At 36.2% G+C, this 60,344-nt stretch overlaps 1 protein-coding gene across 1 annotated transcript; it reads right to left on the bottom strand.

The window, feature by feature from the left end:
* Positions 1-1,624: 1,624 nt before the first annotated feature.
* Positions 1,625-43,648, bottom strand: GULP1 (GULP, engulfment adaptor PTB domain containing 1; the record flags this gene model as incomplete). The annotated part of the gene is made up of 9 exons (XM_008935368.1): positions 1,625-1,646; positions 7,600-7,610; positions 9,493-9,587; positions 16,201-16,339; positions 28,811-28,903; positions 29,279-29,395; positions 31,482-31,619; positions 34,393-34,491; positions 43,577-43,648. Coding segments are annotated over 9 exons (786 nt in total), but the record flags the coding sequence as incomplete, so codon positions are not given.
* Positions 43,649-60,344: the final 16,696 nt, after the last annotated feature.

The raw sequence follows: 60,344 nt of genomic DNA on the forward strand, positions 1-60,344 counted from the left end.
ATTTATATATAATACTCTATATGAGTGTTGAACACAGAATAAGAGAGAGGAAGACTAATGTAGTGTAGGACACTGAGGCCCCCATTCAGCAAGGTACCTGAGCATGTGTCAAACTCAGCAAAGGAATAATTCCATTCATTTCAGTGGACTTCAAAGGCATATACAGAAGTACTTTGCTGAACAAGGCATAAAGATATACACATGATGATGAATTTGGAAAAATATATTTTTGGTGTAAACTGTAATTATTAAGGATAAAACTAAGTACCACAAAAAGATATCTAATCTTTTTTTTTTTTTCCTCTAATGAAAAAGGAAATAAAATATGAAAAAAAAAATCTGAAAATTTGGGGTTCTTTTCCCACATCTACGTATTTTGAATAGAAAATATTAGAATTTTAAAGTTTTTGAATTGAACTAGTGGAGTTTGGGCATCAAATCTCTAACGATAATAATTTTATGAAATAGATTTAGTATGGTATTTTATTGCTTATGTTAAGATTAATGAGGGGTATGCATAGAGAGGTCAGCATTCAACTCGTAACTGCTAAATTTGGTGTGCAGTGCAACATGAACAACCAGTGGGTATGAAGGGCCTACTAACTTGTATTGAATTCTTGCAGCAAGCTTCGAAATTATAATAAGACATAGAACATGAAAGCAGGCAGTGAAAATAATACTCAACAGAGGCTGACTGTAAAGACCCAGCTGTTGACAGCAAGTTACAGAATTGACCCCGGTAAAGGGAGTGTCTCCTTATACACAAAATTCTTTAAATTCCTAAGTAAATGCAAGCCCATGATCTTCTTTTTTAAGTTATGGTTAACATGTAATGAATATCAAATTATATCCTTTACAGTTCAGCTATAAAATATCAAAACAAAAGGCAGTTACTTTGTCCATTCTGCAATTTATCAGTTCTTCTATGCTCATTAAATGCTAATTAGGATACTACTGATTTGTTAGTTTCTGAAACAGGAATTAAGGACCTAAAATCTTCTGGATTTTATAAACTAATAACATATATACAGCATAGTAACCATACAGAGTAATGGAAATCAATTACACAGCATCCAGATTTACTTTTTAAGCATATATTGATAGTTAGCATTTTATGCTTTTTCGCTGCAATTTGAACTCTTTGTACTTGATATTAATCTTTTTACTGCTTGATTATGAAATAATGGCTTAAAAGCACAATTTCAAAATGCTGACAGGTAAAGTATAAGGTAAAAATCATGCTTGCACATCTGCAAACAGAGAGAGGTATGTGTGAGCTTTCTGAAGAACTTCTCCAGGCTAATAATCATAAAGCATAGTAAACTTGGGCCAAAAGGTGAGAGAAAGAAACACAACAGAGTAATTTAATTCATATTTCATAAACAAATACAACTTTTTACATTTGTACAGGGAAATACTGGAACTAAGTTGGATTTTTACAGAAGCAAACCTCACAAGAGTTTACAGGTTGAGAAAAGCAATTTTTTTTGGCACATGGATATCTGTGAACACGTGTTCAGGATTAAAAAAAAAAAAACCAAAACCACTGTGTAGGAATTTCACATTTCTTGGCATCAGCACCTGCTGTCTAGTGGATCAAGACAAAATACTGTGCCTTCAAGAGTTAATCCCATTTTGAACCCCTCCTGCAACGAAACAAGACATAGTTAATTAAAAGGAAAGTAATTTCTGAAGGATTAAGCTCTTTTCCTAAAAACAGCTACATTTGAGCTTATCTTTAGGCAGATAAACCATAAGGATACTTCAGAGTGAATTCAAACACATTTACATTATTTGGTCAGCCAGTTTTTAATGTCTTAACGGTTAACTTCTAAAAGGATGTATCTCAAACAACAAATGAAATACATTACGTATATAAATGAAGACAAGACAGAAAAAAATATTGAATATTCATATACTTAGGTTGACAGAAAAACAGACAAGCTTGACTTACACCATGTTGTTCCTAAGTAAAATTCAACATGATTTCTAAGCAGGAAAGATTAGGATTATATGAGCAGAGCTGATTATATTTACACTTTAAGGATTCAGAGAAGTCATGGATATTGTTACAAATACCAAGTGTCTCCGACATTCAGTAATCCCTTATCTTAGAATTAGCCCAACAAAAATTGTAGCACTCAAACACATCTCAGAGGTTTGTTCTGAACTGCTCCCTGTGCAGTTAGATTGACAGGTTCATGCTTTACAGCCTATTGTCATCTGAGTTTTACTAAAAATGCAAATAAATTCATACTTGCTCTATTATAAATAAACAAACTGCATTTCAAAGGCATGTAGCTCAGTGAAAGACAATACAACGGTTTTTACAAAGCACAAAGTTTAGAGTAAAATTCCCCTTTTTATTCACATTCATTTGATTAGTAGAAACACAAAAATGGTTATAAGCCAGATGCTACCACTCCCTCTGCTGAAAAGAAACTAATTCTACAAGTACCTGTGTTTGGTTTACAAAATGTACTTAGCTTGCACCAGTTCTAAAATAACAGTAGCACTTTTAATATAGGGAAAGTGCTCTTGTTTTCATTTCTTTTTGCTTTAAAAGAAGTGGAGTAATTGTGGCATGACCTTCAAGAGAAAAGTCACCTTTGAGTCAGGAAAATTTCAGTCGGTTAGTACCGTAAAGCTAAAAGGAATTGAAAACAGGAGCTCTGAAGAAAAATGCCATGAGAAATCAATTCCAGTGGCAGGTGTCACAATGTTCTGTTCAGTGTTGTCTTAACATACAGGTCATTTAGAGAATGCTGATTGCATGCTATGAAATCAATAAGATGTGCTTTCATGAAGCAAACACCTTGTAAAAAAACTAAATCCTTTTGTAAAGCAGTCTGTATTTGGATTAGGCATAAACTCAAAGCTTTTCTCATATTGCACAGCAGTACCTCGAGAGCATACCTTCTGGTATTAAAAGATGATTCCCAAGGCAAACCAGCTTCATTGGAAACAAATTTAAACCACAGGCTAGCATTCATTTTAAAAGCATATGAGTATTTAATAACCCCACCAGCTACTGCCATCAGAAATGTAATGCTGAGGAGGAAAATAAACTTCCTGGCAATCGTTACTAAATGATCTGAGATTTTCCAAGTAAAATTTGCAGTTTCCTAAAGACAGATCTATACTATGAAATGATGAGCTAGTAGTAGTACTGTGGTGTAAACCTTCTCCAGCTGTGCAGTTTGCCCTCCCTGGATGACATTGTGCTGCTAAAACTTACTGGTGTATTTGACTTTATTTCTTCTCTCTGTATTTTTTCAAGGGCTAACAGGAAGAGAACTCAGTGCAAAAGATATTTCAAGCAAACATTATCTGAAGTTCCAAGTCAAACACATCCTGTTATAAACAGACATTGTTAATTTACCCAAAGGATGCTATTAATTGATGTAACAGCACTCAGAGGAGGACTGCTTACACAGGCTGAGAATTCATGGAATTAACTCTACAGTGTAGCCTTTTAAATTGTAAACCCTGCAGTTACAGTGAATCTGAAATGTTCATCTTTTAAAGTGTTTAAAGGCTACTTCCAGTTTTGAGGTTGCAGAAGGGATAGGTTGTGCTTCAACCTGAGGATGCTTGAGAGATGCAAGAGCAGAACAGCCACAGCAACTGGTTTAATGACAACCAGCTTCATTCTCAGCAAATCCAGAAAGTCCTTCATGGAACATGCATCCCATGAACGTCCTGCACCCTTTTACCTTTCTTCTACACATTTAAGCACTGCTTGTCAGTCTCTTAGGTAGCTGCACTCCCAGTGCTCCCCTTCTGGCTAGCTAAGAGCAGATCAGATGATGCATTTTGAAAACGTACACATCTCACTGCTCTTATGTTGAACATATGGTGTTTTTTCAGTTTTTGTTTTACCCCATACAAAGGTATTTTGTCACCTATCACTTACCTTGAGTTTGCTATGACTTTGCTTTGAACTTTTTCTAATTTCTTGAAGAATGGTTTCCTTGATCTTTCCTTCTGTAACTTCACACCACAGCCCCCCCATTTAGTCCTCCTCCTAAACTGTGACATTCTGCATTTAAAACAATTGCATTTGCACATATTTGCAATGTGAACAATGTTAATCCATTAAGAGATTGCTGCATTATATGTATCATAATTATTTTAAAAGCCTTTTAACTTTATTACTATAATGAACTATTGTCTGATCTAGAAGAAAATAGTGATGTGGTTGCCAGGTGCTGTTATCAGTTGCAAACCTGAGAGGCTAGTTTCTATTACAGATAGAATTAATAAGGAGGTAAAATACTACTTTAGTGCCAGGAACTGCTGTGTTAACACATGCATACTTAAAAATAGCTCATGCACCTAGCTTTCTGTAACAGGAATATGACATTTCAACATCCACCTGTTAAATCACACAAAAATCACTATCATTGAGTGTCACATATTATAGTTATAAGTAGGGTCAAACTTCCATGCCAACCACAGAGTCAAAAAAAGCCCAACAATGTAAAGAGGACATCAAGGCAACCTAGATGGCCATCTGGGCATTCTTCAGGTTTTAGAAGAATGCAAAATCCAGATTTTTTTCCTTCATAAATATTTAAGTGTGCTATAAAGCACATAGGAGTATAAACCAAAGAAATCTGTATTCTCTCAACCAATAGTCCCATTAAATTAAATGCAGCCCTCAAGAGAGGAAAAAAAAAAAATCAGAACATCCCTCTGCAGTAGACTCTGGCAAAGTGACTGCAATCAAATCTCCAAAGATCAGGAAAGCACAGACTTTGGAGCTCCTACACCCACCTCCATTCCTAATCTCTCAAGTTTTGCAAAATAACTCCAAATTTTTAAGTAATTTTTGGAATCTCCAAGTCAGGCAAGCTATGGGAAGACACGTTTTTAATAAAAGGTTCTCCTTTATGTCCAGACTGAGTTGAACTGTGACTAATGCAGAAAATAGAATTTGTATCCTCTGCTGTAGTTCTCACATGAGAACCTCCATGTCTGCTCTCAGGAATACAGTTTATATATACACCTGAATGTCTCTCAAGTCCTATGGCTCCTACTTGAAGCTGCTGTATGATTACTGTAGTAGAATCATAGATTTGTTTTGCTTGGAAAAGACCTTTAAAACCATGAAGCCCAACCACTAACCCACCACTAAGCCATGTCCCTCAGCACCTCACCCACACATCTTTTAAATACCTCCAGGGATGGTGACTTTATCAGTTCCCTGGGCAACCTGTTCCATTGCTTAACAACCCTTTCAGTGAGGACATTATTCCTAATTTCTAATCTAAACTCCCCCTGGTGCAACTTGAGGCCACTTCCTCTTGTCCTATCACTTGCTACTTGGGAGAAAATCCATGCATCCATGACACAAGCATATGCCTACCACCCTTTCCACTCCAAACTCCAGCATTTGCAGCTGTAATAATAATGAAGTCATTTGGAGTGACTAAGATGATTATAAATTATGACTTGTTTTATCTTTTTTTTTTCCAATAAAGTTGATTAGCGTGTTGGGCAGAATATTTTTTCTTTAAAAATGACATATATTGTCAGCACTTGGCACATATTACATACTACATGTATTAAAAAAATACATCATTAATTTTAATATGCAGCATTTAAAATATTTTGCCTTGTGAAATCCAGACATTTCAGCTTCTAATAACATGTGCTCTTAGTATAACACACTGCCTGCTCATTAAAAACCATGTGTCCTACAGCTTCCTGTACTTTAAAGGTTCAGGAAACAGTAATTCCTCACGTGGTCAGAAAAATCTCTCAAATCTGCTGATTTTCAGAGACTGTAGAAAAAGGCCATCCCCTGGTAGTGGACAGAAGTGGGAAGAGGAAGGGCTATGAAGTGTACATATATTGTGCCTTGCTTCTGTGTTTATATCCCCATGATGACCCAAGCTGTGTCAAATATCTTTTTTACTTTAAAGGCATTTTAACACAAGGATTGAACATCTCATTTACCCAGAAAAATAATGGTACTGTACTAAAGGATACAACTGGTATCTTAAAGAGAGGAGCAAAGCTTCTTTTCACTACAGAAAGTAACCCAAGACCAACTCCTCTTCCAAAATCCCTACTTTTTTGTGTGTCTATGATAAGACATGAGCTATTCTGGTTAAAGACTGTAAAAGACAGAGCTTCCATCTTCTTAGAAGATGAATTTGCCAAAGTCAACCTTATGGCTCTGAGGTTAACTCACTTATCACTTCACAGTGACTTCACTCAATGAGATTAAGTCAGCACAAACCCAATGAACCAATGATAAATTTACATGTCTCCGAGAAGATAATTTAGAGGGCTGAACATAACTTATTTCAGATGAAAAGATGACAAGCCTACTGACTGCTTCAGGGCATGCAGGGAGAATGGCTTGCAGCTCCTGGAAGCTTTATGACATTAACTACCTTGAGATTGTAACAAATTATAGCAGCTGTTGCTGGTATGATTCATAATCCAGGGAAACTTCCTCTCACTGCAAGATTTCTGGGAAAATAGATTCATTTTATTAATGTCTGGATACAGTGAAAATGGAGAAGATGAAAATATGTTTCAGCATAAGGGTGGGGGGAAATGGGAGGTTGGATCACCATCAGAGAGAGGCCTGAGCTGTAAAAGTCACATCTCAGCACATGTTTGACTTTGGAACTCTCCAAAAAGATCAACAGAGATTGGACTGAGAAAATGGAATAGAAGGAGCTTAAGTGTGAAATTTGGATCCTGACACAAGTTTGAACATAAAAATGTTCCCCTAGAGGGCAGGGAACTTTATCTGTTCTTATTAAGTTCAGAATCTTGGATGCAAAGGATCTGCTACTTAAGAGTGTGTTCTCCAACGCCTCTTCTGTATTTTCACCCCCCACTTTGCTGACACATCACCTTCCAAGGCACACGTGGTTTAAAATTTTTAACTATGAGATGTGTTCACAAACAACTTACCTTTCCACATTTAACGGGATATATTTTTACTGAACCTCGTGCTATACTTCCACAATGTGAAGATAACTGATTCCTTCAACATGCATTCCAGAGAAGGAAAGAAGCCTACACATTTTTCTTATCTATTTCTTAATGTTAGACATCCCAAAGCACATTACATGTTCTGTGCTTTTACCTTCTGTAGCATCTGTTTCACCTTGCTTCTTACAGGCTGCATATCTAACAGTTATCAAGCTCTAGCACAGCTATCTTCTGCTCATTGCAAGTTTTTAATTAATTATTTCCAACTAAAACCACAAGATCACAAATCACAAATGTGACTGGACTAGCAAAACCCAACATATTAAAATATTTGCTTAAATGATTTCAATATTGACAATCTGATACTGAAAACTGGAGATTTCACTAGTATACATGGAAAACAAAAAACAATAACAATGAAGGCTTAGTATTAGCAGCTGATAAGACAGACTAAAGAAAACTAAAATCAGCTAAAAACTGAAATGGCCCTGACTTAGAGTCATGTGTATATATATAAATTTTAAAAGTTTATATATAATGTACACACATATACATAAAAATAGAAGCATCAGACATGAACACAAGCACATTTTGATTGTAAATGCTTTAAATACCATTATTAAAATATGATATACCAACCATCGCTGACGCTAGGCACCCAGGAAAGCACAAGAAGATAAAAGAAGATATTAGGAAAAACATGTTTCAGTCTGTTTTGCACATGTTACCTAGTAAAATAACTGCATGTAGCTTTTGTTTTGGTCAAAGTTAGAATACTATTTTTTTTCACACCTTGTCAGCTTTAGACTCCTAAACAGGATTACACATGAACAAGTTCTGTGCCTACATGAAGACCCATGGATTATTTTTCAGTTAAAATGTTAGGGTATGCTAACATCAATACGCTAGACACTCTAATTGTGAGACTAATTTACAAAGCATACAAAAAAGATGTAAAAGATGAAACCTGTATATGCAGGGCAAATACCCGACCAATGTAATATTCTGTGCAATAACATAATGTTTGGGGATTTTGTTACTGGCTGTTTGTTTGCATTTTTAGGATAAGAGAATACGATGAATTATAGGAAGTTTTAATTTTATGACTTCAAAAATCTTTGATAAACATTTCCACAATTTATGAGGTGATACCATTTTGCAGCCTTATATGCTAACAATACAAAATTTTGTCAAAACATTTCCTGTATTAAGAACTCCCAGTGTGTGACATATAGATATTTTCATAGGATACCTCCTGGTAGCCACAGATGCTACAGCATACTTTTTCCCAAAATGGGCTGTAGACAATGGAAATATTAATCTGTATCAATGTGAAGTGCTGAAGGATTTGTATTTTGTGCTAAAGGGCTTGGTAATAACATTACAGCAGTCACAAAGCACAAACATTTTTAAAGGAATCACAAAGAAGCCTATTTTGGCTTTTGGATGCTATCTGAAATTATATTGGCCAGAGTATAGGTAAGAACCTAAATTTCCTACTTCGCAGAGTATGCCAGTGGCAATTTCACACTGAACAGAAATTTAAAACAAACAAACCAACCAACCATCTCTCTCAGGAAAACTAAAAGGTATTTAACTCTGATATCAGCCATTTTGAACTATTTCTGTTGCTGTCCAGGCAAGGACGAAGTGAAGGAGCCCAAGACCTAGCTCTCTTGGACTCTGTGGGCTCTTGATACACAAGAGAGATGGAAGCCCTGGGAACACTTTCAGCTGAGGGGTCAGGATCCTAGAAATTCAAGTCCCCAGTATTTTCCGCTTTCCAATTTGCTGTCAAGCTGCTGAAAAAAATCCAGATAAGCAAGCTGGCAAGGAGCTAGCAGTTTGGAAAGTCTGACTGAAGAGAGTAATTTGTTCCAAAACTTGAATGCTTTCTTCTCAAATTGCTTCAAAATTTGGGGCAATAACGAGACAGATACTGCTGACTGTTTCCGAACCAACATTTTTTGATAAAGGCACACCAGTTCAAAATTTTTCAAACAATTCTCAGTAGTTTACTTGTGCCAGAGTGGCACGGTCAAATGTTTTTTAAAGTTTTTAAAAGCAGCAGAATATTGTCATTGCCCCTTAAACACACACTTTGCCTATGCCAATACTATGAAAAATCAGACATGCCACTGAGGGAAAAATGAGTTATAGTGGGATGGGGGTGGTTGCTGGAACTGAAGAGTAACAAGATTAGTGTTATCTACAGGGCTCTCATCTCAGCTCTCTGTTTCAGCTCACTCAGTCCCTTATCAGGCAGGACTAGCAGTATCCATTTTGATTACACTGCTGAGAAACCCTAAAGTAGTACAGTTGTCTGTATAAATACCATGTAAGGACCGGCAAATTCAATATCCAGCCCAAAGACCATGAGATATACTTTCAATAAGAATAGTCAGAAATAGGTTTTTTCCTATGCATTTGTGTGTGCAACCCCTGTGTGCATTTTTGTAATATTCTAAACATGTATTTTAAGAACAGGCATACAGTCATAGAAAACTGTGTAATTGATAACTTGGTAGTTACCTGCATCTCATCTAGTTTGGACTGAATGTCTGGAGGGAAATCTCCTGCTCCACAGCTAAAAGGGTCAAAAGGTTCTGCTCCAAAAAGGTCTCTCTCTGGAACAACAGAAAAGTGAGTCATTGAGAGCAAAAGTATGGGCTATGACAACAGTGCTCTGAAGAAATCAGCTGACATCTCCTTATAAGCTGCATAATAGCACCTCCAGATATGCCACTGATTAACCACAACTTTTAATATCCAAAAATTTGAAAGCCACGTCTTGATTAGTTTTCCAAAGTTTAATACGCAAATATTTTTTCAAGAACACCATCAACTTCTGTGTAAGCCTCTGTTTAGCTTCCATTAATGTTTGTGCCTTCCAAAAGAATTTTAGGGATTTGATGTGAAGAAGCTGCAATTTGAAGAGGGTATCTCCTACTGGAATCGATGTGTACAATGAGTTTCATAAAGAAGGAGGGAAGAAATGGACATCAGTTGTCAAATTTCATCTTAACATTATGCTTTATTGCAAATAAACTGGCCTTCATGTGTTCTGTGTGCTAGCTCTCACCACCAGGTTAAGGACAACCTTGCAAGTACTCTTACTGATGGAAGGTAAGGCCTTCATTTGATAAAGCTCCTCAAGGCACAGCTGGTAGTAACTGAAACTCATTGTCAGGGTTTTAAAATGTTGGATAAGATTAAGTCAAGCAAGAAAGAATGGAAAAAGCATAGGATCATGAAAGGTCACTGACTCCCAAATTCCAATCTGGATCCATAAATAGATTGATTGCAAATTTTTTCTTTCAGTACCATAAAGCTTCTTATTGTTTCTTAAACGTAACGTTTTCTAGTGGTCAAGGGGTTTTTGTTATTTGTTTCTTTTTTAGTCTGGACAAGGAAGAAACAACTCCAATACATTTTCTTTTTTTCTCATTAGAACAGTGTAATGCTAGTCCTTCACATCTGACATCTCAAATATTTTTTGGTTTTTTTTTTCCTGGGTGACTGTGTTTTTTTCCTTTTTAATAATGGAAATACTTTTTTCTCCACATATAATGGTCCCAACATTCCAATGGTTCTACCCCACACTAGGTTGTGACCTAAAGGGATAAGAAATTAATTTTGCTAAGCCAGCCACATGGATTTCAAAATTTACAGAACTAGGTTTATAGTCTCATCATTGGTGGAAAGACTATAAAAACCATAACCTATCTCCTACCTTTCATGGTTGCTCAGCAAGAAACCTGGTAAGTATACTACCTACCTTAAAACAATGTCAGCTTAAGAACATGAAAGTAAGAGGGGCCATGAATAGCTTTGAAATGACTAGCTAGTTTTCCAGTTAGGCACAAAATTTTATCCTTAACATCCATGATGCAGAAGCTGACAACTGACTACTTGACACAAAATCCATGTTGCAGTGTTACCAGTCATGTTATCAACGCTGAAGCGTGTGCATATAGTTAAATAGATGTCTTTATTTTGACATTCCCAGAACCAGAATTTTAGCTTTTTACTTGTCTAGGCTCTTCAACACTCACTGTGCATGTCCGTCTCCACGGGTTTTGACCTGATCAATTAGGTGTTATCAGCCTGCACAACAGGCATTTTAAATAATTAGCAGCTATCAGCACTCCCATAATTAAAGTACAAAAACAAGCAGGAACTTCATTAATTACATATTTCAAAAACTGTGGCTAAACAGCTCCAGACTGTCACATGGGACCAGGAAAAGGTCCAGATTGGAGAGTCTTGTTCCAAAAGCCCATTTGAGGCAAAAAACCCCAATAATCTAGTCTTCCCTGGCAGAGGCAGAACACCTGCATACAAAAGAGACTAACTAGAATAATCTAACGTAAAAATTAGGATCTACCTTATCCTTTGCCTCTTTCACAGCCAAAATGGGTCTGTTCCAGTATGACCAGTGTCCTTACACGCTCTCATGCTTCTACCAAATATAACCTTCGCATCTACAGCAGCTTTGGTTATCTAACTTCTTCCTGGCAAAAAGTGATTATGCATTATGTTCCTCCTCAGTCTATTTGTTCATTATGTAAGTCAATTTTTTTCCCCCTCCTCCATAGGTTCTTTTTACCCTTTCTGTGTGGTCGGACACCTAAAAGCAGCCACCTACAACGCCAAGCCTTAGCAAATATTCAAGGAATGTCTTTAGGAAAAAACAGTACAGAAAACAACTTTTGCATTTATTTTCTGAAATATGATTTATCACTATTCTTGAGAATAACTATTTTGCACACAATTATGGATATTATCTCATTCATGCCTTATTATTGGACTTTTATTAATGACAGCACTTCTGAGCTCATTAGCAGGAGAATGGCAGAAGCTTTATCTCCTTTAATGTCACCTGCCCTTAGGTGAAGGATTACTTCATTTATATTGTTATTCAAGGCAGACTTTAGAATTAATCAGAGTGTAACTTACTCTAAGTGACAAAGCCTAATAAACCCTGTAGAGAATCAAATATGTTTTTAACAGAGATAGGATAAATCAGTAATTTTTTATTTCAGGGTAGAGTATTTGCATGAAGATTAACTGTAAGAAGAACATCTTGCTGGACACACTCCCCAAAATAATTGTAGCACAGCCAGGCATTTCTTTCTCCGATACTCAGCAACCAGTAAACCTTAAAAACACAATCCTTTCAAACAGCATATGTAATTTCCTTTCCCTTTTCCATTCGTAGAATCAGAGAATCATTTTGCTTGTTAGAGACCTTCAAGATCATCAAGTCCAACCGTTAACCCAGCACTGCCTGGTCACCACTAAACCATGTTCCTAAGCACCACATTTACATGTCTTTCAAATACCTCCAAAAACAGCGATTCCACCACTTCCCTGGGCAGCTTATTCCAATTCAAAGCCCTTTCTGTGAAGAAGTTTTTCCTAAGATCCAACCTAAACCTCTCCTGGTGTAACTTGAGGCCATTCCCTCCTGTCCTGTCCTTTCTGGATGGAAATAAATTCACAGCTTGGGAAATTGACCAACAAATTCAACCCCATGAAAAGATCATGTTTTACCTCTGCAATTCAAACCGCAGAAAGACATGAAGAGGTAATAAATTCTTGTTTCTGTGACCTACCTGACATTCAGGACAAGAAACATGTGATACTGGAAAGTAGCAACATCCAGGCTGTAGTAAACTCAAACCTAGCAATTACTAAACAAATTGACAAATGTTTGGCTTTTCTGCTGCATTTTTCATCCTGATCTTCTTTACCTTAGTTATCATCCAGGCACAGAATTATGCTGATATTTGCTTTCCCCAGATGTCCTGGAGCAGCTGTGATCACAAAAATTAATCACACTGAAGACAAGTACCGAAGAAAATATTTGGCACAAGCTGAGGTAGTAAAGTCCAGGAAGCCTTTCCTTTAGTTGCAAGCTACTCCATTTTTTTTTTTTTTATTTTGGAACTGTTACAGCATAAAAAATGTCTCCACCATTAGTGTTACAATGGACTTTTAAATATCTCTGGAAAGACAATCTCAGAGCAGATTGCTACATCTGCCAGTTGTGACCTTGTATTGTTCTAGATGCATGTGACTGAAATAAATGTTGAACGATTCGATAGAGAATGTTCCACTTCAGCTCTTTTCCAAGATCCAACAATACTGCTGTGCCAACAAGAAACACAGAAATTAATTCCTTCTTTAATTAATTAAAATCAATAGATTATTTCTGTCCTTTAAGATAACTTACAAGAATGTTTGCAATGCCTAACTCCACAAGGAAGCAGCAGCATGGTCTTTAAGACAGCAGTTTTGGTTGCACTAACTATGCGTTGGTCTATTGTTCAATTAAGCAATTACTGTACTGGGCTGCAATGTGAATGTTTAGCCTGCAAGCTGGTGACTGCAAACTTACTGTTAAATATTTCTCAGCAACATTTTCAGTAGAAATACAATTCTAGATTTGTACTTTTTTTGTGATTGTTACCTAAAGAGACACCATATATTTGTCCAATTTTCAATTTCCTGTCCAAACATCATGCAATTTTCTCCTTTAAAACAGGTAAAACCAATCTATCTGCTACCACTGATATGTCCAAGTAGTAAGCAGACATTTACTGAGAAGACATATTAGTGTATCACTGGATAAGAACCCCAAATTTCAAGAATCTTCTCCCTTTTCTAAAGCTTAAATGCTTTGGAGAGAAACATCTATCTGAAAAAAGGTGAATGTTGTACTCTTACAGTGTTAGAATACTGTGTTTCTTGAACTACATACTGTGAGGTAGCCAAAGCAAAAGATATAATTTATAAATACTCACATTATTATTTTTTTTTTCCTGGGGAAAATACCCAAAGAAGAGCTGGAAAGCAAAATCTGAACTCTATGCATTTCCTTGTACAAAAAACTGAACTGTCATCCTGGTGCCACTTATCACCTCTGAAGCTCTTGGCATTGGAGAAATCAACAGTGGCTGGTATTGTTACTGGTTTCCTGCAACTGGAACCTGTCTTTCTTCTATGGTGTTATTCTTGGGTGATTTGTTAAACTGGCCAGCTGGTAGGTGAGGTGAACTTGGGCTGTTAGAAGTACATTTTGCTCGAGTAGCACAAGTACTGTCCCTAGGTAACAGGCAGAGGAACCTCTCTTAGACAAATGGAGCAAGTGACATTGACACTAGCAAATAGATGGTGGATCTTCATCTTTTTCCTTTTTTACTAATAACATGATAAAGGTCAAACTTATAAAAATTATCAAATCCAACAAAATCACCCTGTAGTTACATCAAAATGATTGGAAAAAAACCACTCAAATGTAGTGACAAAAAAAAAGCAGATGCAAAACTATGAAAAGACGACCTCAGAAAATGGTAGACTCCAACTGCCCGCTCCTTTTGGTTGCCACTTATCTGACTTGTATTGGAGAAAGAAATGCCAGCTGGCTTTTACTGCAGCATTAAAACCCTAGGAAACAATCTATTACTGTACATTACTATAGTGATCTAACATTACAGAGTTTGAATAGAGTTCTTATGAGATCTGAACTTTCTTATCTAAGACCGTAAGTCCTTGTTTGATTATAAAATATTCCTCTTCTGTACCAAATGACAGTTTTGAAAGCTGCCAAAGTGTGTTAATAGCTGATGAATGCAACGATTTTTGACATCTAAAGTACCACGATGCAGACTGACAGAGCAGGGATCAAAATTATAAAGACTATGATGTACTTGTGTAATCTCCCTCTGAAGCCTGACACAGTGAGGAGCACAGAGAACTAACAAACAGACACTGACTGTCACATCTGTATTACATCATCCTAATCTAGTGCAAATGAATGAAATGCAGAAGAAACAACTACTTTAAACAGTCTATATCACTGAATAAACAGCTTATTTATAGCATTTCCTGTATTACAAAACCCACTCATTAAACAAAAAACCTACATAGCTGGAATTCTCAAGACCACTCGGCATCGAGCACTGAGTCCTGCAAGATTTCTACCCACAATTTCTATCTTTGAGGTTTTTTTGCTTTTATAAAGCCATAAAGCAACACTATCCTAACATTCTATTAGAATATTCTGATATTCTTTTAAGTTATTTAGGAATAATTAATACTAATGATTCTCAATAGAATAGTTTAAATACTGTTAACATACCCTTTGAGAAACCAACAGAAATTAAGCTAAATTTATTTAAAACCTTCTCTTAAAAAATATTTTTTTTTTTTAATTGACTCAATAGCCTTGACATCTACTTTCTCTTTAGAGGGTGACAGTCATTCTGAGCAATAGAACCAAAAGGTGCATACTATATGGTATTGGGGAAGATGTTCACCAGCTTGAGCTTTACAATTGTGCACAGCTCTCCTTCAAACCTGAAAATTCTACACACTAGCAGCATTCCCCAAAACAGGCAGAAAATCTTCATATGTGGTTTTAGACAGCTAGAGGCAGCAACATACCCATATCCATATCCTTATCCATACTAATATAGGCATAAGAAACAGAAGGTACTACCCACAGACTGATATTTCTACAGCCTCTAACATTACTTGTGTATACTCTGCTCTCCTCTCCTCCAGAGGATTTACAAAGCTTTTATATATACTTTGTTGACTCCTAAAAGATTTCCACAGAAGCCAAGAACCTTAGACTAGCTGCTTTCAAACCCTTGGAAAATAAAATTGCTATTGTTAATCATCCTTTGAAGATCTTTTAGGAGTGGTTCACAGATCTGGAGAAGGTTCATCAACTATAAATGCAAAGCTGTAGGTTATATGGAAAGTAGTATTAAAAATAGCCTTCCAAGATGGTCTACACCTTGAGGAATTTCTTCAGCTCTCCCTTCTGCATCATCATCATCATCATCATACTTACTCCACCTGCTGTCTTCCTCAGAAATGTAGGCTTCAGCTGCTACAACTGTGACTTGACAAGGAAAGAACTAACACAAAGTAAAAGTATTTCTTGAAGTAAGTACAAAAGAGATACTGTAAAAGAAAGGCCAAGTTAAAATTCCCAAACAAATTCCTTCAAACCATTTATATAATAGTTTCATCAAGTAATTAGACTTGTTTATAATGTAACTTGCAGCAACATCAATTTTTGGGAAGACGGTATAAAAATGAAATAATGTGATTTACAAAAACTGTATTTGGCTTTTCATGCAAAATGTACGTAAATCTTTAAAGATGCTTTATTAAAAAAAATATAATGTAAGCAAAAATTAGGTCAGTTTTTACAAAACTTACTGATCTCTGTAGATCTACTGGGTACTGGAGGAGGCTGTGTACCATTGCGAGTAGGTGTTGATGACTGAGGGGATATGGGAGAAAAGGGAACCATATCAAAGATGTCAGTGGAGGGTGATTTAGGTGTCACACTGCCTGCCTACAATAAGGACAATAAATATTAGGGCAATATTTCACATGAAAAAGTTCACAATACTGAATTCTCCAGCATGCAGATAAGAGCCACATTTTCAAAAAAGCTAAAAATAACCATCAGCATGCAAAAAACAGCTCCTGACACCAAGCAAATGGCATTTGCAGTTCAGACTCTGAGACATGCTAAAACTCTCCCAATACATAAGCAGCTTTGTAACTTTTCCATTTTCAGTTCATCGGGTACAGCCAGAAATGTCTCCCAGTTAAACCTGAAAAAGCTGGTGAGAGGCAGTTCTCTATTGCAGACGTATGAACACAGATAGGTTCACAAGACCCATTTAAGGCAATACTGCAGCAACAATCTGCTGTGCCCTGGACTGCACAGAACACGTACCTAAAATTAAAAGACAAAATCCAAACATCTCGTTTACTAATTCTTCCTTACAAGCTCACTTATTTGACAGCCTAAAAAACCTGGTGTCAGTAAATCCTCAAATGTATTTTTTAGAAGTAACAACCTCGACATGCAATACACTGAGTATTAAGGTCCAAAATAAAACTCTTCATCCCTGAATTTAAACAGACAAGATTAGTAAGGCCCATGAATTTGGAAGGGTTAAAAAAAGATACTGGATAAGCAAAGAAACCTCAAGCCCAGCAATTAATACGGTTCTACAGCCGTATTTATTTTTGAATGATTCATTCCTCCTGCCATCAGTCCATTACTTTAGGACACAAATAAGGCATTAGTTAGAATAAACTGAGCACTGAAGATCTAGATTAAAACTGAGATCAAAAAGCCAAAGGCAAAATATATATGCAAAACTAGTTTGCATGTTAATGTTATTATTCAGACAAGACAAAAGCCCCTACATTTTGTGTCCAGGAAACTTTCATGGACCTAAACTTTATTTTAGAATACTGCTTTCTCTAGTGCCTTTGCTGCAGCAACTGAAGCTGCCCTCTGGCAGCACATTCTACAGATTTTTAAGCCAAATCTACAGGTAGCCCCTAACTATCTCTGTTTCTCTCTGGAGGCTTCAGTGACTGCTGAGAAGGAAAGGACATTCATCTACAGGCTTGCACTGAATGCACTGCTTGAAGAGAAAACTAGACTCCTGAAGTCCTACATTTCCTATTTCTTAGGAGCCTTGAGTATTTTAATTTTGAATTAAAAATGATTTAGAGCAGTCCAGTATCTCAAAAAACCTGGGAAATTTCAATCTAGGTATACTGAAGCGTACTGAGAAAAAAATAATTAAAAAAATAATGAAAATCCACATTTAATGTGTTGCTTCTTTTTTGTTGTTGTTCTGTTTTTAAAAAAAATCTCCTCTTAGTCATCTTATGCCCTGGCAAGACCACAGCTGAATTAACTTCATAAAATAACTCATTTTTAAGATTTTTACACGTACAGAACTCTTAGTGACTTCAATATAAGTTAGCATTACAATTTCAAAGATCACCTCTTCTGAAAGGACTTCAGTGCATAGTGTTTAGGCACAAGAGGCTCTTCTGACTGTGTCCATGGACCTTGCATTAACCTCCTGGCAACACTGGGCAGGCAGAGAACCAGTGTAAGTTAAGTCAGGGAGATCACTGGATGACATCTGTCCCCACTCAAAGCAGAGCAACAGATGTGTTTGACCCAAAGTAAACACCTAATAATCTCCTATACCTTTCTTCATCCAAACAAAACTCTGAGATTATAGATATGTTTTCGTCTGCATCAGGAAGGTGGCACCACTTTTAATGCATAAGTGCATGCCATATATTAACCTACATGTCCCATCAACATTGATGCATAATCCTAGAGAATCTTGCACATAGTAAATGCTAATATAGATTCTCCTTATTTCCTAGGAGTTTATGGCTACCTAGAAGCTCGATAAACAGTATTTTGTTTAGTCTTAAAGGAGTCTTCTAGGCAAAACAAGCAAACCTAAACTTTACACTGTCTTTTCTTGACTCTGCCATTTTGTTGAAGTTGCTGGCCATTTTAATACTGCCCATACAGCTATTGTTTAAGTAAAACTATAATTTAGTTATTTTAAGATACATATATTTTGAATACATATGAGCACAAGAAGCATTTTTATTTAGCGAACACATGCAAAAAGCCAGGATGTTTGCCAAATGCAGCCAAACGTTACTTGCAAATGGAGGAAAAATGGAGAATATAAGCATATTGCTCTCAAAAAAGCAGGCAATATGCCTATTTCATATTTAAGAATAATTTTCACACTTCATTTTGCACAGAGTTTTTATAAAGTAGGCTAAAAAGGTATTTAATGGCTGATCGCTTTTCTATTAGTTCATGGGGGGAAAAAGCCCTTGATGTTGGAATTTAGAACTTTTTTTGGAATAGCCATTCTTAATACAAAGAATTTTAATAGAAGACTGACAGATAACAGAGAGGTAATTAATTAATGCACTAAATTAAACATGTTGAAAAAATAAGAATTTATGTTTTGGACGTAGGAAACAAAAAGCTATGTAGAAATAAAAGTAAGCCTTCATGAATTCTGTATTTTAAGAGTATTCCTAGAGAATCCAAGATACACCTGCTCTGTCCTGTAACCACTGTACAAAATGCACATTTTTAATATAAAGTAATACACCAGAGGAAAGTAAAAAAAATCAAAACAAAAAAAAAAAAAAAAAAAAGAAAAAAAGAAAAAGCTTTTGCACAGCAGGATTACACGAGGTCTTGGGCAGCTGTATTCACTGGTTGGCTTTGGAAGACCACTTTTTGAAGGTGGTGGTATTAACAATCCAGATGGTAGTCTGGAGTCAGGAGAACTCCTAGGAGTAAGCGTAATGGAAGAGATATCTAAACAAGGAGGTGAATCCTCATTGTTACACCAGAAAAAAGTAGAGGGTCTTTGAAACATATGTTCATCATTATCACACTTTATGTGCAGCAGCTGAAAAGGAATCACAGAAAGAGAAAACATTCTGAGGAACAGAACATGGTAATGTCAGGGAAAGAAGAAAAAAAACCACACAAACCGTATTTCATACTTCAAAAAAAGTTTGTCAGCAACTTGTTGCTCAGTGCTACAGTTACAAGACACAGAACTTGAAAGTATTTAAACCAAAATCTAAACTATGCCCCAGTAAGAGGTAACACAGTACTAACTGGAAAGGAAGATGACTTGTTCCTTGGTAATTACACTAAATAAAATAAAGACAGGAGTCTTTCCAAAAGTTGGTGTATCAGATGCACTGACAAACATGTTGATCCACCAACAGATCAGCATTATCTCATATCTGCACATGTACGTTAGCAAGGAAGCATGAATCTGGGGAAGAGAAGAGTTAACTCTGGTGGTGAAAGCACATGTCAGAATTTTCCTTCTCCCAACCAGGAAACACCTACCATTTTTATCCCATAAATATTTAAAAATCATATTTAATTACTCAACTAAAATTTTCTTACAGTAGCAGATCACAGTGCCTGAATTTTAATGCTTATGATTAATATTAGACTTTGTTTCACTGCCCTACCTACAGAATCTGAGAACCTAAACATTTACAGTCTATAATACCCTTCTGCTATCTTTTCTGTGTAGATAAATGACTAATGGAACTTGGTATATTCCATGAGTATCTCAAAAGCTAAGACTCACTGTTGTAAAGGACAGGAATCTTTATAGCCCTACAACAGCAGCCCAGGTTACAGGATGGAATAAAACTTTGCTGCTGGGAAAATAGAAGTGTTGAGGACTAGTAAAATTCTCTCTCTCTTAATAAATCCACAGAACAGCCTCAGGGGCAAATGAGTATATCCACACCACAGTACAGATGGTAAGAGTATTCACTTCAGATGACAAAATGATAACTGCAAGGTTCTGGCCTGAACTAGGCAGACAAGAACCTGAACCTAGATGCATCATATCAGTGGGCAGTGTTCAACTGTATAATCAAGATTCATTGTGCATCAGGAGTGAAGCTGAGGGCTTTGTCCACTTTGACAAAAAACAAGACCTCTTGAGGTTTTTTTGCCTGAATGGGAAATATCTGCAACCCTGAAAAGTTTCAAAAGAAACGGATCTTCTCTAGGTAAAATTAGAAACGAAGAGCCTTTAGGGCTCATTCTGGAAAGAATGGCAAAAAGGAAATGTCTTTAAATGTTTAGTTTAAGAAATATGCACAAGCAATCTTTCTGTTGGCGCAAAGCTGTAATCCCTGCCTCAAAATCTGAGGCAAAAAGCTGTAGACAGTTAAAACCAGGCTTTAGAGGACAGATTCATCTTTGATTCTTAACAGAAAGTATTGAACTTCTTGGCTAGAGCTAAGAGTTTGCACATTGAGAAGGGAGGATTTGGATCTGTGCTGTAGGTGTCTTGCCTAAAAGACCCTCTGGCTTGCCCAGGCTGAAGCAGTGGTAGATATGTGCAGCAAAATTTTAAAGTCTGCTTTTACTGTCTTCATACACTGTCATACATTGTCATATATTGTTCCACAATCAATATGACATGACTATTTCATTAGAAGCTCATATAACTCCAGCAGACCAGGTTTTAAACTATTTTTTTTTAGAGTTATGTAGAAAACATTGCAAATCCTTAAAAAGTCCTAGTTCCTTTCTTCACTTTCTTTAGAGATAAGCCAGGTTAAGGGTACATGTATCCAAATTTAATGACAAGGCCATACTTATGAGAACACCAAATGCATACCACAAAACCCTCCATTCAAAATTTTCCCCTCATATGGGGAGAAAGAAAAATCCTGCAATTGCAATGAATTTATCTGTCGCCAAGCTGGAATTGTGAAACAGACATAGAAACCTACAAGACGTAGCATTTGGATAATTATTTCAAGACTATCACTAGACTACAGGCAGAAGACTTGCAATACTACTGTGGAAATGGTACCATGTAATACTTGCTGCTAGACATATATAAGGATAAAACAATCTCATAATTGTAACCACTGGAAGATATTAAACACAGACAAACAAAATAAGGATTGTTCTGAAATGCAAAACAGTAAAGGTACAGTAGGAAAATGTTTTCAGCAATGCAAAATAATTAGAAGATCTCAAAAAGAGTGCACAGAAGGCTTGTAAAATGTAGGAAATAGCACCAGGTTCAGAAAATGTAGGAGGAGAAGGGAACAGACCCTTACTCTAATTACAGCCTAAAACTGGTCTAACTTCTAAAAAATACTCTTACACCGAATTATAAAAAAGAAAAAATATAGTAGGAATCTATTAAGCCACCATTTTATATGGCAATTTTATTTTGTCTGAGCTTCCCACTGTGTAACATTGAACACATAGTATTGGTCAGGTTGATATATTACTTGCCAATTTGCTCCCCATTTCATAAACACAAGAAAACAACATGAAATCATTCTTAATGAAATCAATATACTAGTTCAGTGGACTTGATCTCTGTTACAATTACATGTTATTATACGCCTGTTAAAGGATTTATTTTTGACTCACTGTGTTTAGCATGATGCTGAAGATGCACCATTTGGCTGCATTTTCCTAGAAAATGTAGCATGATTGAATTTTTTTTAATTGAGAAATCACTTCAAAATTGTTTCCACCAGGTGTCTGAAGACACTGATTGCCACCTCCATATCATACCCCTGTAGGCATCACGTAAGTGTGTTACTGAATTAGAAAAGGTTTTTCTTCCTTCAAACATCTGAGTTGGTAATATACAGAATAGTCACAGTGGATAACTGCAGAGAATGTTACAGGGACTATGAGTGACCCTGAACTGGAAATCGTGCAGTTACTTGTAACACCACTGATTACAAGCCACCTGAGATTTGGGACTATTAAGGATCTATTGATTTATTAATTCATAAAATACTCCATAAGCATTAGCAGTTTCATTAATTAACTGTTACATCTTCAATTCGTTTAGTACTTTTTCAGGAATGTCACATCTGACATAGGCCATTTCAATTTATTTTTTTAGCATCACAAATAGATTTTAGACTGTCATGAAGGAGTACTCACTGAACTAAATACAGAATGCTATAAAACCGAAAGAGTAGAAGATAGGCAAAGAAAAAACATGGGCATTTTCCCACTTGGCAGTCTTAATGGAAACATGAATCAAGTGACATGCCTAAGCACATTTCAAAACTGTTTTTTGAAATATGTATAAAGTTCCAGTGTTTACCTAGGGGTTTTCTCACAAGTGTGTTAAAGTGAGGGCAATGAAGTACAGGTGGCTTACGCTTCTAGGTGACAATTAAAGAACTTAAAAATAAATGGTCTCATCAACCAGTATCTTTAATGCTGCATTTAAAAATAGAGAGGTTTCTGCAACACTGTCCTGATAGGAATATGCATTACATACTACTTTGACAATACTTCTAGTGAGGTTAAGAACACTGTCCCTTTTGTGGCTGCCTCCTCCAATACCTTTTTCTGCTGCCTTTCAATTTTGCCTCTCATATTTCATCATTCTCTCTTTTAAGCTATTTTCCAGAATATTCCTGTTTTCTTCCATATAACTTCAGAGTCATGCAGTTGTCACAACTTCCTTCACTTCCTTAAACATGTTGCTCAAAGACAAAGCCTTGAAGGCATGCCTGATGAACTACAGCCAAGTCCAAAATAGATTAGAAAATATCTCTTATCTCATCAGAGGTACCTTAGTGACCTAGAATGGTTTACTGTTCAGCTGACTATAAAAACCGAAGGTGATAACTGTATCTGTTAACCCACAAAAAGGCTGTGTGGACAGCAAAGGCAGGCTGCTTAGGCACCACTAGCAATATAAATAGCAAAAAAAGACATGAACCAGCACATGCACTGATCTCTGGAGGCTGGATTTATACATAGCAGTAGCATCCAAAGGCTTACTGTGATACAAACATGAGCAGTGTCATCATAAGCAAACAACAAAATGAAAATCAGATTGTCCTCCTATAATCGAGACCAAATGCAAAAATGATCAGTGACTAATGTATCGCCAAGCCACTAAAGGAGAGGAAAAGTAAACAGCACAGATAGAAGAGTAATGGAAAGTTTAGCTGTACATGCAAGGGAGTCAGAGACAAAAGGAACATCCCATGCCAACATTTCCCATGGCACATGCAAGCACAGCTATGAAGGCAAACTACTCTAAGGAAACTCCTAGTTTGGTATAGTATGTCCTAGACAGATCCATTCAGGAAATGAAATAAGTGACAGTTTCTATTGCATAACACTTCTGCATTGGCAAATATAGAAATTTCAGGGACTGTTTAAAGTTTTAGCAAGACTAGTATACTTAAAAACTCAAAAGAAGAAAAAAATGATCACCAAGCAGTTTATTACTTAGTGAATGTGTACTTAAATCTAAATATTTACAATACCCTGAGAGAAGAAGCGTGCAGAAGATTGGCAATTTGATGTTCAACTTTCACAATACATTTTATGTGAACAAATTTGATTATACAACTTAGTTGTCTTTTTTTCATTTCCAACTATTATCTCACTGCTTTTAATGGCTTCTTTTATAGGTTCAGAAAGAACTTTTATTTTTCCTGTACAGTTTAGTAAGTGATAGAAAAAACGCCTGAAGCTGATTGATGTTGATTTGGCCATATGGCTAGATTTAGAACAGCTACAGAAAAAAAATTTATAGTGATACTAATAACCAAGCAACAAGATATTTTTGACAGCAAATGTATCTGTCAAAAGCAGAAGCCTCCTGCTGTCAATGCTTTGCACTCACTTACACATTGGAAAAAATGTAAAGGGTCCGTAATTGCATTATTCATGAATATAGTTTGCATCCATTTCAGTCTGCCAGTATTTTAAAGTAAGTCCTCAAATCAACCCTTACATGGCCTGCAAAAAATCTGCAACATAAGCAAGAAGAATCAGGAAAGGAGTTTTAGATTACATTTCTCTTTATACTTCCCAGACAAGCCTATAACTCGCACTACTTATGAACTGGAAAGAAAAAAGTAATCCCTAATTTTTTTTATTATTATTATTATTACTATTGTTTTCAGTTTTCATGTGAGTGAACTTTAAAAATAGAGCAACTGAGGTCTTACAATGAATACCCTAATACTCCAATTCATTATTATTGCCTAAACCAGAATTTAATTAGAATAATTAGTAACAGATGTTTCAGCTGGAAAAACATGAAAAAATAAAATTATTTTCTGCTTACAAGCCACTGCTTGCATTTTCTTCTCTTAGACTACTGATGGATTTTGGACAGGTCACCACCACCTGTAACACGCTTTGTAAATATTTAGATGTCTGAGATCAGACATCTAAAAATAAAATTTTGGTTTAAATATCAGTCTGGATGTAACTACTTAGAATTAAAGTGTGCTGAGACTAGATTGGTTTTAAAATGTGCAATGAGCCAAACATTTAGAACTTTGTACATATTAAGTATCCATCCACAGTTTAAAGATGTTCTCAGATTCTATTGTCTTTTTGATGCTGAAGTGAAAACAGGAGATGCAATGTGGTCCTGTTCACAGGAAAATGGTCTGAGAATCAGAAGACCCAAGCTTTAGCTTCACTGTCAGAAAATGCAGAAATGTCTTGAAAAAAAACCAAACCAACAACAACAACAACAACAAAATCCCCAACACAACAGTGTCAAGGGTCAGTGAAATAATACAAAAAGAACTGAACTGCAAATCTCTGAAGGCATTTTCTATCTACTTCATTTCATTAAAAATTAATGGGAAGACTAATGTGTCTAGAATAATTAAAGACACAAAATCAATCACCTTCAGAAGGAAGAAGACACAGGAGTAAAGAAATGAAAGACTAGCACTGCATATAAATGCTTTCTCAGTTACTGACAAGTGGGAAAGACATTCTGCCCTGCCTGGTATAACAAATAAAGCACAACAGTGACATCACTTCTTGCCTGTAACAACACTGTTTCACACTGCAGGTGCAATAAATACTAAACCCCCTAAATCTTCTCTCATGGGGAAGGAAAATACACATCCATTGTCACCCTGAAATTACACCTGCTTAGACCACATGGCTTATGGTCCTCCTTCCAGAGTGATGGGGACTGAAGGAGAAGAGGAAGTAGCACACACACTGGGATTTCCAGGTTTCTATTTGTCATGTTCTGTGAACTGTCATCACAGGCCCTTGCAACACCTTCTGCTTCTTTGAGTTATACTTATTTAATCAGGTTGCTAGTGTAGAATTCTGAATTGCTAAATCAATTGCTGATTACAAAGTGTTTCTGTGACCATGCATTAATCACTAAAAGAAGAGCACAGTCAACAGCCTATAAGACAGGAAAGCCATTTCAGCACATCTGACAAATGTCAAGCAAGTACAAATAGTATACCAACAAACAAGAACAAAAAGGAAAGAATAAGATATGAAAATCCAAGGAACTCCTTAAGCATAAACAGAAGCAACTTATAACCATCTGTAGCTGGCTCCTGCAACTCAACATTCCTTTAATAATTATTGTGATGCCAATTCATGGCACATGTACTTTAATCATATTAGGTATCAAGTATCAGGGATTAAACTTTCCATCAATCATTAAACAATCCCTCCCTAGACCTCAACACACAGAAGAACATCCAGCTGGATGAAGAGATAAGGAGTCATAGCTGTATCAAATTAACTAAATATAAATAAATCACCTATGTCTGTAAAAACCTTCATATGGTACTGACATCTCTTTATAATTCAACAATGTGAATAGAAGAGCTATGAGGAAACCTAAAATTTATAGTTTAATAAATCTGTTTGAAATCACGAGAATGACTACGCTGTGTTAATAGCACATAACACAAAGAATATCTGCAGGGAAGCAACTTTTCCCCATCTAATCAAAAGTGCTTAGGAAGTGACTCAGACGAGGTATTATTCCCCATGCTGAATATTCCACTTCATTTATGTAAGCTATTTTACTTAAGTATTTAACAAAATACTGTCAGGAGATTTAAAAATCTCACTGACAAAAATGGTCACAAGATAGAACTGCTATTTTTTCTTTTCTGATTTTGAAGACATACAGCAGCAGTAGTAGAGATATTATTAACAGCATAGTACTTAAAAGTTGTAAACGTAAATTCACCAAGTAAAATAATATTTTTCTTTTAATAAAGTGATCTTTTTCATCACAGAAATTATGTGGAAATAGAGGAGAACATTCTTTGTGCCAGTTCTGCTTTTTTCTAACAGGAGTTGAACTGATAGTTGATTTGTATTCAAAGTATATGAAATTAATTGCAAACTATAACAGGCAATCAATTATGAATTGCAAGTTCCCTCTTTCATACATATTTGTTGCTCACCTATTAGAAGAAGAGATAGGTATCACCAAATCACATCCAGTGCTATTCCAGGCACTTGGACTTATTATCCCTTCATTAGAGTCAAACTATCTTAAAAATATTTATGCTTCCCTTTACCTGCACTGAAATAACTTCATAACACCACCACACCATTCCTCCTTTTATTTTCAACTTAATAGTTGCATTTATATGTACTTACTCTTATTTACAACATCCAGACCTACTTGCACAATGTCTCTAAGTAAGGTACAAATGTTGACAATGTCTGGTGTATACAATTATCTTCCAGATTTGACAAAGACCCTTTCCTAAAAATGTGGTTTTGTTTGTTTAGTTGTTGGGGTTTTGTTGGTGTGGGGTTTTTTTTGTTTGTTTGTTTGTTGGGTGTTTTATTGTTCTTGGGATTTGGGAGGCGGGTTTTTTTTGGCTGCAAAAAGAAGCAACTAGCTTAATCCAGACTCCTGCATGAAGCAGGATCCAATTAGATAAAACTGCTGAGGACCATGTCCAGGAAAGTTTTGAATATCTCCAAGAGTACAGAAAGCTCCAAATTCTTTGGGCAGCCTGTTCCACTATTTATTCATTTATATAAATGTATTTTATGGCAGAATTGATTTAGATATTAAATAGGCTGTTAGATGGCTCTTTGTGCAATTCTTGTCACAAAGAAACTCAAAAATTTATGACAGAAAATGTCTGTGGGTTTCCTTTTAAAGATCAAAGAGTAAATAAAACAATAAAATTATATGTGAAAACTGTTAGCTGGTCGTGATTATTAAAATTAATATTTTAATATGAATAATTATATTATTTTGTTGTAGCATATGTGCTATTTAAGCACTATGTGTATTCATTGTACCAATAATAATTAACAATTAAACACCATCTAGGGAGAGAATTTACCAATGGCTGGCAAATTTACAAATTTAGATCTTGACTCTTAAATAAGAAATGAGATATCATTGTCTTAAAAGACAAAATAAATCACAAGCTACTGGCTATTTTTTTGCCATTAATAATTTTCTTTACATTTTTTGCTAAATGTAATTTCCAAGTTCTTCATTAATTTAAAGCAATGTATCTATCATAAGAGACTTAAAAGCCTTTTTAATTGAATTGAAAGATACATTTAATGATTATATTCATAAATAAAAATAAAAAAGCTGCCATCCCAAATGAGGAAAATAAAAGATGAAAGAATTGACTAAATTGATTTTAAATCTAGCATTAAAGTTGATTACCTCTCCCTGAATGCTTCATAAGTGAGAAGACATTCATAGTACAATTTTCGGTTATGCAGTATTTATCATTTACGGTGCTCTCTCCTATAAATAGACTTTAATAAAATGAAATAACAGTTCCTCATGGGAACAACCATTTAATCAATATCAAGGGAGCATATGGACACTATTGAAAAACTGGCATCACCATTACAAACATACTTTTACATTGCCCAAAGTTCTACACATCTATTCAAAGGGAACTAGTGTGCATCCAGGAGAGGAACAAGCTGGCCCAAAATGCACAGCCTGGAAGCAATCCATCTTTTTGCTAAGATTTTGCCATATGTACATTAAGAAATGTGATGTATTTTTAGTTAGCTAATGCTGTACAGCTAGAACATACTTGTAAGAAGAGGAGGGTCATTAGGATCAGTCTGCAATGCAACCTGCATTAGATCCTGCCTAGATAGAAGTAGATGTCAGTCAGTCAGCCAGTGTGATAGGAACTGCTGAAAGCATGAGAAATTTTTGTTGAGGAGGAACTCACATTTACTCCTTTTTGCCTACCCACCTAATGTTAGTTCCTGACACCTAATAACTCTTCTGAAAGATAGACAAAAATTTTTGTACAGACAGAAAGCTCCTAAAAAAAACCCAAGTAGCATTCGTGACATAGATCCTTTAAGTGCAGAAGAGAATTCTTCATCCTTAGCTCTCTGCTAGGAGTATTTACTGTCTCTATGCAGCAACAGATAGGTATGAGAAGGATATTAAAAGACCACAGTTTGAGAGTCTGCAATTTGGCTTCTGTTGGCATGTCACAACCTTCCTGTTACTTCACTACTGCATTTCAAACAGGTATGTTATATTATCACTTCATGTTAGTCACAATCACTGGAAACAGCATGGATGCTAATAATTATGGTAACACAATGATTGTAAATTTAGAGCAGCTTCAGATACAAGAGTTATGTTCATGTACTTACAGGAGATGCATGTACTTGTGTTATTCTTAACTGGTTTTCCAGATCTTGAACTTTATTTTTCAGTTCTGCATTTTCAGTTTCTAATTCTTGAATCTACAAAGCAAGTGATTATTGCAACAGCTATTGGGATATTCATTCACTTCAACAACAGTGTCAACTGAGAGCAAGTTTTATCTGAGATCTGGTGATTTACAAGCTATGTTTAACTAGTTATCTGATTACAAAAAATGAAATTTCTGTACCTTCCATATTTCAACCTTACTTTTCTCTTTAATAACCTTGCAAGATCGCAAAACAAAATTCTGTTTCACAGTTATTAGGTCTTTTTTTCAGATTTATTTTAACTATCTGTTGCAATTCTTAGCGATCTGAGAATAATGTTGGAAATTATGCTGTCATAGCAAGCAGTTAACATAAACATGGTAGCACGTTCTTTTATCTCTTTAAAAAACATAGTTCAGAACTTACTCTCTTCTGTAAACCTGCAATTTGTTTCCTTGTTTCAACATCTTTTCCTCCAGATTCCAGGAATTTCCTGTAAGCTAAGTCAAATGCTTGACCAATTGTTAAAGTTATCTCTTCGGCCTTTACATAAAACATAAGATTAAAATGAATATATTAGAGAATACCTTCTATAATTATTTTCATGTCATATGATCACAAAACACTTTACACCCCATGTACTGTGTTCAAAAGGTTTGCTTCATCCATCGTGATGCCAACACCACAAAGGACCATGGCAAACACATTTCATCAAAACACCATGACAGAAAAATCCTATGAAACCAACCTAAAAATACCTTGGATAAAGGGACCGTGAAATGGCAGAACGCAATCAGCTAATTTTTAGTATAAATTAAGCCTCTAATTTCTGCAAATATGGATAGTATGTTGCAGTATGTCTTTTTCTAATGATTTGTGAAATAAATGCAGGCTTTTCACTCATGAAGGAAATTGTTTTCATTTGAATGGATTAATGTTTTCATGTTAATGGATGTTTTGACCCCTATTGCTTTCCAATTTGGATTTCAACACTTATTTTTACAAGTCCAATAAAAATCTCAGTCAACATACTGTAGATAAACATATTCATCTGCACAAATATTTCTGATGACAAAAATCCAAACGTAACTTGCATTTCTATGTGCGAAACACACTAATTCAGCAGTTCCATGCTGAATTGAATCATATGTTATGATGTGTATGTCCAGTTGGTGCAGAAAACCTACTTGAAAAATAACATGGGTAAGTGTACAAGAAGTTGGTTGAGCACACCAAGGTTTCAGAAGAAACAGCTGGCTTACATGAGACACCAATGAAAGGTGAACATAGAGATAAGCCATTTGCTTGCAACTTCAATAGAGAAAGCAAATGCAATAGGAAATAGCTTTTAAATCTTTTTAAACAATTTGGCAGGGGAACAAAAAACAAAACAAAACAATACGACATTAACCTGGCTAAAGTTAAACTAGAAATTTCTCTTCTTTATTGAAATGAAAACCTGAAATTGGTTGCTCAATGCTAAGAACATTTATTCTTCACCATCTGTTAGAGCATGAAGGGCTGGATGCACAAAAATGGTACAGATCGTGAGGCTCCGAGCCTTTTATGCATCAGGGCAACAACAGTCATTCAGTAGAGCTGTTTGAAGACCTGAGTTCCACAGGAATGAAGAATTAACCCCTCTATGATGGGGGGAATGAGTAAAAAAGGCACAGGATAGAAATTTGAAGAGAAATGAGCAGACGTGGATAGCAATTCTGAACAGTACCTAGTGAAGGTGCTGGAGCAATGTAAGTGAATAACAAAACCAGAAACACTGTGAAGTAACATATAATGCTACATAACTGGATACAAACAGAAATGAATGTGCATCTTTTTCTAAAACCAAAATATTGTTTCCTTAATATTTCCTTCCTATAGCTGAGAAACTTTAGAATAAAGAAAAAGAGAGGCTCCAGATTATAAAAAACCCTAAACATTCATTTTTGCTGTGAATACCAGTATTTTTATTTAGTTAATTACTTTCAGGGTAAATGCATGACCTTGTTTCAGCTAGACACCATTTTCAACATTTCCTGTCCTAAAGTATTTTTTTTTGTCTGCTATTGCACATTTTTGAACAGTTGCCTTGTTCTGTCTCAGACATGAGAGAATGTCAGTGGCTGGTGCAATGAATTCTCTGCTAGTGCACCACAGTATTAATAAACTTGAGAGATGTGGCAGGGGGTGGTGGGCAGAAAGGGGAAACCTTGCTGTAAATAAATTAAAAAAAAAAAAAATCTGAGGCAGACACATCAGCAGAAGAGCCTGTGAGGGTATCTCAGCCACAGGCTTGCAGCAATCTGCACAACAGCTGTGCAAACACTTCCAACTTAGTGGGATGCAGTCTCTTCTGAGAGTACTGCAGATGCTTGCCCTAGGATATTGAGCTGGGCAGTAAGGAGAACAATTGTCCCAAAAAATCACCTTATACCAATGAAAAAAAGGATCTCCTTTAAATGGATGCATCTAATTTACAAGGCATTATATTGGTGTGAAAGATTCTATCCAAAGGGACCTCAATTAAAAGGCAAGCTTTCTGCCTTTACTACCTATTCCTGTTTTCTTTCAAAGCAGACCAAAGCCCATAAAGTCACCCAAATTCTTTTAAAGCCTCTTGCATACTTACACACTTTTCACTGTCAAATACATAGCAAAGATGCTTGTTTGATTCTGAATCTTTGCATATGAAAGTAAATATTCTCTTATCAGTTTTATCATCAGCACAAAATGATATCCTATGGAGTTGACAGTTGTGCTGGACTTCCTGCAAAAAGATAAAAGAAAGATTGTTTTCAAGAAATTACTGTACTTGCTTAGCATAAAGATGCACAAAGTTAATCTCTAGATTTTCTCATGTCCATAAGAGCAGGTAGGTTGCAGTAATATTTTTGAATGTCTCTCATTGTACGTAAGAGCCTCAAAAATTGACTTAAAACATACCAGAACTCACCAAACTCGTCTCCTAACAAATGTTCCCATTTTTACTGAATGTAAGCAGGATGTTTCTATTTGGACAGTATTTATCTGGAAGTGTTTATTTGGAAAATAATTTCTGTTCTAGAAAATTGGTTTTATTGTTGCCTTGAGTCCCTGGGCATTTTATTCAGGGACTGTGATGATAATGTAAAATCCATTATGTAAATGACTATGTAAAATACTCTGTTCTTTTTCCAAGTGCTCACCATCTTCAGATTTCACCATCTCCCAGGATTTGTTAAAACAGTTTTAGTGAAATAAGTCCTGGCCTTTCTATCTTAAATACAATAAATGTTAATAAAATTACTTTGTTATCAACATAAAGGGGCACAGAGAAATAAATTAAACATCAAATCAAGTGCTTAAAGTGGAACATAAATAGCTCTTAAACTTTATTTGCATATTTTGGACACCGTATTTCACTTCCCATTAAAAAGCATGTTTCAGATATTTAGAAAGTTGCAGTGGCAATGCTCTTCAGCTGAGAGAGCTTTAGGAGTCTGAAACAAAGTATCTCAACTATTTTTTTTTTGTTTTTCTTCAACAAGTCTCTTCTTGGTATTTTATTTTATTTGGCTTATTATATGGGAAAGCAGTATTTGCTTTAAAGGAAAATATGCAGCTTAGATGTGAACTATTATCTATTAAAAAAAAAAAAGAAGTTTCTGTGCACCACCAGGGTTCCCAGATTGCTATAAGCTCATAAACAAGGGCATGTTCTCTCTGCACAGAACCATTTATTGCAAAAATGTACTAGACAAGCAAACTTTTCTCCTTGCCCCAACTGGGCTCCTTTTCTCAGTGTTGACAGCCATTGGTCAGTGTAGCCTACATCTCCCACGTCTCCAAATCTCTCTCTCTCTTAATCTCTTCTTGTGTGGCTCTTTAATAGTTACATGTAATAAAACATGCTTGTTCTGCTTCTTTTAGGTTTCTAGATCCAGATAACTACTTCATATCATTTAAGGACAAAACCACTTCTCTACAATCCTCCTTTTTTGAGTGCCAAGTATAGAAACAAGTCTTGACACATGAGTAGGCCTCCTGTTCCTACCACAACTAACAGTCATCACATGAATGGATACTGATATTTCTCTGTGACAACATTGATTTCTTTCAAAAATACACAGAAAAATATATTGTAATCTGCAATAATAACAGGGAATTTAAATCATTTCCTAGAGCACCTATAAATTGGGCAAACAGAAGGAAAACTTGATTCAAATTTACATTTACATAGAGCTTTAAGAAATGGAAGTGGGGGAGGGAAAAAAAAAAAAGACTACTCAGAGCTGATCACCGTTTGAGTTGTAATAAAAACATTACTAGGAGACCAGAATGTTCCTATTCCCCCAGGAACTTCCATCCCACAGCTTTCTGTTAATCTCTGAAGGAAAAGTTAGGAAGATTAACAGATTTTGGCATTTAAAACTGGAACTTTATAACAGTTTCTGCCAGGATATGGGGTTTAGTATCCCTTTCTGCCCTATGATGGAAAGAAGATGCAAAGCTCGCCATTAAAATTGACAGGGATAGTTCTTGTTCCCTCTTGCTTTTGGCCTGCTGAGTTGTAGTTCCATCAAGAGTGTGAGGAGAAAATAAGTTGCAAGTAGATAGCCTTGAAGCAAAGCTACCTTTTCTCAAAAGGCAGTACTGCTGTCTGAAAGGTGATGATTACTCCGGAATTAAGAAGCAATAACAAACAATTCCTTCAGATTCAATATTCATCACTTGTACACAAGATTAAAGAGCACTCAGATGTTAAGAACTGCTGACTACTGAATAAATACTTTTGAGCTCAATTATATTTATCTTATTATTCCTTTTTGAAGTCTGGGAGGAGGATGTTTTGCTTACTATGTAACTCCTTCCAAAAGGCTGGAAGGAACAGAAACAACAAGGAATAGGAAACTCATCCACAGGATGATTCAATGGACTGTTGAAAAGGCAGGAATCATTATCTTGTGCCAGACTAAAAGCCTACAAGAGTGCTTACGACCTGCTGCATGAAGCTTACAGAGAAATTAGTAACACACATGAGAAACAAGCATTCTATGGGGGGGATACAGGAAAAAAAATAAAACCACAAGAAAAAGAGGGAAAAAATGAACAGGTTAAGGAAAAAGCAACACAATTCCAAAGCAGGAGCATGAAGAATGAGTCAATGCAAACAGTCTCCTCATTTACCTCCAAACACCTACACGTGGGCATCTACACAACAGTGGTTGGAACACTTTGGAAAAATGGTTATCATATGTGGGGTTAACATTAATTTATCACAGTGTTTTCATCTTCTACAGAGTTTAAAAGTTCTGGAGTAAATGGATTAAAAAAAAATAAATCCTGTATTAGCTATAGTCTGTATTTTGGAGTATCATGTATCTTCCTGGGAAGATGTCACACAAGTTTTGTAACAAGAAATGCTATTTTAGAAGAATTTTCCATCAACAGAACAACATTCACTATAACACTTTTAAAAATATAAAACAATAAAATAATTGAAAAAGGTTAAAACACTATTTAACTATTAGTTTAGCACCATAAACATGTAAGTCTCTTACCTTTGTTTTTGGATCTAGAATTTTTACACCATAGATTGAGATTTGTAATTCGACTTTGGGCGTCTTCTGTCCTTCAGATTTCTTGATATGTCTTGCAAACTGTAAGACAGAAAATACAACAGCAATCACATTAATAGTAAGTTTATTTTTTATTACTTCTCATTTCCTCTCAACTCCTTGCACCTGAATAGAATATTCCTGCAATTCAAGAAAAAAATATTTTAAAATTATTTAGCTAGTTCTCTTGAAACTTATCTGCTGGTTGTGCACTTAATTTACACTTTTGTGTATGATTTCTAGAACAGAAGAAACAGGAGCACCTTTGGACAGTTTGTCAGCTGCTTGGGTGTTGAGCAGTAAACATCATTATGTTCTCCACAACTTGCTACTTCTATGCTCACTTCTGTACTGAGGGTACTTTCCATATGTTCCTCTAAGGAAATCACTTCTTTTAAACATGTTCAGTGTGAAAGCACTACACCTGTCAACACCTAAAAAATACCTGATCTCTTCTATCATGTTATCAGGCTTCATTTGCTAACAGTTCACTAGATGATGGCTAGATAACACACTATATGACTAGGTCAGGCAATGAGTCCTATTCAATGCATTTTCCATCCTTTCACATCTCCTTTTCTAGCTGCTAGATCCAACTTGCCTTTCTCTCATAAACACTGCACATGAAATAAGCAGAGCATCTAAAATTTGTCACTGCATGGCAGTGAAGAAGTGTTATGAATTTGGGTAGATTTCTTAGCAAAGATACATTACTGCTCTACATTTTGCTCTATTATCAGCCGTTTTCCTCTCAAGTCTTTGACAGCCTGGAATGGTGTATTCAAATGCATAAATAAGGAAGATGACTCACTGAAAGCCAGAGGAATTGGAGTGTCTGCTTCACAGTTATATGTTTGAACACATCATCCTCAAAGCTGCTCCCACTCAAGTATAATTGAGCATGTAATTCACCATCAGTACAAATAAAATACATTAAAATTTGTGACTTTTAGGGGCAGGAAGAGTCTAGGATGTTAAGAAGGGTGTTAACCTATCTTAAGAAGGGTTAGACCTGGATAGACAGAAATCTGAATTACCTTGTGATTGTGAAGTGCTTGGCTGTACCAAACTGATACCTTCCCCACAAACACCTAAACCCTTGATTTTAATTAAATATTTAATTGATAGTAGAGGGTTTGGGTTTTTGCTCGGTCTTTATTCCTATGCCAACTAGTATATGGGAAATCTTTCCATGAACTCAACTGCTTTACACAGTATGACTGTCTCCATCTGCTTAATTTCATTTTGCTTGTAGGCAGCTACGTTCATGGCAAATCATTTAGGGTGGTTCTTAAAACTAGTTAAAGCACACAGTAATAAACCTGGTTTATCCGTTCCTCTCAGTATTATTCTTCATTTTGAAAGCAGGCTCAGTGAAAATTTTCGTAACTAGATGTTAATTTATAATTAATCCTATTAACTTCATACAGTAACATGACCTATCCAGTTTATTACTGATTAATGTATCACATGAACTGGTAAGCATCACATGCTTCACAAGTTAGTTTAAAAACCCCAAACCAAAAATATCCAAACAGATCCAAGAGTACGCCACTCTCAAGACCAGTTCTTAAATCGAAATATCCATTTTACATTTCAATACTAGGATTACTAGTCATTGGTCAACTATTTTACGCAGGTTTGTATGTGATGACTTGTTAATGAAGACCAACGAGTCAAAACTCAAGCAAATCCAAAATAACTTCTAGTTCTGCCTCCCTTCAGTATCACCTATCTAGCTCTTGCAATATAGACAACCTTTCCCTGTCCTCCTCTTTACCTGCATGCCCACTTCTCACATACTTAGAAAATACTTTTAATACAGTTTAAAGACCATCCCCTGGAAAAAACAAACAAACAAACAAACAACCCTACCCACTGATTTACAGACATTTTGGCCAACAACAGTTCATGACTTTCTGGAACAATTCAAATTTGCTACAGGGAAAAAAAATATATATTCTTTAATAAATATCCCTAATTAAAACCTCACCTAAATCTGACACAAAATTTATGCTACCAATTTAACCTGCTTGATTCCTAAGTCTCTGCTTTAAAAGAAACCAGGAAAATGATAGGACAATCAATGTTTTATTAGCACAGATTTCTTCCCAAGATTACTACAAAACTTAATTTTCTTATATTTACTCAATACCCCAACTTTTGCTTTCCCTTCTGATTTCTTATTCGATTATGCTCTTTTATTGGATAAAACTCTGAGGACATATGTGGTCCCTTTTCACAGTACAAGAGGGCTCTGTGCTTGGCTTGCTTTCCTACATATTAAATGGAATGACCAAAAAAACCACAGATCACCTTGACAGTTTGGGCATCTCCATTTCCAGTACACTTTACAGTGCACAGGAACATACCTATATAACAGATAATCCTTGGGCACACCTCAATTTGGAAAAGCCTTGAAATCAAGTGAACTCTGGCTTTTTGGAAAGGCCCCTTTATAAACAAGATGCACACAAGTATTTCTGTGCAGTAATGAGGAGAAGGCATAAATACTATTTGATTTTACTGAATTAAAGCCATAATGTATGTTGAGAATGATGACGAAATGTTTGGTTTTACAACTCTAACCATCTAATCAGAGTCCCAAGTAACAGCTACAGCATGAAAATGTTTTAAAATAAGTAGATCTGGAGAACTTGCACGATTTTAAGAACAGCTGGCCAAAGCTTGCTCCAAGTAGTCAAGAAGTCTTACAACACTGAGGAAGTTCCAGAAGATAATTCTGTGCCAATACTAAAAAAGGGATAAACAAAATAACCCTACCACGTCTCCAGTCTAGAAAGTCAGAAATCAAGTACAAGAACTAGAGAATTCAATTGAGATGAAATTAATGATGATCAGTTTGGATTTTATAAAAAATGCAGCTTCTCAAAACAGAGAAAGCATTTGACCGAGTTTTGCATGCCGTGATATTTAGGAAATGAAGCAATACAACAAAAGTACCAGTAAAGTTAGTTACATTAGTCTCCAGATGCAGTTATAAACAGGAAATTGTCATTGGGAAGATATGTTTTTAATGTATTCCAGCAGGGTTTATTTCTTAAGCATGACATTATTGAACAATGACCAGGAGGAAAATAATTACTGATAAAATCTGCAGACAGAAAAAACTTAGAGGAGAGAAGAGAGGTGAAAATGGTGACAAAAGTAACTAAGGATTTGGAAGTGAAATCTGCTCTAAAGAGCAAGCAAAGAAAGTCTTGATGTCATGGCAGGCTTTCTACTAACTATGGACCTTCTCATGAAACTAGAGTTGGGAAGATCCTTGCATATTTCAAAAACATCTTTAAGACGACAACAACTGCACTGCATCAGCTGCTTGTGAGAAAGTACTCAAAGTTTACATTCTGAGGCTTTCAAATGCACAAGGATGTTGACAAAATGGACACAGATCACAGGATATTTGCAAAAGTTAGCAGAAGGCTGGCAGTCCACTTTATAAGAAACTGCACAAATCATAAAAGAAGCCAATGGTGAAAGAAAAACACAAAAGAATCTCTTAAACACAGACGTCCAGAGAGACAAACAAGCTTCTTAAGCGGAGGTTTACTGGGATACAATGACTGAAAAGTACACAAAGATAAATGCTGAAAACGTGGTGCAGTTACTTTCTTAATGCTTTTCCTGCCCACTCAATGTTCAGTGTAATAACAGATAATATATAGATACTGATCAGTAATTTGTTTCCTAGCTGACCTTCTCCAGAATGCCAAGTTCAGCCACCTCCCAAACTTGTGCAGCAGATACTAACATTTAGTCAGGTATCAGCCTGCTTGCTTTTTTTTTTTCCCCTCCCATTTTTTTTCTACTTATTCTTTCTACCTAAAAAGGACCCTGAGGCACCTCTGGACAGGGAAGATTTACAAACCTTATTTTCTCCTTTCAGCACACAGTTGGAAGAAAATAACTAACACAGTAACAAGATTATTTAAGAGGGTAAAAATCTGTAGCCTCCCATTGGCACCAAAGTGGACAATGATATAAATTATGATGAATCACAGCATGGCTTGGGAAGAGATACAATGGGCCAAATTCTTAAGCTGTTAGTGTATACATATATAGTTTTCAGGAAAGACACACAGATTTGGCCCAATCATAAAATGAGCAGCTCAGTGGGATGGGGCAGCTTTTATTTAACTGTTTCAGAATTAACATAATTTTTTCTTGAATCTTTTAGGGAAAGCAAGAGCTATAAATAAATCTATTTTTTATGGTTTAATTTAGCTTTGAAAATAATAATTAAAAAAACCTTCCATGTAACTTGTCTTTTATATGTGGGAAAATAACATACTTTGAAATCTTATTAAAATTACATTTGAAATGCTTATGCATCAAGTCTTAGCAAACCATAATCAGAGAATTAATCAGAAAAATAATATTAAGAAAAAAAATCACTTTATAACAAAAGCCAGGAGTTTTAGTTAAAGAAAGAATGGCTAAAATAAATTCTATTAAAACCAATATAAGCTATGCAAAAAAAACCTATGTGCTTTTATTTAATATTTACACTCATTGCACAGTCTGCAGTTTATTTTAAAAATTCCAAACTTCCAAGGTTAGACATTTTGGTGATTTGGGTGCTAATCTTCAGCCCAGGGAATAGACAATTGACTCCTTTTCACAGAGGTCTTCAGTGAGAAAAGATGTCTGTTTGAGGGCAATGTAGTTGTCTAAGCTGAGACACAGCTTTATACCTGGCTTTGAGAAGATGTTTTCTCTCTTTTTTTCATAACAACACTGATTGTAAGGAGAGATGCTTAAAAAAAGAAAAATTAGGCCCCATTTCTTTTGCAGTGACTACATGACTACTTATCCTTTTGGCCATATTATGGTTCAAAAGCTCATTTTCTGTAGCTATAATGAAATTATGGCCTCCAATAAGTAGCTGTCAGGAAGAGGAAAAGGACAAAAAAGTCACAGATATGTGAGCTTGAATCTCTCAACAATGAGCTTCATAAGGAAAAAGCTGTTTCAGCTATGGAATATGTTGCATTTTGCTTTCCAAATACATACTGGACTGAGAGCAAGGTTATTGACCTATTAACCATAGTCTAGAAGACAAAAAAAAAAGTCTTTTTTTCCATCTCTCATTCCCTGAAAGGTTTTTGGTTTTGAGGTGACATGTTGTTGGCTTTTGTTTGTTTTTTGTTCAGGGGATTTGTTATTTTGTTTGGTGGTGTGGGTTTTTGGAGGGTTGTAATTTTTTTGGTCATGATTTTTCTTTTTTACTTCTTCTTGTTCTTGGGTTTGTTTGTTGAGGTGTTTGTTTTGTGGTTTGGCTCGTTTTGTTTCTTTTTTTTTAGAGAGAGAGTGTAAGTAGGTATTCTCTTCAACTCTTCTCATGTGATCTGATCTGGTCTCCAGGCTGTCCCTGTCTGGTCCCAAACCACCCATTCTCCTTTCTCCAGTACTTCAAAGAGAACACTCATGGCTGTAAGGCTTGACTGGAAACTTCATCCCCATATTAAAAGATTTTTTGTTCTCCACCCTCCTCTGTCCTTTCAGCAACAAATGAAACCCAGCTTTAACAGGGAGGGAGCTCAGAGCAATATCCACTGATGGTCCACTAAGGGCAGCAGCAGGAGAGCAACACAGCATGTGTGGAGGTGTGTGAGAGAGCACTCTCCACTTTGTGTGTCCTTATGGGTCAAAGAGCTGACAAACAGTATTTCAAGTGGCTTCAAAGTGATTAATTCAATTTGCATTATTTCTAGACATCTCCACTTAGAGAGAGAACAGGAGTCTGAGTTAGAAGCTGGGTAAGAGAACAGCCTTAAGTTTGGTTATTACAAAAATATCCCTTTGAAAACTGTAAAAAAAACCAGCCCCAAACTCAGGTGTTTACTTCTGGTTCCTCGCTAAGACCCCTCCATGCCATTTTCTTAATGGTGGTCTGGTTATGCTGCCCTTTCCTCTGTTATGCTGATGTTTCCATCTGTTCTCACCTCTGGCAACCCTTCAACTGCTTTTTGAGAAGAACCAAATTCATTCCTACATTCTGATTTAGAAGTTATATCCTTCATTAATCAAGGAAAGCAAGCATTCTACTTTATAAATTAAAGTATGATTTGACATGTACATATTTGAATAAAGGAGGCATGTTCTGATACAACACCTTGGTACTATTTTCCTTAGGTTTTATTTCATTCTAGAAATTAGTTTGACTAGAAAACTGGACGGAAAAAATAGTAATAAATTATGGGAACAGTTCATCTTATCTTAGAAATAAAAATCCACATTTTAAAACATTAGTGTCCAACTTTCTCCCTTCTCCTGCAGTATAGCTCCAAGAAATTTGAGAACACAAGAGGAAATCCCAAACAGATAAAACCAGCAGACAGTCCTCTATAAAAATTAAATATAGAAACTTGAAAAAAAAATGTATATCCAAGCAAAATTGTCAAGTGTTTAGAAAATGTAGTAGTAGTAGTAGTATTTGGGATCCAATAAGCACAATGAAGCATCAAGAAAAACTGCCTCCACATTATGGTATTTTGCTGTAGAACATCAGCTCCACCTTCTGGTAAAAGTAAGTTGATGGAATGGCACGCTACAGTTTTGCACAAACTTATGTTTGCCAAGTGAAGAATCTTTGTGCTGTACAAGTTAGAGCTTGTGATTCAAAGTAGTAAAGAGTTGTTGTCTTTGAACATCAAATGTCTATTCTGAAACAGTTTGATGACATGATGGTTTAAGAAAAATAGTTTACAGTGACAGCATTTCATGGCCTATATATCTTTATAAGCACATGACTTCGAAAGGATATTAGTGCAATGCATGCCAGTTATAAAAATAGCTCCAAATACTAAGAAAGTCAGTTGGTTTTCTGCTAGCTATTAATTTTAATTAAAAACTCATTCTGTTTATCAACACTGTGAGCAAAACCAAATCAATATAATAAATATAGCATCACAAGCTACACGTCTTGTAAAAGATCTCCTACTCCAAAAGCCACTATAGATGTTTTCTTTCAATGTAAGACATCAGTTTTCAAGGTGTTTTCACTGGTTTAAAATTTTTAATCAACATTTCCTAAAAACAAGCTAGGGATGTGTGGTTAATAACAAAATCTAGTACCTCCAGGCTCTTCTACAAAGAACACAGATGCACAACATAAATTGACACTGAAATGAGTATTCAATTAATTGAATAATTGTTTCAAACACAGACCCTCTTTATTAATTCTTAAATTCTGTTCCAAGATTTTTCATGTTTTTCCAAAAATTGTCTTTAGTTACCTTGTGAGTTTTCTCATAAACTTGTGAATATATAAGATCCCATGTAACACCTTGACATCTAAGCTCCAAACTTCCAAGCGTGAAGAAAGTAGGGTAATTCTGGCAGTGACAATTCAAACCTACCTCCAAGGCAGTTTATTTACAGAACACGTGTAAAAACTTAGAACAAATATTTGCATACTCCAATAACACTGTAAGTAAATTTAAAAGGAAAAAAGTTTTACATTTTAGTGCTAGGGTGAGAAATGTTTTTCTGAGAGAGGAAAACCGTTCTGTCTCCTCCTGCACTTCAGAGAACAGTTACTCAAAATTCTTTTTGGCCTGTTTTGAGAAAAAAAACCTATTTCAAGGTACCAAATCATCCAACCCAACCCACCAAAAGCCTGTCGTGATCAGTGAGAGCCCAGGTTAGCCTGGAGTTCCACCAGCGAGACAAAGGCACTGCAGTTGCTTTACTTAGGAGGAGTCTGATAAAACATCATCAAAATAGAATCAAAATTTCAAGGATATTATTTTCACAGATTTCCGAGCAGCATTAACTCTGCTCAGGGTAATGAAATTTTACAAGCACAGAGCTTCACTCCAGTATTAGCTGTTTATTGTTTCCACTGGTAGCACGATGCAATTGTTAAAAAAGGGTCATTCTGACATGAGCCTAAACCACCTGAAAACAAGTAGGTGGTAACGTCTCTGATGAACTGCAGCAGAGTAAACCTTTTTGGCATTAAACATTCTAAGAATTGACTAAGTAAATCTTTAAAGGCAGCCATGCTACTTTGGTAGAGTGGAAAATAGTAGCAAAGCACTTCTGGTTCAATACACAATTACTAATTAATCTTGTAAAGATGGCTTTTTCAAGGGAAACCTCAGTCTTAAAAGCGGAGCTACATAAGTAGTGCATCATGCCTTCTTTCTTCCTTTTTTATTATAGTAATAACACAAAATTAAAATTTTCAATATTGATTCCCATAATTTTCTGTTCTTTTCCAAGGAATTTCTGTTTAAATGAATAATGAACCCCCCCCCAAAAAAAAAAAAAAAAGCTATGGAAACTACAGCAGTAGGCAGAACAATTTTTACATCTAAATAAACTAACATTGCAATAGCTCTAAGCAGCTACGTGTGAAGCAGTGCAATTCCACAGGCACGTGTGTTAGCAGAAAAATCCAATCAGCATTCCCTACTCAGAGCATCAGAAGAGCTTTAAATGTATTAGCTGTCACTCAAACAGTCAAAGCCATGTTATCAGATAACAACCCTCAACAAGCCATTTCACTAGGATACTTCCCAGTTCCCTGGCAAGTCCCACTGTACTCATCTGATGTTCTCAGCACATAGATGGTGTTTGTGCACACAGACCTTTTCCAATGAAACCTGAAGACTCTTGAGGACAAAGCAGTAATGTCCCTTGTCATAAACAGGCTTAGTTTGTAAACCTTGTTGTCTCACTTCAGCTCTATTTCCAGATATACCAGCAATTATCACAGCTGGAGAGTGAACAAGACTCCTGCCAGTGTCACAGACCTTCACCTGTGATCCAACAGTTGAGAAGGATCAGACAGATCAGCTTCAGATGAAGAGCAGTCAGAGACAGGCAATAGCCACAGAGCTATCACAGCCCACTTATGGCCTGGTTTGATAATCCTACTCTTGTCCTCTGGCCCCGACAGCTTTCCTGAAGTGGGCTGGGACTCTCTGTTTTGCACCAAGAGGCAACTCACCTAACTGGAGCTTGGTTAGCAACTCACAGCCCAGAGAACTGCTTCTAGAATCAAAGAATTTACCTAGAAATACTTACAATGTGTCTTATCTGTGAAAACAGGTTAAGAATATATTTTGTTTCTATTTAATTAAAAATTGTTTCTTACCTTTAATTTTCTAACAGCATCTCTTACAACTTCTGTGCCTTTGGGCTGCTCCACTTCCGTACTGCCAAGAAACTGAAAAGATTTAATTTGTGAGAAATAAATTATGCATTGAAAGGCCTAATTAACTCAAGGTATTTTATTTTCCAATTATTTCAAAATAACATTTTAGAAAGACAATTGTTTCACTAGCTGACAAATAACAAATTTTAATACAGCTATTTTTAATTGAGAAAATAACAAGTATTAAATCCAAATTAGGCAAATATAAAGAGTTATATAAAGCAACTTCAAAAAAACATTTTATTTAGCCTGATCCTATACAGGTCTGTAAATTAGAGGTTAGGTACCTTTTTCTACTGGAAAATTGGCATTTAGGTAATAACATCTCTTTGGGAAAATAATGAAAAAATGCAAAAAGGAGCCCCATAACTAACAATCATGTTGAATCAACATGAGCTGGTGGTTTGCAGTATGCTAGTAAAACTTCCATACAGTGATGCAAGATGAATTAAATAGGCCTGGATTTGCTCCCAGAGATGCTTGATTTCATAAATTTAAAGGAACCAAGGTCCTATTTAGAGAAAAACTAAGGTTCATTCAAAGAATTTCTACAGATCATATTTTTATCAAGCCAGGTTTTAATGAAAACCAAGCATACACCTTCTAATATACAAAGGATGATCCCTTACCATTTCTTTATTTGCACACTGAAATGCCTTTACATTCTTCTGTACAGTTTTGTTTTCTACTGTATTGTTATGAAAGGTATGATAATCCTGCCTGAACCATGTCTGTGTAATTCATTTCAAACTGACTGATTTTCGGATTGAGGTACAGTTAATTTAAGTTACGTCACATACCTGTATATGCCAAAATGCTGCCAGCAAGAAAGAACAAACTCCCTTACCCCTCTAAAGCAGAGAATTTTCTGTAAGTTTTAGCAGTTTCAAAAGCAACTTAAATTTGCCAAGCTACAGATGCTTTCAACATAGCAACTCCGAAGTTTTTTATTTTATTAAAACTTTAGAACATGTTTTCTGTAGTCAATATGCTCAAGCTGTATTCTGGCAAAGAACCTTTGCAGCTCTACCAAAAATTAAGTCTCTTTAGAAATTTGCTACTGAGTCTGAAATATGTCACATCATCTTCAATACAACAGTGTGTAAATCACACCACCACACACATCTGCTGCCAATATCCCCTACTATTACAATTCTCTAGCTAGGAGACCCAGGTTTTGTAATAACAAAGCAGAAACCTCTACTATTGATTTGATGTTTTTCATGCAACATTTCTGATGATTTTACACAGGGGGTGTGTTCTTCCTTGTAAAAGTGACAGTTGCAGAAAATGCATATAGAGAAAGAAGTAGGATTCTTGAACTTTATAGTTACTACATGTGACAGACTGAAAGGGAAAGGTGAGTGAATATATATGAACAAATATATGTGACTGAAAAACCAAAAAGGTAACCACAGCCTTAAATGGGTGAGCAAGAAAATACGATAAGGTCAGATGAGAATCAAAAAGGAATGCTGATAACACCAGGTATCTGTACACAAGCATATTTATACACCACACACACTTGGCACACAGCAAGAGGTAGAAGGGTAATTGCTGTGAAGTTTGTGAGCAGCTCAGGATACATTATGTACAGTTCAGGAACCCTACATAGGAAATAACAGCTACGAGTGTGGACAAGGCTCAAAGAAAAGAGAGCAGAAGTCACTGCCACTCATGGTGAAGAGGATGGCTGAGCATACTTCAGCCACACATGACTCCTAATATTTCTGTGGTTTTGTAACTGGCAGCTCCAGAGTTGTTACCGCTGTAAGCAACCTGGTACTTCTTGATACAGATTCAGGGCCAGGCCTTGGGTGGGACTTGTGCCAGGTATGCTTCTAGATGCCCTGTGGTACGCTGCCTCACCTGCAGCCACTTCTCCAGAAGGGCAGAGAGCTGCCCTATGCTTCTTACTTGCTTACTGCCATCCAGAGGACTGAGAGCTGAGATAGTAAAAGATATCTCAAAAGCAATAGAGTAATTCCCCTTCCCTTCCCTCTCAGGTATCTTGCTCCAATTCAAAGTCCAAGCAAGATGAAGGTATCCTTGCTGTATGCAATAAATCCCAGCAGCAGACCAATCTCTCTGTGAACAATAAATTCTACACATACTGTTTTCCCAGGGGCTCGTACCTCATGCTAATTCACATTACTGCCTTAGAAAGTGTAAGCATCAAATTAAGTTTCTGCCACGGTTGGGGAATCTGTTAAATGTAACTGAATTTTTAAGCCTGTAATAACATTTCCAAAATCAGAAATTACTATTTCTGATCACAGAGGGGAGGGAGAAGCAGATGTCTAAATAGAAAGATGAAGTGCTAAAAGCACAGGCTGAAATGACTGACAAAGCCTGAAGAAAGCCCCACTAATTGGGTTTTCTCAACAAGATACAAAAGAATAAACAACCAAGACTCAAAGTACACAGAAACATCATGAGCATTTTATCAATATTTATGAAACTTAATTTAACCAAACCAGAACTCCACCAGTTATTTGCAACGTGCTGTCTTCCAGATGAGTACTGGCTTTGACATTAAGCATCACTACTGAAATTTTTATTGCTCTCAGCAGTTTTGAGCTAGATGTGGAATTAGACGTTATACTTAATAAGCTAGTCAGTGAAGGAAAATACAGTAAGATTAATTTAATTCAGAAATACCATGGACATTTGTAGTTTAAGTGTTAGTATCAATGAGAGATGATGAGATCATGCCATGGGTTGCATTAGTTGTATCTGATATATCTGTATCTTGTTTCTCTGTTAACTGCAGTTCTATTTTTTTATTCAGGTAAGCTCAAATTTTAGTTATAACTCCTTACACATCTCATGCCTGACTTTCATAACCTTTCTCATTTACTTCATTTATTATTTGTAAGAGAGCAATAAAAAGAACAACAGCAATTAAGAGCAAATATTCTGAGTATTTTTATTCATTAGACTGATCTAATTAGGGCAAAATATTAACAGAATTTCAAATCAAGACAGTTTATTTTCCAATTACAACAAAAGAATGACTATGCAGTGTAGGTTTAACATACAGCTAGCGGATTAACTGGAGACGTTTTATTGCTTGGTTGCTTCATCTGCTCTGTATCTTTTCTGCATGATCTGACCTATCGTCATATTTTGTTTAATATTAGACACCAATTACTATGGCACTACTCATAATAGTTAAGCTAAGCAAACACATGTATCAGATAAATCAGTATTAATCCTATATACAAATTAATGTATTAAATTCTGAAGTGCTCATTAACATCATATATATAATATAGATTAAAAATGCTTACATATGATACATTCATTTACTGTTTGCAGCTAGTAAAAGAGTTAGTCCTGAAGTTGATGTACTTGATGCATAAATAACCCAAATCTAACAAAAAGGTCAATAATATAGGCACACCATCAGACTCATTGTTTTAAGTATTTATGTATTGTTAAGTTTAGTGCTAAGGAGAAGTTCAACATAATATACCAAGTTTCAATTGTACTGCGTTTCAAACTTTAAGAAGTTTGAGGAGGATGACATTTATTATTTTTGTATAACATAAAGCAAGCCAGGGCAATGTTTTTCCCACATAGATTACTACACATTTTTTATTGCTCTGCCATTCTTCCAAATACGTTTCCTGCAAATCTGGGGAAAGGTTATTTTTTCTAATATATTACTTATTCTGATCTCACTTGCAGCTGTCTACAAGCAGAAATAACTTTTATGAGGTCAGCAAATCTTATCAGTTAAAACTTGACTGTTCCTTTAAAGTGCATGAAAGCTTTTTCTTCCCCCACTGATGTTTGCCATTAAGAAAGTGAGCTGCTGACCAGACATATACAAGACAAACACCTTGGATCAAACTGTTTATAATCTTGGCAGACAACCAGATGCTCTCGCTCCACATGCAAAGATTTGCAAGATAGTGCAGCTGTGGAGATTTCACCATATTTGAATCAACAGAAGTTTTATCACTGACAGCAACTTGGAGAATAATTCAGCTGTCTTGGTCAGGAGGGCTTGTCTTAACACAACTAACTTAGTAGACAGATCTTTTGTGGGGAGTACCTAGTCCTTCAAAATGTATTTGAAATGAAAATTTTCCTATACATTTAATTGGAGCAAGATGCATTTTGGTCCAATTCTGTAGTGAAATAATTAAAAATGCTTTTATAGCCGTACTTTGGCTGGAGAAACCATTAAAATAAAAGGCAAATCTTTTTTACTTCTATTTTGCTGGCTCAACTAAAAGCCAATTCAAACACAGGGCAACTTCAGGCATTCAGAATCCTTCACAGTTCTGACAAGTCTATTGGTGTTCTTACATGCCCGACAGCTATTAGTCAGGTCAGGTGAATTGTTAAGGTTAACAGTTCACTTTTTTCCTTACTATTAGCAAGCCACACCTCTGTAATTCCTCCCTGTCAGCTCACATTTTGACTCTCAACATTTACATTTGGATTGTTTGGGTTTTTTACATACAAAGTATATCCAGATGCTTTTTTTCAAAAAGAAAAGTATCCATCCTTTAGAAAAGTTAGTTTTACCAGAGTAAAAAAAAATCATTACACATAAAATTTTACTTAGAAATCGCTTTAGGTGAACTTTGAATATATAACGTAGACTTCCACTCTTCCAGTAGAGTGCAGTGTAGGATATTTTAATAATAAAACAACATCTGTTCTCTTTTGTCATAACATTTCAGTCTTCAAAAAAAAAAAAAAGTCTTTCACAGTGCCACATATCTTTATTACTCTGAAATCCCTGAACTTTAAAAGTTCTCTTTTATGCAGATTTAAATGCAATTGCAAGAAAAAAGTACTTACTAAGTGCAAACAATGAAGGGAAAAAAAAAATGCAAAATTACTGGGTAGCTGCTGCCAAAATCTGATAAATTAGCTCCTTCTACAGCAGAAGTTGAAGGGATGTTGATCTATTGATGAAATGAAGACAAATGTATCTACATTCTGATCACATCAGAATGACAGTATATAACATAAAATGAGAATGAAAAAGAAGAGGGACCAGTTTTGAAGGTTTAGCAGAAAACATGAACAAATGTAAGGTATTAATTACTTCCTGAGACATGAACAGCTTTTGCTCAGCCTTGCACATGTGAGTGATCTCTGTCAAACTGCACAAGAACAATATGGACTATAAAATACAGAACTCTTTCTATTTTGAATTTCTTCTCTTTCCTCACCCTGCAGTGCAGTTCCCCATCTGCAACAGCTTCCTTGGTTCTCTACCAATACCTGTTCTTGCAAGAATACGTAAATGTTTGGACTTCTCCCTTTTGGAGAGCACTTCTCCAGTGACATCTTAAAACCAACTGTGTCTCCTAGGCATGACTGCTGCTCAAATGAGAGCAGACGTCAAACTCACCCCATGAGAGTCTGAGAGAGAAAAGTGCCACAGACATCAGCACATTCCTTGAATATCCCCTGCTTGTCTGACATGCAATGTTCTGCACAAATGGTGACTCTGGCACAGGAAAAAAACTGGTATGCACAACTAAAAATACATGAAGATAAAAAAGAAGGGTCTTCTGATAGAAATCAAATATTACCAGGTGTTCCATTCATCAGCAGAATTAGGCCAAATGAGAGACAACACAGAAGATAAAATATTGGCAGTAATTCAGATATAAAGAAAGAAACACTATTTGATAGGCTATTGAAATGGCAGGGAGAAAAAGAGAGCATTAGAGAAAGTACCATAAAAATGATAACAGTTAACAAAAGAATCTTCCAGATGCAATGGTGTGAAAACCACTGTGATGAATTTTAGGCAACCTCTCAACAAGCCATGCTGGTTTAATCTGTACTTTCCTCTATTCTCTAGAAGCACAGTAACTAAGAACTCTTCACTATCAAATCTGTAAGCAATCTTCTCAGACATTAAATTTGATGCTATGACAAAAAAAACAATTAGATAACTAAATCTTAACATCTTTGAACAGTTGACGAATATAGGCGATATAGACACTTCATTACAGCAGTACACCTCACCAGGCCATGGATATGGTTCCTTCCAGAAACCCAAATGTTTAGAAGCAGGCCTACACCTGTCTTCTAACCCATGTTTAGATTTGATGAGAAGAGAAATTACAGAGCTGCTCACTGGGAAGAAACCTGAAGCACGGTCCAAGTAAGATGAATCCAGCTTGGTGTAATTTTAAAGGCAAAAGAATAAGAATAATTACACCAGGTCATATCCTTCTTCAAGTCCCACTGCATTTTAATGCACAGCCAGATAGGAAAAAAACTAAAGGGCACAAAAAAAAGGAAAATACAATAGGGAAATATATATATGTATGTATTTATATTAACATAAGCAGTTTACTTGCAAGCAGAACTTCAGAAGAATTTAAGACACTTTGATCAAAACTTAGACCTTCTCCAGAGAGATCAGTGTGGTCACATATTACAGAAGCTATGAAAAAGGATATATTTAAAACCAAATCAGATTGCAGCACAGTTACCAAAGCTGCTCTCTGCATAAAAGCGTCTAATCCTAACAGTAAAATAACGTTAAGAATTACAGCTAACACCTCTACAAGGAAGACAAGAGCAGTCTGGAACACAGAAAAAAAGGAGAAAAGGTAAAAAAGTTTACCTTGGCAAGACTGTCATTAGAGAAAACACCAGCTGTACAGGAATAAACATTCAGTACTTCTTCAGTCCATCAGTCTGCAGAGCACTGCAGAAGCACATCTCAAACTGTATCATGCCCTGAAGAGCTGCCAGGCTGAGCCCAAAGACTATAATGGAGCGGACGGGGTGGGGGGGTGCACACTGCTCCCCCATTGCACACACCATTATCAGCCACCTTACAGCTCCCACAATTTTAGCCACAGGCTGAGAAGAAACACAGATACCTGCAGAATTACCTGCACCTCAAAGAACTGGATGAGGAAAAAGTGGGTTTTGGCTCTGCTCTGCAGTAGGAGGATAACAGGAATAACCCTTAGGGATACTCCAGCTTGGAGAAAAAAAAACAACAAACCAACCAACTGCAACAAACTCATGTAATTTTCAAAAAATTCTTTAAAAAACTTTTGATGTATGGGAAAAAGACTTAAAAAGGAAGATTTAACAGTGCTCAAATGATAGCAATGCTAGTATTAGTAGTGTATCACACTGAAGGCCTGTTTTTCTTTTAAGACCACTTGCACTTTCCACAGCCGATAAATAAGCAAAAAAATCAGAGATAATATTTGGTATGAAAGAAATAAGGGCAGGGGAAGATGGTAGTAAGAGCAGATTTATCACTGGAGAAAAATAATTTATCATATGTTCTCTGTTTGTGTCTGGGACACGCTCTTTTGAGAGCGTTCTTTCTTCACATGTGCTACTATGTTCACTGGCCTTCACATGCAAGAATCTTGTGCTCAGAGATCGGATAAACTGAAGAGGTAAATTAAAAAACAACACACTTGCAAACTTTATCCTCTGGATTTCAATTTGGACAACTCAAGTGTTTCTAGTTTCAGCTTTTACACATGGGAACAGACTTTTTTTTTTCCTTGTATTGGCAGAAGCATCTGTCAGCTCCTTTTACTGCAATAGGAGACGTCTGTGGGCAATCCAAAGGCACCATCTTCAAGTTATTATAGCTGCTTTGCTTCAACACAGAAACTATTAACACTTAACATAGAAATTCATTTAACATAACAAACTGGCATCAAATTATTATTTTCTGTTTCTCCATTGCTAGTCATCAACTCTGCAGAGCCTCCTGTAGTGCAGCATTGTTACTGCCTGGAATTTTTAGGATAGTTAACAAGAGATAACTCATCAAATGAGCATATTATTGACTAATGTCATCTAGCCTGACCACATTCCTGGTCTGAGCTGTTTCTCACTTGCCTAGAAAATGACTGAGTCATGCAACTACTGATGCTGAAAAACATCCTTGGCTGCTTCTGCAATCCTCTATTATTCTCATATTAATTTAGATTTTATTTAGTCTCTGACCTCCAAGAATTAAGAACCGGCAACTTTAAATTCACTGCTAGATCTTAAAATATAGTACCTCTTTATTGCTGTAAGAATTATTATTGAACCAACATTCAGTGAAGGTGATAATTCAAACAGATGATATTTCTGATAATGTGGGTGCACAGAGAAGGGTACATGGTATATTCACAAGACTCATCCTGTATCCAGACAGGGAAAACAGAATTATCCAATTTGGCATTTCCTTTAGAAAGGTATATTCCAAACCTGAACACACCCCTGATACTCACTCACTGAAGACGTCATACTGCTTGAATGCCTCAATTCAGAAAACCTGTATTCCTAACTAGATTGTTCCTAGTAAAAAATATGTACTTTATCTTAACCAAAGAGAGTCCATCTAAAAATAATTATTATTCACTGTTTTAAAAATCAAATTTTTAGCTTTAGAAGTGCATAATAACAGCATGGAAACATTTTTCAGCTTTACAAGTCCATAATTAGACCACAGACTTAGTTCAGCACCACAGGAACTGGATTCAACTCAAGTATCATTTCTTCATGGAAATAGTAAGGTCAGACTAAGCCCACAAATTTAGGTTATATAATTTAGGTTAATCTTCTTTGGTATTCCCATAAAACTGAAGGACAGAACCCCCTCCTACCCCTCAAACACCCCTATCTAGTATAATGCTACAATTCAAGGAAGAGCAAGAACAAGATCCCAAGAGCTGGTACTCTCACAACTTTTGTAAGAGTTACCACTGTAACACCCTGCATAAGACATGCAAAGTTGTCCTTGTTTTTGGCTCTGTTTTGCCCTGCTGTATCAACCCACTGGTTTTCACAATGCCACTGTTCCTTTAACTGTAGCATGTACTGGCCTGCTCTATATTAGCATTCTGCAGGCTATCTAGCCTTTTTTCACAAAATATAGCAAGTCAAAGCTTGAACTCAGCGTTCTCAAGCTCCATCTGTCCTAATGACTTTTTTGTTCCTGTTACAAACATTCAACCTACCAAACAAAACCTCACCAAGTACAAAGAAAACTGAACCAAGATGACAAAAAAAAAACAAACATGTAAGGAAACAAGATTTGTATAGTATTCGATAACAAAACCAGTCTCAGTTGATAAAACTAACAAAAAAAAATATTCTACTTTAGCAATATGATGAAGCTCTCTCAAATTTAAAGCATTTTAACTCAGAACTTTAATGGAGTGAGACAGCTGAATTAGGGGTGCACCTCTGAGCAACTTGGATAAACAAGCCATGATGTCATTTAGTAAGCGTCTGTTCCTTCAAAGAGATTATTTCCCAGATGACTTCACTGTTAGGCCTGAATCCCAGTGCAGGCTTCAGATTCTTTCTTTCATAACAACATGTACAAGAACAGCCAGGAGTATACATGGGCGGTTTCAAGGTGGGATTGTGCAACCCTGAGGGTTCAGCTTGCAATAACTTCTTCAGGCTGAAGCTGGACACAAAATCATTATTTACATTAAACAAAGGAAGGCTCTACACTGAACAAGATGTGCAAGAAATTGTGATGGACTTATATTAATATATTATATCTATTAATAAACATAGCTGGAAAATTACTGAAGTTACCTTTTTTTGTACAGGAAAATATTAATGATATCTTAATAAAAGCAGAGATAAAATTCCATAGATATTTTCAATTTAATTAATAAAGTCTATTTTGCTCCAAACTAATTTCTACCTCCTTTGTGTGTGACTAACGTGATAATGTTGAACTCGTAGTATCACACTTTTGTCATGGCAACATGCAATGACAGTATAAACACAGAAACAGGAATTCCTTGTGGGACAAAAACTAGAAGTAGTTACAGTTGAGAACAAATTTCTCATTCAAACACAAATAGCCTTAGCAATAGGAACAAATAACTATTGTTCATTATTTTCAGTTTATTGAAGCCCTTTTCCAGTTCCATGTGAAATAAGAAACTGCCTATTTTAAGGACATCACACCTCTTCTGAATCAGGGCTTTTAATAGTGTGAGCCTTACTGTGCCATAGATGAGGATAAATGACTCCTGTTTTAATTCTTGATTCATAGAAACACTTGGCTGTCAAATAGAGGACAAGCAGTGCACCAGAAAATAATTATTCTGAAGGAAGAATCATGAATGTGCAGAGCTAGTGCTTCAGCAGCCTGGAAATTTAATACCACATTTGGTAATTTTTTCATGCAACACAAGTTTTGAACATAATCTGAATATTTTCTCTCGGACTATCATTACCACAGAAGATCATCTGCTCTTTAAATCCTAGCATTGTAACTACTTCAGTTTGTAGCAAATAATTCATACATGGATTCTGTGGGCTATATAGTAATTTACACAGACATTCTATGAGGGAGGTAACAGACACCCCAGGACAGATATATGTACTGAGGTGTATTACAGGACAGGAACATGGAAATGTGAACTACCTTTGGGTTTTGTTTGTTTTTTCCAGTTAAAGACTAAGTTAAAGAGAGAGAAGCTCCATGCCACAGAGACCACCACCACAGGGGACAATGCAGAGCAATAAACACAACCCCAAAATTGCATCATGTTTGAAGTTCTGAGAAAATATTTCTAAATAAAGTAGGTATCTCTGGGACATCCAAACCAGCACTGGTTCTGGGTGCTTTGATTATTTGAGCTGAAAAGGGGTAATAGGAAGCACACCTAGGAGGCAATCTGAAAGAGCAAATGAACGGAGGCTGGAGTGTACCAGAACATGTGGAAACATAACATAAGCATACTGGAAATCTTTCATTCCAAGACTGGGAATGTACCCTGCACAAGCCTCTGCCTTCTGTCTTCTGTGAATGTCCTGCCTGCATAGAAGTAGAATCCTACTCTGAATCCCTCTTCTTCAATCCCATCACAAATTACAGAAGCAAGTACCACACAGGTAATGAGCCTTAACAAGCAAAGCACTTCTTACATTGGTTTAGCTGTTCTGGGTCTTTCACTTTTCTTAGATGTAACTGGAAGTGTCTCCTCTGTAATGAGTATTGTTTTATGAACCTGCTTATATTCTCTCCTCTAATCTGTTTTTAGAAACTGCTTTTTCTTCACACAATTTCACATGAAAACCAGCTATAAAACTTGTGATCATCCTCATGCAACACCTGGCCTCCAGGCACTTCAAGGGTATCAGTAAGAGAGAATTTTCAAAAGCTAGCTAGGATGATGCAAAGCATTCAACGCTGTCCCACATGACATCCTGATCTCTAAATTGGGAAGATATGGACGTGATGGATGGACCATTTGGTGGATAAGGAATTGGCTGGATGATTGCACTGAAAGAGTTGCAGTCAATGGCTTGACGTACAAATGGAGCCTAGTGACAAGTGGTGCTCCTCAGGGACTAGTGCTGGGACGAGTGCTGTTTAACATCTTTGTCAGTGATATGGACAGTGGCATTGAGTGCACCCCCAGCAAGTCTGCAGATGACACCAAGCTGTGTGGTGTCGTTGACACACTGGTGGGAAGGGATGCCAAGGGACCTTGACAGGCTTGGGAGGTGGGTCCATACCAACCTCATTAAGTTCAAAAAGGCCAAGGGCAAGGTCCTGCACCTAAGTTGGGAGAATCCCAAGCACACATACAGACTGGGCAATGAGATGATTGAGAGTAGTTCTGAGGTGAAAGACTAGGCGGTGCTGGTTGATGAAAAGCTCAACATGAACCAACAATGCAAAAGTGCAGCCTATAGGGCCAACTGCATCCTGGCCTGCACCAAAAGAAGCATGGCCAGCAGAAGCTGAGGGAGGTGATTCTCCTTCCCTACTCCTCTCTCACGAGGCCACACTTGGAGTACTGTATCCAGCTCTGGAGCCTCTGACACAAGGAGATGGACCTGTTGGAGCAGGTCCAGAGCAGAGCCACAAAGATGATCAGAGGGCTGGAGTGCCTCTCCTATGAGAATAGGCTGAGAGAGTTGGGGTTGTTCAGCCTGGAGAAGAGAAGGCTCCAGGGAGATCTCATTGTGGCATTCCAGCATCTGAAGGAGGCCTACAAGAAAGCTGGGCTCGACTTGTACTGAGAGGATGAGGGGTAATGGCTTTATACCAGAAGAGGGTGGATTTAGAGTAAAAATTAGGAAAAAGTTTTTCACTATGAGGGTGATGCCCAGGCAGGTTGTAGATGCCCCAACATTGGATGTGTTCAAGACTAGGTTGGATAGGTCTCTGAGCAACCTTGTCTAGTGGAAGGTGTCCCTGCCCATGGCAGGGGGTTGGAACTAGATGATCTTTAAGGTCCCTTTCAACCCAAACCACTCTATGATTCTATAGGAGTAATTTATTTTAAAGTAATACTTGGAACCAAAAGAATTGCCTCTTTCATCTACCATTCTGTAGATACTTAAAACAGATTTGCAGACCATTATCTAAACACATGAAACATTTTTTACCTCTAAACAATACAAATTAGGAAAATGGACTTTTTATTATAAAGATTATTTTAGCCAACTGCAAAAATGTTTGATAGTGACTACTTTGACCTGACATCAGATACAAAATGAAACCACAGTTATCACGACCTCCAGATCCATCAGCAGATGAGATGGACATCTCAGATGAGCTGTTCCAAGAGAACCGAGCTGGAAATAAATTTAGAAATAATTTTACAATGGCAATTAATGCAACACTAATGTTGGCTGTCACTTCTTCATTTAAAAAATATTACACTTTTCAATAAAAGATCTATATTCTGGTGCCAAAGCAGTAAAATTATTCTAGTCCAGATCATAGTGATACTCACATTTTTAGATGAACATAAGCAAACAGTATATTTTAAAATCCTTCATATCAGGATTTAGGGTCTTCTCTAAATAGCAACATAATCCTTTTTGTTAAGAGAAAGGTTTGAGGTTAGATTTAGTCCTGGGCGCAAGGAATTGAAGTAGAATTAAAAATTCCAGATCTGATTTAAGAACAGAGATTTGGTGCAAATTTGTGAAAAACTTCCAGTATTACCTCAGTTCCCTACCTTTAAACTGAAATAATAAATTCACTCATTTCTTGTCTACATTATCATTTAATTACTCCAGCTGAGAAGATAGCTCATGAGTGTCAAGTCCAAGGTCTTTTGTTGTTTACTTATTCTGAACTTTGATCTGTAACTCTTGGACCAGGGTAACACCTCGAGCCTTCATCTCATTATTCTAGAGGCTGTACAAACATCAAAAAGATAGCCCTTAGCTTCAAAGAATTTATGATCTAATGAACTCTGATAAATTACACTAACGTCCTGGAAATGCACAGCACAATTTCAGTTACTGTCTCTGAGTGTTACTGATAAAAATCAAGATAAAACATTGAACTCCGTTCTTCCTTGTATATATCACTCTAACAGCAAATACTAACACAAGAACAGAAGCTACAACTAGTACAGAATGAAGAGAGTGCTCTCTGATTTTGAAAATAAAAATCATATGAAGTAGCCCATCTCTTTCTCCTCACTTGCTTCTGGCTATCCAAAGGCATGAGGGGGAAGATGGCAAGCCCCTGAAATACATCACTAAAGGTGTAAGGAGGATTCACTTGACCATGTGCCAAAGACAGACTACTTGTACTGTCATTTACATATGGTAAGGAAAATAACAAAGCAACACAACAACAAAAATAAACCCCAAAACCCTATACTTAGTTCTAAAGTTTTTAAAATTTATTTGAATATTGCAATTTTGGTGGTGAATGGTTTTTCATTTTGAGAGTTTCATTTGAGAGTCTGATTTTAATAGTTGCAGTTCCTCAACACCTTGTAAACTGTGAGTTGGGATACACCCCCTATATTGTGATTTAGGAAGACATTCCTGACTTCAATGGATTTTCAGCAACAATCCTATATTCATGAGTAGGCAAGACTTCCCTCCCACCTAATCTTATTAACAGAATGCTCTAATTAATGTGATTTGCTGAGTTACCTATCTCTGTCTCCCTAGTAACTTCCATTTCAGAAGGACCTAAGTGCTACAGGAATAGTAAGAGATAAGGCTTAGGGACATTTTTAGTCCATCCTTCAAATTATCTGTTCCTTGAAATGCAATCATTGGTTCCACACATATCATTAAGATTTGGTGTACATCCTTCTTCTCCTATTTTCCCTCTTCTCAGTAATAATATAGCAACACATTGAAAAATAACTTGTAAAACAACAGAAATTTACTTGGATTTTCTATTAATCTTTATAATAAATAGATTTGATTTCCCCTAAGGATTTGGAATGAAGCAAATATTCCTTATGAAGACATATACAGCTGGGGGGGGGAAGCTAAGAACAACGTAACCCATCACTGTTTCCTTTCAGTAGCCAATAATAATTTCTAATAAAAATGCAAAACACATTAATAAAGCTTTACAAATTAGTTCATGCAAATATTTTTCCTTTGCTGTATCCCAAAGCAGAAATTATTAGCTCCTTTACTAAGTTATACCTAAAATTCTCAGGTTAAAGGTTCCAAGTGCTGTATAAAATAGTCCCAGATTGGCTTTAAACTTTTGAATTCGTCTGAAGCAGGCATTTCTGAGAGAAATATTAATTAGAGTTCAGGATACACAACTGATTAGTGTATGGTTTTATTTTATTCAAGTTTTATTAAAGTTAATACTATAGATACTGCATCTGGCAACTTGTCCCAGAGTTTCTTAACAATGAATCCTCATGCAGATCAGTACAGGTGAAAATTTTCTTTTTGGAATGGTGAACAGCCTGGTTCTTGGACAAATTCCTGTAGGCTTTTTTTTGTTAGTAAAATTCTATGTCCTTGTAGAACTTTCTGTTCAAAAAGTCGTGCCACTCTTATTTTCTATGATCTAGTTATTTGCTTTTTTCTAGTTTATTTTGTTAGAGTTTCTCAATTATTTTTGGTGAAGACTAGATGTAAGAAGGTGTCAGTAGCTCCATAAATAAAGGAAAGGCTGAGCAAACAGAAATACCCAGCTTTGTCAAAAGTAAAAATGAGAGATAAGGAGTTAATTCATCTGCAGGCATGATTTTAATTTAAAGCCAGAACAACCCATAAACCACTGCGGGTCCCCCTGCCCCACAGGTACAATAATCCAGATGTTTTGAACTCCACAGTGTATTAGTTCGTGTCAGACATGCAACTCACTTGACACTTGCCAGTCCAAGAGGCTAAAAAGCCTCCTTAAAGAAACCTCACTTTCTCACAGCTGAGAGCTCACATGGAAACATAACTGTGCAGAAAGAATCCCCAGAGGGCATGCTAATGAGGCTAATTAGTAGTTTCAAGCAGACTTCAGGAGACACAAGGGAATAAATATCAGCAACAGAGAAGGAGCAGTAAGGGACACAGAGTTGAGTAATTCTTTGCTGACCCTAAGGTCTTTGGAAATTCCATCGTTTTGATTGGCACATTTATTGTTGTTTTGGTAATTCTGTTTGGACAAACTTCTGAGTTTTGCTCAGTTGTCTTGAACAGATGTTCCTTTCTCTCACTGCCTGTTAGTCAATTGGTGCCTGCCCTTGCCCAGTGCTGAGGAACTCATGGCTCTGAGCATCTTTTACAGCAAAGTGAAGATATATACTCAAATACTAATTAATTCTTTTTCTCAAGAATAAGAAAAAGACATTATAAAACTTGTCACAGAGCTTCTAATGATTTTGAGTCTTTTGTTTCGACAGTCTCAGCTCTTCTGGGACAGATAATGACAAGAGCAGTAATGAGGCTGATTAAAACTTTTAAAAAATTTAGGTTTATTTATGTATTTATTTATATTTTAGGTATATTCAGAAATACACTTCAGAGGCCGTGTTCAATACTAAATGCCATATTATGAAGAACTGTTGTGGAAAGAATTGCTATTACTATCACAGAAAATATTTCTACTTGCTTTTTCTTTACATAATACATATATACAAATCTTTTCTTGTACTTCCAAAGCTTGTTGGATTAACACTTCAACATACGGCTGTCTTACATTTCAACAAACAGCTCTTCTAGACCAAGACTACTGAAAGGAATCATAATTTACCCCACAAAGACAATTTGAAGAACATACTGGGACAAAGAGGTCCCAGCTACCATGTTTTTAACCAGTGTACTCTGGTGATCATGCCATCAACACAAGTCTTCCCAACTGCAGATCATGCCAAATAAAGTAATACTACAGAATCCCCTGTTGCAGGTCTTCAAACTTACCAAAAACAATACATATTACTGGGACATCACATCTTACAGTAAAAGGCTACAAAGACTTGAGCCAGAAAGAAGTCCCCCCATGTAAACTACGTGCTTCATAATCCAGAAGTCACATGAATCCAAAAAGTTTTACATTCTAGCCCTCTGCACTTCTAATTCCATGATAAAACAGAGCAAAACCATCCTATTCTTAAGTAAAATAACACATAAGGCTTAAGTTACATCTAGGTCTGATTTAAAATTACATCTAAGTCAGCAGTAAAAGGAACACTAGTGGAAGCGTGGGCCCACTGCTGAGTGAGGCACAGCCCTGATCACTGAGACTGCAGAGGAGGCAGAGTGCCTCCTCTTTGGAGGCCTTCTTTGCTTTGGTCTCTAATCCTGTGGCCAGCCCTCATGAACTCCAGACCCCAGCTGTAGGACAGAAAGGCTGGAGGAGGGAAGACTCTCTGCTAGTCAATGGAGACTGGGTTAGTTATCAGTTAAGAAAACTGAATATACATGAGTCCATGAGCCCTGATGAGATGCACTGAAAAACTGACTGATGTTGTCACTCTACCCCTCTCCA

This window comes from Merops nubicus, unplaced genomic scaffold (genome assembly GCF_000691845.1).
Source record: "Merops nubicus isolate BGI_N331 unplaced genomic scaffold, ASM69184v1 scaffold21392, whole genome shotgun sequence".
Lineage (NCBI taxonomy): Eukaryota > Metazoa > Chordata > Aves > Coraciiformes > Meropidae > Merops > Merops nubicus.